Source organism: Bos mutus, chromosome 2 (genome assembly GCF_027580195.1).
Source record: "Bos mutus isolate GX-2022 chromosome 2, NWIPB_WYAK_1.1, whole genome shotgun sequence".
NCBI lineage: Eukaryota > Metazoa > Chordata > Mammalia > Artiodactyla > Bovidae > Bos > Bos mutus.
In genome coordinates, this window is record NC_091618.1 from 13,862,558 (window position 1) to 13,934,024 (window position 71,467).

General features: G+C 47.0%; 2 protein-coding genes across 3 annotated transcripts in view; both read left to right on the forward strand.

Moving 5' to 3' along the window:
* Window positions 1-1,204, forward strand: part of SERINC2 (serine incorporator 2) — a 16,151-nt gene extending 14,947 nt beyond the window's left edge. For both annotated transcript variants that reach the window (XM_070384418.1, XM_005906180.3), the window contains exon 10: window positions 625-1,204. In XM_070384418.1, coding sequence (XP_070240519.1) covers window positions 625-760 — 136 coding nt within the window. In that variant the 3' untranslated portion in view covers window positions 761-1,204. The remainder of the gene's footprint in view (window positions 1-624) is intronic.
* Window positions 1,205-22,187: 20,983 nt separating this feature from the next.
* Window positions 22,188-49,954, forward strand: LOC102273833 (antizyme inhibitor 2). Its single transcript, XM_070360276.1, has 11 exons — window positions 22,188-22,252; window positions 35,626-35,809; window positions 36,744-36,917; window positions 37,348-37,520; window positions 39,527-39,658; window positions 43,042-43,207; window positions 43,742-43,889; window positions 48,223-48,323; window positions 49,138-49,357; window positions 49,566-49,675; window positions 49,880-49,954. The coding sequence occupies exons 1-11, from the start codon at window positions 22,188-22,190 to the stop codon at window positions 49,952-49,954; spliced, it is 1,548 nt and encodes a 515-aa protein (XP_070216377.1).
* Window positions 49,955-71,467: the final 21,513 nt, after the last annotated feature.

The window sequence follows — 71,467 nt, forward strand, 5'->3', positions numbered from 1 at the left end:
AGGTCAGAGATACCAGAACTGTAGTCATAAACTCAGGCTTGGGATTATGGGATTGAGGTTCAGAGTCAAGACTAAAGTCGGGTGCTTCAGGGTCCCAAAGTCAGGGACCAGGAATGAGGTCACAGAATCAGGATCACAAGGTTAGTGACCAGAGTCAGGTCACAATATTACACCAGGACTAGGGTCAGGGTTGTAACTGAAGTCAGGGTCAGGTCTACAGTACAAGGTCAAGAACTGTATTTGGGGTCTTAAGGCCTGAAGCTGAAGCTCCAATTCTTTGGCCACCTGATGCGAAGAGCCTACTCACTGGAAAAGACCCTGATGCTGGGAAAGACTGAAGGCAAAAGGAAAAGGGGGCTGCAGAGGATGAGATGGTCCAACTCAACGGACGTGAATTTGAGCAAACTCTGGGAGATAGTGGAGGACAGAGGAGGCCTGGTGTGCTGCAGTCCCTGGGTTTGCAGAGTCAGACTTAGCAACTGAACGGCAACCACAACAAGGCCAAGTGTCAAATATATCAGAGATAGGACTAGAGCTACAGGGTGAGAGCCAGAGGTGAAGTCAGGGGTCACAACTGGATCCTAAGGTCGAGGCCAGGCTCACTGGGATGATGGTGTGTTCCAGACCTGGTGAGACCCGGAAGATGATCAGCACATGGACTGCCGTGTGGGTGAAGATCTGCGCCAGCTGGACGGGGCTACTCCTCTATCTGTGGACCCTGGTAGCCCCCCTCCTCCTGCCCAACCGCGACTTCAGCTGAGGCAGCCCCATGCAGCTGGTCCAACCTGGTGCCTTGGGGCTGGTGATAGCAGGCTGAGCCCCCACCCGCCTCCAGGGCTTGCCCCTGAGCTGGGCCCCTCTGTTCTTAGTGCCTTCAGGGAGGACAAGCATCAGATCCCTCCCTGCCACTGCCCCAGCTCTCCACTCAAGCTGCCGCCTCCTTCCCCTTGCCCCTACTTGCCCACATTCACCCTCTTGAGAAAAAAGGGCCCCTTGTTCTAAAGCTCCCCAGGAGAGGGTCTTGAAGGAGAGAAACACTGAGAGCTGCTCAGAGCGGAAGTGCTCACTGTGATGGGGTGCCCGGCACTGAGGCCCCGGTCTTCCTGACCACACACCCCGGGACGGCCCATCCCCTTCCTGGACTCCGTGCCTTACTGAGTCTCGCAGACTCTGCCAATAAAGAAGCCAGTGCGTGTGCCTCCCATGTCTTTGCCCTTTCCCCCTCTAGGTGGGCCCCTTCCTGATTGGGGACCACTCTGGTGGCTGGGAACAACGTCAGGGCAGAGGGGGCTGAGGAGCCAGACCATGGGGGACCTCAAAGATCAGACAGAAGGGTCCTGGCTCTGCGACTCGGTCATGGAGAGCCTGAGGGTGGGGTTATAGAGGAAGGTGGGGCTTTGGGGAAAGGGAGCCTTGGGGGGTCAGAAAAGGGGCCCTGGAGCGGTGTTAAGTGATGAGGCCAGAGTCAAGTTGTGGGGGAGGGGGTCGTGTGGGTGGCTGAGAGGCTGCCTCTCGTCTTACCAGCGCCCACCCTGAGGTCTTCCAGGGTCTGCTGAAGCACTTGTCACCACACTCCACTAATTGCTACAGACTTGGCACCTGCTCTGGGCCCCAGGGTGCAGTGGGGAAGAGTATGTCCTCTAACGTTGGCCAAGCTGGCCCGGATCCGCTGAACTGCAGAAGCCATGGGGCTCCTGTGGGCCTGGGCAAGTCATTCCCCTATAGGCCCTGGCTCCTCATTCAGCAGATGGAAAAGGCAGCTGTCGGGCTCAGATGAAACAGCCTGCTCATCTCTGAAGGCACACGGCCAAGTGCAGGGGGACGAAGAAGCTCCTGGTTGGGGGCCCCTGAGTCTGGTTCTTGCCCTCGTGATGTCCATCGCCAGGTCACTGGCCCCTTCCATTTGTGGGGATGACAGATAGATATTGATGTGCTGGGGTAGTTCACTGGGGGCTGGGAAGTGGTGGGCCAGGGACGCGGGCCAATTCTAAGGAGCTCGAAGTCGGGGGCATCAGCATCAGCGCATGGGGGCCCCAAGCGGGTGAAGCCACGGCACCTGTCAGCGGGAGTCGGCTGGATCAAGAGTGAAAATGCCCACGAGAGAGGACATGGCGTGTGAGCCAGAGAAGGAGAGCAAGGTGTTTGAAGACCAGTGAGAAAGTAGGGAGGCTGGTGTGCTGAGAGTATGTGAGGGCCAGGAACGGGTGTGGGCTTTGGAGAGATGGGCTGGGCCTGAGTCTCACAGGAGACCAGATAATTCTCAGGGTAGAGGGGAGCCATGGAGGGTTTCTGAGCAGGGGAGAGGTGGTGAAGGTGTGAGCTGTTCAAGGGGTGGTGCTGCAAGGTGCAGAGCAGAGCAGTGACATGGTTAGATGGTTATTCTGGGAAGATTTTCTGGGATGAAACGGAGAGTGCAGCCGCTGGCGGCAGGTACCTAGGCCCGGGGCGGAGGCGGTGGGAGCCTGGAGTGGGGCGGGGGCCCGAGGAAGCCTCCTCTCACCCCTGAGACACGCCTTACGGATGGTTTTGTCCCTGGTAGCTTTCAGCTGAAGGAGACCCCTCTCCATGGAGCAGCCTGGCCTTCCTCCCCACAACACAAAAGATTTCATTTCTTTCCTTATTTCAGCCTTCGGAGAAAAAGCCCATATTGTGCTCCTGATAACCTTTTTCAAGCGTTTGTCTAAGTGGGCACTTTTATTCTTTTTATCTCTGTTGCTCAGTTATTCATTCAACAAACACATACTGAGCATGAGTTGTCCCGGGGTCTGGGCTGGGCTGGACCTGGCAGGGAAGGAGGCAGGAGTGAAGAGCCTGAATGTTGGTAAAGGAGCTCCAGGCCCCAGTTTGGCTCTGAGAAGCCACTTCTGATCCCCCCAGGGGGGGAGGGCTTTCCCTCCATGTTCTCTCTGCCCCTGTTCTCTCTGAGGAGACAGTGGTCACGCTTCACCAGCTGGTGGTCAGTGTGGTGTCAGGTCCGAGCCAGTGCCTGCCCAGGGCTTGGAAGTCCACTCGGCCTTTTGGCCCGTTTTCCGTATCCCCTTCATCCCCTGCTGCAGCACCGTGACTTTCTCCCATCCTCCCCCATCTTTCCTACTTCTCCATCACCTCGTTCCTCAGGTCCTTCCTACTTTTCTTCATATCCTCTCTCCCCTCTCTCCCCTCTCACTCTCCTTTGTCACTTTCTCAGTCTGCGGGGCTGGGCTGGGCTTCGCTGCTGGACTGCTCATGAGGAAGTGGCTGCTCCCAACCCCCAGGGCCTATGCTCTGTCCCTGGACACTTGTTGCCCAACACCTGGGCTGCGGTCCCTGCAGAGATACCAGGCGCAGCCTCAGCCAGCCTGCCCTGGAGCAACCTTGGACCCAGTTTTGGAACAAATATCTGGGCAGAGCGAGGGCAGAGCTCACAGATCACATGGGGAAACAGGCAGGGTGGTAGGCTGGAAGGGCTCTGACTCCAGTTCTGTCTCCACAGCTATCTCATCACTGTCTCACCGCCTGAACTTAGGCAACGCAGTTGTTCTCTTTGGTCCTCCATTGCAGCTTCCGTAAAACGGCGGTAGTAGCTGGTTTGTAAACCACAAAACATGGTGCTTTCATGAGCCAAACACTGTGGTTAACCAACAGACATTCCCAAAACCCTCTTCCTTTCCTGTCTCCTCACAAAGATGAGGAAAGTCAACTGTCACTTTGCAGCTTCCCTGAGAGTTAGGAGTGGGTACCTGAAAATAGTGGGCTTGCCAGGTGGTGCTGGTGGTAAAGAACCTGCCTACCAATGCAGGGCATGTAGGAGACACGGGTTTGATCCCTGGATCGGGAAGATCTCAAGGAAGACATAGCAACCCACTCCAGTATTCTTGCCTGAAGAATCCCATGGACAGAAGAGCCTGGTGGGCTACAGTCCATGAGGTCTCAAAGTAAGACATGACTGAAGCGACTGAGCATGCACACGCGTGCCTGAAAATATTCTGGCTAATTAGACCCAAGCTTGGTTTAGACCAATGCCTCAACTTGCAGTGTGGAGGACAAAACTTAGGGGAGGACGCAACTCCTCTGGCTTTGTTTTTCCCATCAGTAATATAAGGAAGTAAGACTAAACCACTGGACGGTTAAAGCCTGTTCTCCTACTTTGGAGGAATGGCCCTCAGAAGCTCTGGTCCAGGTCCTCACAGAAGAAATGCTTGTGATGGCTTCTTTGCTAATGCCTCCTCCTTCTGGTCTTGAGGGCCTGTTACTTCTCCAGCTGTGTGTGGCCCATCGCATGTGCACACATGCACACATGCACACAAGCATGTACACACACGTACACATGTAACCGACAGGCACAAATGCACACGTATGCAAACATACACAGCACACATACATGCACCGACACGTGCATGCACACAGTGATGCATGCAATGGACTGTCACTCGTATCCATTCACCCTTCCTCTCTGGACCTGCTCTAGTGCGGGAGCTAGAAAGCTGAGAACACGTTTCCCAGACTCCCTCCCACTTAAAACTAGAGTTCTGGGTGTTACTTAGCTTCAGCCAATTGGAAGCGCTTACGTGACCTTTGGAAGGTGGAAGTGAGTTTCTGCAGGCAAGCATTGTCTACAGATGTTTGTTTTTTTCTGTGGCTGTTTCCAGCTTGTGGGCACCAGGTTTCGAGACAGGGCTGGGCAGTGCTGTTGGCGGTGGGTCAACTGGTGGTGCCAATCCATGGTGACAGGCATGGCGTGACTCTGCAGTGGTGATGCAGGGGCTCCCTGATCCTGGTGGCTTCAGCAGGGGTACACAGCGAGGGCAGCTATCTTGGTAACTTGGTTCCATGGTGTGATTTTGGGAGTCAGTCCTGAAAGCTCAGTCTGAAATTTGTTTATTTCAGGTCTTTTATTTAGGGCTTCTCTTGGGGCTCAGACGGTGAAGAATCTGCTGGCAATGAAGGAGACTTGGGTTTAATCACTGGATGGGGAAGATCCCCTGGAGAAGGGAATGGCAACCTACTCCAGCATTCTTGCTTGGAGAATTCCATGGACAGAGGAGCCTGGCAGGCTACAGTTCACGGGTCGCCAAGAGTCAGACATGACTGAGCAACTTGCTCAGTCATGTCTGACTCTTGGCAACCCATTGAGGGCAGGAGGAGAAGGAGACGACAGAGGATGAAATGGTTGGATGGCATCACCGACTCAGTGGACACAGGTTTGGGTAGACTCCGGCAGTTGGTGATGGACAGGGAGGCCTGGCATGCTGCGGTTGGTTCATGGGGTCGCAAAGAGTCGGACACGACTGAGCGACTGAACTGAACTGAACTGAACACTCTGTAATAGATTCTTTTCAGTTTAAACTAGCTAGAATATTTACTTTCTGATCTCTGTACCTAAATCTTTCAGGTCTTGGCTCAAATGTCCAGACCCCCAAGTTAGACTGAGTCCTCTGTTAAGTGCTTCTCATTCTCCAGTGACACTTGACATCTGACCAATGTCTGTTCTCTCAGAGCCTGGACAAATCCACTTCCTCTCAACAGATTTAATGGCTCTGTTCTTGCTGCTGGAGATAACAGCCCTTCACACTGTGGAAATGAATAAAGGTAACCTCACGGCTTGGAGGGCTTCCCTGGTGGCTCAGCAGTCAAGAATCCACCTGCGATGCAGGAGGCACAGGAGCTGCGTGTTCAGTCCCTGGGTCAGAAAGATCCCCTGGAGGAGGGCATGGCAACCCACTCCAGTATTCTTGCCTGGAGAATCCCATGGACAAAGGAGCCTGGAAGGCTGCAGTCCATAGGGTCGCACAGAGTTGGACAGGACTGAAGTGACTCAGCACAGCACAGCACAGCTTGGAGCTGGGAGGCCAGAAGAGGGAGCTCTTGCAGTACCACTCCAGGTCAATTACAGAACTCTCTTCAATGGGGAAGAATCTTCAATTACAGGCCCCAACAGGAAAAGATGTACATTGCATCTCCTAGAATAGTGGTCCCCAAACTTGTTGGCACCAGGCACTGGTTTCAGAGGACAATTTTCCCATGGACGAGGTGAGGGTGGGGTGGGGTGGTTCGGGCATTAATGCGAATAATGGGGAGCAGCAGTGGAAGGTCCCCTCGCTTGCTGTGTGTGGGGTTTCTAACAGGCCTTGGAGGGAAACGTCTGTAGCCTGGGGCCTGGGAACTGACCCTTGTCCTAGAAGAAATCAACTACGGGGACTTCCCCTGGCAGTTCAGTAGTCATGACTCCATGCTTCCAGTGCAGGGGGCACAGGTTCGACCTCTAGTTAGGGAAATAAGATCCCCCATGCTCTGTGGCCAAAAAAAAAGAAAAGAAATCAACTACTCCAGCAACTCAGCCAATGAGAAACCATCATCACAGTTACTCTCACTTTTTTTCCAGTGGACTTTGGTTCAAAACAACCCCTCCTAGTTTCCTCTTTTATCTCTGTAAGGTAAAGCTCCTTTCCTTTGTTGGATTTGCCTGTGATTTTTGCTGTGGCTTGCTTATCCGGAATTGCAGTTCTCTGTTCTTCCCACATAAACCCACCATTGCTGATAAAATAGCTGACTGTTTGACTTTTAAGTTCAATAATGTGATGACACAAAGTAGGGGCTCAGTAAACATTAAGGAAACACACGAGCAGGTCAACAGATTCCCAGGTGGGGCTGGTGGTAAAAAAGCCGCCTGTCAATGCAGGAGACTTAAAAGATGTGGGTACAATCCCTGGGTGGGGAAGATCCCCTGAGGAGGGTATGGCAATCCACTCCAGTATTCTCGCCTGGAAAATCTCATGGGCAGAGCAGCCTGGTGGAATAGAGTCCATAGGGTCGCAAAGAGTTGGACATGACTGAAGCAACTTAGCACACACACAGGCAACTTCAGATAATGAAAAGCGTTCTGAAAATAAACGGAGGAAAGGAACGGATGGAGAGTTGGAAAACTGTCTTCCTGAGCCAGGGTTAGGAAGGAGTTGGAGGAAACCTCTTTGAGGGAGTGACATTTGAGTTGAAACCTGAAGGAGAAGAAGGCAGGTAGAGGAGGGAGGGCCTGGGGGAGAGAATTCCAAGCAAGTGTATGGGCCCTGAGGCTGGAAGGAGCTTGGAGTGTTTGAGGAACAGCTGTCAGGACAGGGTGGGCTGGAGAGGAGTGGGCGAGAGGGGAGGGGATGACATAGGCTTGGTTGCATCTGTGGGGCCTTGGAGATCATGCTAAAGTATGAAAATAAAATCACATTTAAATGATTTAATTCATATATTTAATCACATTTCTGTACCTAAAATCAGAAGCCCTTAAGCAGGGTATTATGTGACTAGTTTGTTTTATTTTTTAAAATATTTATTTTTGTTTATTTATTTGGCCGTACCAGGTCTCAGTTGAGGCACATGGGATCTTTAGTTGTGGCATGCGAACTCCTAGTTGCGGCATGTGGGATCTAGTTCCTTGACTAGGGATTGAACCCAGGCCCCCTGCACTGGGAGTACAGAGTCTTAGGCACTGGACCACCAGGGAAGTTCCTGGTTTATGTTTTAAAAGACAGCAGGATTTAAGGGGTGGAAGAAGGTCAGAGTCGGAGCAGGGTGGCCATCCGGGAGATGACCAGAGTAGTCAGGGAATACACGCATGCATGCATGCTAAGTCGCTTCAGTCATGTCCAACTCTGTGCGACCCTATGGACAGCAGCCCACCAGGCTCCTCTGTCCACAGGATTCTCTAGGCAAGAATACTGGAGCGGGTTGCCATTTCCTTCTCCAAGTCAGGGAAGGAGGTGGCTAACTAGGGTGACAGCAAAGGAGATGGTGTAATGTGAGCTGAGCTGGGCAATGTTTTGGAGGAAAAGTCAATAGAAATTGCTGATAGGTTAGACAAGAGGGTGTGAATAAAAGAGAAGAATCAAAGATGAGTCCCGCCTTTTGACCTGACCAGCCGGGTGAACGTCATCTATCGCAGTGTGGACGACTGGAGTTGGATTCAGAGAGGAGAGGACATCACGTTTCCGTGTGGGATGTTAGAACATCCAAGGGGAGCTGTTGAGAGACAGTAGTTCAGGTGTTGGGAGCAAGGGCTCCGGAGCCAGCCTGGCTGGGTTGGGTCTCTGACCATTTAATAACTGTAAGGCCAAGTTACTTTAGTCTACTTTAAAACAATCCCTTACTTTTATCATCTGTAAAATGAGAGTAATTACGGTACTCATTTCATAGGATTAATGAGGATTGAAATGAGTGAATTTATGTGCAGTGCTTGGGACAAGTATGTATTATATGTGTTATTGTTATGATGATGAGGCCAAGCCAGCAGTTATTAATAGATGTGAGTCTTAAGCTTAGGAGAGAGGCCAGGGCTGAAGCCAATGACTTATGAAAGATACATGTGCGGTTGCTAGACTGGATGATTCTTCCTGGGGGTGAATAGAGAAAAGCACATGGACATGCATGCTGTTGTATTCACCACTGTGTCCCCAGTACCTCACACAGTCTGTATATAGTAGATGTTCCATGAATATCTGTTGAGTGGATGAATTTCCTTCGACAGAAGACTCCTCTGCTGGCTAGACTGACAATGCCTGACCATGTCAGTCTCCCAGAGGGAGTCCCCCCTTCCCTTGGCCACGGAACATGGAACCTTTTCAGGCACTTGGGCCCTTTCACCGCTATACTCCCAGGGCTCAGCACAGGGCCTGGCACACAGTAGGCCCTCAGTGAATCCCAGCAGTAGTTGAAAGAGTAAAAGGATACTTACTAATGTGCCTATCTCAGGGGTGGTCACAGAGTGAGCCTGGCCTTGGAATCTGTGCGTGAACTTGACTGTTGGCACCTGGCAGCCACACCACCCCATTCTGTGCTCTTGCTGGGTTCCTGGTCTCTAAGCTCAGGAGCTAGACGTTCCAGACTCTTCTACCGGCAAGATTATGAGTACAATTCAGAGTGTTTGAAGAAATATGCTCACATGGTATTTGGAAGGTGGAAAAGGGTGGAATCCATCCTTCTTCCATTGGTAGCCAGGATAGACGTCTGAGTTTCTGCAGGTGAGTTTTTACAGCCACTGGATGACTCCATGCCCCTGTCAGTCTCCCGCCTCGGGTCAGCAGGGGCAGCGCTGACTGCATCGTGGGCCAGGATGGCCTGTAGTTCTTGACTCCAGGTACCAGCACTAACATTCTAACTCTTCATATCTAGCTATGCAGTGACTCTTGACCCTAGAAGCTGGTGGCATCTCCTGTCTTTACTCCTGATTCCCTCTTTGCAAACACCTAATTCTCTGTGTTAAATTCCTTTCTGCTTGAAATTCCTAGAGTGGCTTTTGTTTTCTGGATGGAACTTTGGTTGCTATAGCAACCTTCAGGGAGTCACAGGTTTGTGTTACAGAAAGAGCTGGGACTCTGGAGCCAGGCAAGACTGGATTTTCATCCAGGCTTGTCCATTTTTTAGCTGTGTCAAGTTTGGGGAAGTCACCTCATCATTCTTTGCCTCAGTCTCTCCATCTCTAAAATGGATAGAAAATTAAGTAGTTAATAATAATAATCACTTATTGAGTATATAATATAAAACGAGGACTTTTCTAAATGCTTTGAATATATTAATTCATTGCATGTTCCTTAATAACAGCCATGGTCGGATTTTAGATACTTAAAATTTTTAAATTGAGGTAAAATTAATATAACAGGAAATAAACAATTTTAAGGTATTTGTTTCAGTGACATTTCATACATCCACAAGGTTGTGCAATCATCGCCTTTATTTAGTTCCAAAATACTTTCATTTTCCCCAAAGGAAATCTTGTCTCCATTAAGCAGTCACTCCCTATTCCCTCCTCCCCTCAGCCCTTGGTAACCACTAATCTGCTCTTTGTCTCTATGAATTTATCTATTCTGGACATTTTGTAGAAATAAAATATGCAACCTTTTGTGTGTAGCTTCTTTCACTTTAGCATAATGTTGTTGAGGTTCATCCATGATGTGGCATATATCAGTACCTCACTTCTCTTTACAGCTGAATGATAGATATTCCAGCGTATGGATATACCACATTTTATTTATGAATATTTGGATTGTTTCCACTTTTAAACTATTATGAGTAATGTTGCTATGAGCATTCATGTACAGTATTGTTTAAATACTTGTTTTCATATTTCTTGGGTATATACACATGTGGGAGCAGGTACTAAAATTGTGTTTGTGAATGTGTGAATGTCCCCCTCTGATACGAGGCTACACCATGCCACTGGCTGTCCAGAGAAAGAGGGAAGGACTCCACGGCCTCATGTACCACCTCTCCTCAGGCAGTAAGCCAGAATGTATGCGGGGTAAGTCTCCTCTCTGAGTTGAATCCTAAGATCTTAACTAATGCCTGGAGACAGGCCTGCCTGAGCCCTGACCTCATCTTACTGTACTGTTCAGACTTTTCTAAGAATGCTTAAGATCACCGATCACAGTCTGAGTAAGATGCCTCCACTCAGCTAAGAGTCTTCAGGACATTCAATAATGAGGCAGGACAACTGATCCACTCTCTGGGAGGACGTGAACCCTGAGGTGTGTAATGCGTACAGGTGAGTAAGGTGATTTTAGACACATTTCTTGAAGAACTGGAGACACAGTTTCTCACCTGTAAAATGGCAATGATAGTGCCTTCCTCATTCATTCACTCACTCACTCCTTTCATCCATCCATTCATTCACCAACTATGTATTGTGCGCCTATCCTGTGCCTGCCGGCCTTGTTCCGGCGCCTAGGACACACTGGTCAGCAGCAGACATCATGCCTACAGTGATGTCTGATAATTATCATGCCTGGTAATCCAGTGGAGGAGAAGGACATAAACCCAACAGCCACATAAACACATGTGGAGTTGTAAATGTGTCAAGGCCTATGGTGGAAAGTAGCCAAAGCTATGACTTTTCATGACAAGAAGATCCAAGCTGCCCGGAAGGGGATGGACAGCTTCTCTGAGGAAGTGCTTGCTCCTTGAGCTGATATTTCATATTTGAAATATGAAATGAAGCAGGAATGTAGTGGTATCACGTGACCTTATTTTACAGTTTCTTGATGACCAGTGATGTTGGGCACTGTTTCATTTGCTTACTAGACAATTGGTTTTGTTTTTTTTTCTTTAAAGTTTTGGTTTGTCAAGAGGATTTTGAAAAATGCTGAAGATCTGGTCCATATTGCCCCTTCGTTGCTACTCCCTGGGTATGTAGTGTAAAGAGAATCTGTGACACCAGATCACCTGGTTCTCCACCCTCTCTGGGGTTCCCCACAGCTTTCTCTCTCTTCAGGTCCTCCCTACACTTGCTTCTGCAGAGGAAAAGCCTTGTCTTTACCCATGTTGAGGACGCTTGTGTTTGTGTTAGTCGCTCAGCTGTGTCCGACTCTTTGCTACCCCTTAGACGGTAGCCCACCAGGCTCCTCTGTCCGTGGAATTCTCCAGGTGGGTTGCCATTCCCTCCTCCAGGAGATCTTCCCAACCCAGGGATCAAACCCAGGTCTCCTGCACTGCAGGTGGATTCTTTACAGTCTGAGCCATCAAGTATGCCCCTCTCCTAAGTAACTTAACAATGCATCTTTTCCAACCGTTCCAATGAGAGTCCCGTGAAGGAGGAGACTTTGGTTTGTTCACTGCTGTATCCTCAGTGCCTACACTGTTTCAGGCCCATAGTAAGTGCTTGATAAATATTTGTTGAATTAACTGATTAAGATATGCTTCCCTGATGGCTCAGACGGTAAAGCATCTGCCTGCAATGCAGGAGACCCGGGTTTGATCCCTGGGTTGGGAAGATCCCCTGGAGAAAGAAGTGGCAACCCATTCCAGTACTCTTGCCTGTAAAATCCCATGGACAGAGGAGCCTGGTAGGTTACAGTCCATGGGCTCGCAAAAAGTCATACACGACTGAGCAGCTTCATATGGTCAATTGATTAATATATGAATGAACGAATGAATTACATGTTGTACACTCCTGCATAGTAATTCTGCAAATACCATGCGCTTAACTGTCACATGTTCTGTGGTGTTTTAGTCCCCTTTAAAAATCAGCAGCTTTCTGACTGGTCAATCCCTGGGTCCAGTTCTGAGCATCCCCCACCATCCTCTGTCAGCACAGTGAAATCAAAGGAGGTGTGTATGGAGATGAACAGTCTAGCTTAGGCTGCAGTAACAATCCTCAAACCTCAGTACTTAAAGGATAAGGTTGCTTTCTCCTCAAACTGTATGTCCAGGAAGAGTTGGCTGGGGTCTCCATTCTGCACAGTTCTCACTTTGGCACCTAGGTTGTAGAGTAGTCACCGTCTGCTGATTGCTCATACAGAAGAAAAGATGGTGATTTGTACTGGCTCTTAAAGCCAGTAACATATCGCTTTAGCTCACATGTCATTCAGTTCAGTTCAGTTCAGTTCAGTCACTCAGTCGTGTCCGACTCTTTGCGACCCCATGAATCACAGCACGCCAGGCCTCCCTGTCCATCACCAACTCCCGGAGTTCACTCAGACTCACGTCCATCGAGTCAGTGATGCCATCCAGCCATCTCATTCTCTGTCGTCCCCTTCTCCTCCTGCTCTCAATCCCTCCCAGCATCAGTCTTTTCCAATGAGTCAACTCTTCAGATCAGGTGGCCAAAGTACTGGAGTTTCAGCTTTAGTATTATTCCTTCCAAAGAAATCCCTAGGCTGATCTCCTTCAGAATGGACTGGTTGAATCGCCTTGCAATCCAAGGGACTCTCAAGAGTCTTCTCCAACACCACAGTTCAAAAGCATCAATTCTTCGGTGCTCAGCTTTCTTCACAGTCCAACTCTCACATCCATACATGACCACTGGAAAAACCATAGCCTTGACTAGATGGACCTTTGTTGGCAAAGTAATGTCTCTGCTTTTGAATATGCTATCTAGGTTGGTCATAACTTTCCTTCCAAGGAGTAAGCGTCTTTTAACTTCATGGCTGCAGTCACTATCTGCAGTGATTTTGGAGCCCCCAAAAATAAAGTCTGACACTGTTTCCACTGTTTCCCCATCTATTTCCCATGAAGTGATGGGACCAGATGCCATGATCTTTGTTTTCTGAATGTTGAGTTTTAAGCCAACTTTTTCACTCTCCTCTTTCACCTTCATCAAGAGGCTTTTTAGTTCCTCTTCACTTTCTGCCATAAGGGTGGTGTCATCTGCATATCTGAGGTTATTGATATTTCTCCCAGCAATCTTGATTCCAGCTTGTGCTTTCTCCAGCCCAGCGTTTCTCATGATGTACTCTGCATATAAGTTAAATAAGCAGGGTGACAATATACAGCCTTGACGTACTCCTTTTCCTATTTGGAACCAGTCTGTTGTTCCATGTCTAGTTCTAACTGTTGCTTCCTGACCTGCATATAGGTCAATAGCCAAAGCAAAGCACATGGCCTAATTTCAAAGCAATGGAGGCTGTGATGGACTGCATTATTGCCAAAATATTTGCTGTCTTGCTCTGTGGAAGGATCGGGATCTTCTCCCCACTGACATCCAGCTTAACCATGAGATTTGTTTTGGCTACTGATCTTTGAGTAGAAACGTGCCTGCTCCTTCAGCATGAATCCTGGATTGATGGGACCGACCCAGAGCTGACCCATGATGGGAACATAAGATGAACAAGAAACAAATCTTTATGTTTATGAACTTGTATGATTTGGGGATGATTTTTTATTGTGGCGCAACTTAGCTTAAATGGATTGATTCTGTGGGGAAGTATAATTTCACCAATTATAAGAGGAGAATTGGGAATGGCTGATGGCTCACTCTAATGACTACCACCCAGAGCCATGTGAGTTGGACACTGGAGATGAACATTAGCTTAGGAGGCTGGAGGGGAAGGGTTTCAGGCAGCAGGAAACTTCTGCAAAGGTTTGGAACAGAGAAGGATGTGATAAGCGGGCTAAGTGGGACCGGAGAGTCTTCTGCGGTCGGGTGGGTGTTGGGAAGGAGAGACTGGCAAGACAGAATGCCATTTTAGTCCCCCAAGATTGACTGTTTGCCCTGATCTTCATCAGACCCAGATCTGAGGTTGTCCTTGAGATGACTTCGGCGAGTTCTGGAAGCCAGGTGGGTGAGGGCCTGCTCCTCTCTGACCTTCAGGCTTCCATCTGTAAAGCCAACATCATAATTTTCACTCTGCAATGTTGTGAATATTCAGTGAGTTAACTAGTAGTGGGAAATGCCTGGGCTCTGGAAGCAGACAGACCCATGTTTGAACCATGCCACTTCTGAGAAGCTTGGGAACTGAAAAAAAAAATACACACACACATATATATATACATATATTTGAGAGCCTCTGATTCTTCATCTGTACAATACAGATGGTAATCAGAGCTTCATAGGGTTGTTACAAGGACTATAAGAAATAGTGAAACTATGTTGAGAAAGATACATGCAGCCCTATGTTCACAGCAGCACTCTTCACAACAGCCAAGACATGGAAGAAATCTAAATGTCCGTCAGCAGACGAATGGATACAGAAGAGTCAGTATATATATATGGAATACTGCTGCTGCTGCTGCTAAGTCGCTTCAGTTGTGTCCGACTCTGTGTGACCCCACAGACAGCAGCCAACCAGGCTCCCCCGTCCCTGGGATTCTCCAGGCAAGAACACTGGAGTGGGTTGCCATTTCCTTCTCCAGTGCATGAAAGTGAAAAGTGAAAGTCAAGTCGCTCAGTCATGTCCGACTCCTAGAGACCCCACGGACTGCAGCCTACCAGGCTCCTCCGTCCATGGGATTTTCCAGGCAAGAGTACTGGAGTGGGGTGCCATTGCCTTCTCCGATATGGAATAGTACTCAGCCATAAAAAGAATGAAATAATGCCATTTGCAGCAACAAGGATGCAACTAGAGATGATCATACTAAAAAAAGAGTAAGTCAGAAAGACAAAGACAAGTACCACACAATATCACTTATATGTGGGATCTAAAATCTAAAAGAGGGCGCAAATGAACCGAGTGACAAAACAGAAGCAGACTCACAGACACAGAGATCAAACTCGTGGTTGCCAAGGCAGGGTGTGGGGAGGGCTGCACTGGGAGTTTGGGCTTGGGAGATGCAAACCATCACGTTTAGAATGGGTCAACAACAAGGTCCTACTGTACAGCACTGGGAACTGCCTCCAACCTCCCAGGGTAAACCATAATGGGAAAAGAATGTGTAAATGTGTATAACTAAGTCACTTTGCTGTACAGCACGGATTGGCACAACATTGTAAATCAACTGTACTTCAATTAAAAAAAAATAAGTCATTTAGCTTTCTTTCTCAGTGATGTCTGAGTCATACTAGCATTGGTAGGATAATCATTCTTGTTTCCATAAATATTCATAAACCCCTCTGTGGGAATCATGGAAACATTGGGTCTGACTTATCTTTCTTTGATTCTAGACTTGCTACAAACCAGATGGCTTTGGTATATTTAAGGCAAGAAGCTTCATGAAGCTTCATGACCTTTAACAAAGACTATCTGAAGTACCTTGGCATATCTCCACATGGCCACTCCAGGATCTAACAGGACCTAACCCCAGTAATTCCCCTTATATTCCAATTCCATTCTGAGTTCGGAGTACCAGACTTGTTCCCTTGTCCACAGTGATGTTCCAGAAAAAATATGCAGATGGTCAGGCAGGCTGTGTGGAGGGTCATGTATTCACCTGACCTCTGCACCTGCAGGTCCCAGCCCGCAGAGGAAGGCAGGGCGGTCAGAGCCATCTGCAGAGGACCTGCTTATACTAAGGTAAGGTGTGCCTTTAGAGGCCAGGTTATGCCCCAGAAATGGTCCTCAAATCCCAGTAATTTAAACCAACAGGTTTAAGTTAAGAGCCTGGTTTGGATTGTCTCATTTAATCCTCAAAACAGCCCTAGGGTCCTATCCTAATATTATTTCCATTTTACAGATGAGAAAATAGAGGATCCGAGAGGTAAAGTAATTTGACCAGAGATGGAGTTCAATCCATCTTAATCTTTGCATTATACTGCTTCTTGGGTTTCACAGTTGACTCTAAACCTGAGAGGGCAGGCTTATTCAAGTCACATTCCCACATTAGCTAATCTGCACATCAGCACCCCTTCACAGGTCTCCTGATTCCTAGAAAGAACGAGTTCTGAGTGTATGAGTGTGCATAATTTATAAATCAGATGCCATCAAATCTGAATGTTCACACTATGATCTCTTTTGTCACATCCAAGCTTAAAGCATCACCTTCCCCCAAATATATGACACTTAATTGACTCTATATTTTTAATATATTTTATGGATTGTTTAAAAGCATATATTTGACTCTTTAAATCATGTCACATTTGTATTGGTTAGAAGTGAGGTTATAAATACATTTTATTTTCCATATTGCTATCTGTTGTCTCGATACCAGCTGTTCTACAAAAACTTGATTTTCAGGGCTTGGTGGTATGTGAAATGTTTTTTTCTGAGTTTTGTTTCTGGGCTGTCAGTTCTGTCCTATTGATTTTTCTCTTCTGGATCCCAAACAGGTTGTAGAGCAGACAGACCTTGATCTGTATCCTAGATCTCACATATCTTAGCTATGGCATCCTTTACTTACTTATTCTACAAATACTCCCTGAAGCAAATTCTGTGCCAAGTCTTACCCTAGAGGGCATTACCAGAGACCCAGAAATGCAGAATATGTGGTCCCTGTCTTCAAGCCATCATAATCTGGTGAAGACAGTTCATAGGGACAGAAAGGCAAACACAAACACCAACAGCAATCGTGAAGCACTTATGTACATTATCTCACTTGATCCTCATCGTTGCCCCTTGAGGTCACTGCCCCTCATTTTTCAGATGAGCAAACTGAGACTCAGAGCTGTCAGGTAATTTGCCCACAGCGCCACAGGTAGTGAGCAATAAACCAGGCTGATTTCAAGCCCATGAGATTAACTCCTCTGCTATACCAGGCCACTTGGCAGCAAGAGGAAAGGGAGAATACTGTCCAGGTCACACAGCGAGTTCACTTCTGGGTGGAGATCAATTTCTTTGCCACCAAGATGTAGGAGACTTGCCATCTCTGCTATCCTTGGGTCCTTGCCACCCCCTGCCCAGGCAGGGCTAGCAGAAGCATCAGAAAAGGAGCAGGCTCCTGGCTGAATTGCCTTCCTGGAACACGCAGGAGAGGCTCTGGTCAGAGCACAGATGTGGGGTGTAAGCCTGCAGGAGGGCTGACATCCCAGGGGCAATGCAGTCCCAAGGTGGTGGCTTTAGCCTGGGAAGGCCAGCAGGTCACAGAGACCTCAGCAGTCCACACGGAGAGGGGGGGTGGCGCCAGGGAGGGGGGATGTGACCTGAACACTGAGTGACGAAGATAGGCTCATTCTTTCCATCTATCAGGGTTACTAAAGACACTCTTTTTGCAGCTCAGCAACTTTTTTTCATCAAGGGCTAAGCCCCAGGGAAGCCAGAAAGGCTTGCACCCTCTTTTTACCTTGGCCACATACCTCTCTGAGGGCATAAATTACAGAAATAGCCACTGGCATCAATGAGGAGGAGAGAAGCGGGGGAAAAAAATAGACAACATCTCAAAATAGATTGATGTACAGGTCTCAGCTGAAGACGTTTATTCTTGGGATTGAGTCTCCACTGTGCTGCTCCCTGGCAGTGGGAACTTGGGGGAAGTACACCAGCCCTCAGAGCCTCAGTGGCCACATCTGCAAAATGGGAATAATTTCTACAGTACTTCTGCCCCCTGGCGCCGTGCCTGAGCACACGTTGCATGAGTTCATACCTGCCTGTCTCGGGTTCAGCTAGTAGAAGCTTCACAGGGCAGGGATTTTATTTTGTACTCTTCACTGCTCTTTCCCCAGCAGCCAAGGTAGAGCCTGGCACAGAGTAGGTGCTGGGAAATCTTTGTTGAACGATTGTAGAATAAGTAGCCTAGAGCCTTTCCCTGGCTTGACAGATCTCCCCTTCCTACCAAGGAGAGGGGCATAAGTCAAAAGGCAGTAGAGAAAAGTGGTTAAAAGCAAGTCCCTGGACTTGGAAACCTGGACTCAAATTCTGTCCTTGCCATGTACTTGCTATGTGACTTGGAGCAGTGACTGCCTCTTTCTGGCCTTTGTTTCTCCAACTTTAAGGTAGGTTGTACCTCACAGAGGTACGTGAGGATTAGGTGAGACAACCTACTAACAAGCTTCTCTCCCTCTTTCCCTGTCCTGGCGGGACCGCTGAGACGCCTTCATGGTGGCCGACCTGGGTGTGCTGGTACTGCCACGCCCAGTACTTTTTTTCCAAGTACTGCCGCGGGTCTCACCCTTCAACGCAGTGAAGTGCAGCAGCAGCCTCTGGGTGCCACGTGACCTGGCCATCCTGGGCACCAGTTTCAACTGTACCAGCCAGGTGAGCCTGGGCCTGCTGAAGGTCAGATTTGAGCAGCCAGGCGGAGACTAAATCCCACTGAGCACAAACTTCCCCTTGCCCCATCGAGCACTTTATGTACCGCACGCTGTGTACAGGGCCTTCATGGATCGCTCTCCTCGATCCTCCCAATAGCTCCACACGGTGCCAGGGGCATCCCCACTTCATGGAGGGGGAAATGAGCTTAGGTGTGTGACTGAGCCTGACCCAAAGGCTGTGCTCCTTCCTTACACCGGGGAGTAGAACACTGGAGTTTTCTTAGCAAAAGGGGATTCAGGATGTTGAGAGTGGTTGGTGCAGAAACCCAATTGGTGGGAATGATATCTCTGGAAATGGGAATATTTTACCAAGCCTCCCTTCCCCCATTTCTGAGAAGCCATTGGCTAAGCAGGATTCAAGGCACCAGCCGCTTCCAGGCAGCTACCCTGATTTCTTCTCCCAACGGAGTTTATTAGAGGGGACTCTGAGCTAGAGCTATCAGCACCTGGAACAATGCCTGGCACGCTGCAGGGACTCACGGGCACCTCATGGCCCCATCCAGGGTTCTTGCCTGAAACTGGGAGCAGGGGAGTGGCTCACAGTTCAGGCTCTTGTCCATGCCAGAGGGAGCTGGAGTAGGTGCTGGGCCTCTTGGCTAAGAGATGGTCCCCCACCCCTAGACACCCTATGCATCCCTAACTGGGAAGAAGTGAGTGTGCTGGACCCCAGAGACTGGGACGTCCTTGCTAATTAGTGAACCTGTGGGCACACACACATGCACACGGCTTGGAGCATTTGCAGCAGCTGGTGATATGGGCCTAGTGAGGCAAGGTGGCTGGTCACCAGGATGCACCAGTGGACCTGTTTTCTGGAATATTAAGATTCTTCTCCATTGTTAAATAGCTTTTCTCGGTCTGGGTCCCATGATCCAGAAGCCAGAACCCCAATATCTGACCCAGTGGGGCCTCTGAGACCCTCCTTCAGCTGAAGGTAGTTGTCCCTTCTGATGGGATGACACTCAGGCCACAGTGTTTGTAAATATTTTGACTTTCACTCCTGGCCAATGAATGCGTTAGTGTGTGCACAAATTTGCTTGTGTATATGTGTGTGTGTGTGTGTTTCTGGGTGTCTCTGGACATGTGTCTTTGTGTGTGTATTTGCCTCTCTTCCCATTGAGCTCACATCCTGAAAATAGAGGTGCCTTACGAGCAGAGGTTACAAACAGGAGATCTCTGGATTTGTTTGGGTCCCACAATAGTTATAAATATATAATTGCCAATATATATATTTTAAATAGACATATTTCACAAATGCCTGGACTTCTCAGGCCCTCTCAAAAATTTGAGGGATCTGACGATGTAGAACTGCGATCCATCATGGCAACAAGTAAATCAAATTTATAGCACATGTCCAGCATCCGACAGACCCACGGGACCAAAAGAGAAGCTGCCCTCCCTGCAGAGGCATTGACTTTTCCAGTTTGTTGTAAGACTAAGCTGGCCCATTTTCTCATTTATGTTACCTGCTTGGCCCCTTAGGTAACTGAGTTTTCAACCTCTGCCTTACAGCAATAGCTGGAGCCGACAGCTTCATATTATACAGATGAGGCCCTGAGGCCTCGTGTGCGGGCCAGCCCGACTCCGCCAGGCCGTGCAAGAGGAGTGAGTTCCAGCCACGCACACACCTATGCCCCGCTAGTGCTCTTTCTGGGTGAGCGGGTGAAGGGGAATGAGACTTTCTGTCTTCCACCCCTTGCTTCCCCTCCCCTGTGTCCCTGCAGGAGCTCTGTCCCAAGCCACCCCCCTTCCCCAAGTCACCCTTCTTCCCCTGCAACCTCAAAGGCCACACTTGTGATGCCTTTGACAAGCTCTTCTTGGAGGAGGTCCTGCTGGACGTGGGCGGCCAGCTGGTTTTCCCCTTCACAGGCGCCTGCCTGGCCTCCATGAGCTCCACCTTCAGCTGCTTGCCTCCAGCCTCCATCGAGGTGGGAGGCCATCCATCTGAGGCCGTGGGACCTGAGCTCGGGTGACTGAAGCTTAGACCACACTGGTTGGAGCTTGGGGTGAGGAACTGAGGGAGTCCCCTCGCCCTGGTGACTTGCCAAAGTCAGTGTGCATCTGGCCTTGACTCTGACCTGCCTCTGGGCCCGGGCCCGGGGAGGAGACTTAAGGCTGAAGCTCTATGGCAGCAAAGGAGGGGAGCAGAGGGTCCCAGGCCCTCTAGCCACCTGGCTGCTCCAGCTCCTGCTTTGGGCCCCCCAGGACACCCCACCCTGCTGTGCTCTGCCTCCAGGGCCAGGCTCCCTGCTCTGCATGCAGCATCAGGCTGTGGAGGAAGGGGCATTCAGGCCCCCTGGTCATCCTTCCAATAGGAGCCTTCTGGAGAACCATCTTCTATAGGAGACGGTGGTGCTAAACCCAGAGCCTGACAGGGCTTGGAGGGCCTGTGATATGTAGTCCTCAGGGGGACTGTTTTGAGACAGGAAGACAGGGAGGAAGGGGAAAGTGAAAGTTGCTTAGTCCTATCTGACTCTTTGTGACCCAGGCCAGAATACTGGATTGAGTAGCCTTTCCCTTCTCCAAGGGATCTTCCCAACCCAGGGATCGAAACCAGGTCTCTCACGTTGCAGTCAGATTCTTTACCAGCTGAGCCACAAGGGAAGCCCAAGAATACTGGAGTGGGTAGCCTTTCTCTTCTCCAGGGGATTTTCCTGACCCAGGTATCGAACTGGGGCCTCCTGCATTGCAGGCAGATTCTTTACCAACTGAGCTAAGAGGGAAGCCTGGAGGAAGGGGAGGTTTGAGTAAAACTCCAATTGTATGTGGAACTTCCACAAATATCTGTGCTCACATTGGAACTCAATTCTTACACTAACTTTTCTCTGCACTGTTCTGTCCTGTCCATCCCCCTGCCCCTTCCATCCCACCTTGCCTTTCCCACCCACAGGAGGGGTGGTTGAAGGGGACACAATAGTAGCTACTTCTAACAACAAATAAACGGCCACGGGTCTTTTATATTAAGTGATGCATCTACGTGCCTGTTTGATTTCTCCCCTAAATGATTAGCATTTGGCATTGATATATATTTCTAAATTCATCTATCCTCTCCTCCTTTTTCTCTCCTCTTCATTTACTCAGGCCCTGCTTTGTTCAAGAAAAAGTGTGTATGAGACGTACGACATACCATAATGGTTAAGAAGCCAGGTGTTGGGGCGAGGCAGGCCTGGCTTCACCTCCAGACACCACTGCTTGCTAGCTCTGAACTTGGACAGGCTGACTAATTTGTTTGAACCCTAGTTTCTCTTTTGTGAGGTAGAGCTAACTTCCCCAGTGGGCTTGTTGGGAGCATGGAAACGTAAGGAATGTTATCGTTAAGGGTCTGCTTTCCCTTAGGCCTACTCTGTTCTTGCTAGCTCTCATTCTGGAGTCTAGATATGCCTAGAAATAGGAAGGAGGTCTGTGAGGCTGGAGTTCACTTCTTAGATCAAGACTATCTGCCTCCTGACTCCCTCCTTCAGGAATCACCCCACTGCTGTCTCCCGGAGCTGGAGGCTCCCGCCTCAATCCTTGGATAGGCCTCAAGGGGGCAGCAGTGTACAGAGAATGCCCAGCATTGCGGCTGCCTGCCCAGCCAAGGCCTTCCTCAAGGACTCTGCTTCCTGCAGCTTCCAGACCAGAAGCAGATTTATCATAGAGTGAATGAAAGTTAAACCTCAAGGTCCTTCACTCTGTTAAGCCACTTGCAAGGCCTGAGAATGGGACTCACGGCAATTCTGTACTAATAATTTTACATTTTCTTCCTTAAATCTTAAAGGGGATCCCAATCTGTCTAGCTTCAGATCCCACCAAATCTCCCAGGGCTCCAGGGGATTCTGAGGGAAGGGAGGTCCCTATGGGCCTGCAGTTGAGCCAGTGGAGGCCCGAGGGCTTCCTGGTGGGTGAAGACACTGGCCACAGGTAGTGCCAACCAGCCAGCATCAGCCTCTGCTCTCTAGGCCCCCACGCTGAGGGCCCTTCTCATTCCCAGCGTGGCTCTGCTCCCACTGGGCTCTTGGTCCTCAGAAGGCCCTTTCCTGTCCGGGTCTCGGTTTCCACCTCAAAGTGAAGCCGGAGTGAGGACACCAGTGAGAGAAGTGGCCACCTCAGCTCCTGGCGGTTTCCCACTTCCTGCTTCTGTCTTTCCTGGGGTCTCCCTTTCCTGCCAAGAAATCCCCTTTGAGGAGAGAATGGGTACATGTATATGTATGGCTGAGTCCCCTTGCTGTCCACCTGAAAGTATCACCTCACTGTTAATCAGCTATGCTGCAGCTGCTAAGTCGCTTCAGTCGTGTCCGACTCTGTGTGACCCCATAGACAGCAGCCTACCAGACTCCCCATCCCTGGATTCTCCAGGCAAGAACACTGGAGTGGGCTGCCATTTCCTTCTCCAATGCTTGAAAGTGAAAAGTGAAAGTGAAGTCACTCAGTCGTGTCCCACTCTTAGCGACCCCATGGACTGCAGCCTACCAGGCTCCTCCATCCATGGGATTTTCCAGGCAAGAGTACTGGAGTGGGGTGCCATATACTCCAATACAAAATTAAAAGTTTTTTTTTTAAGCAATCTTTTAAAAAGAAAGAAATAGAGTCAGTGAGTGCGAAGATGGTTTTCCTGTAACCCAAACAACTAAGAAGGAACACGAGATCTGCTGTATCTCTTAGCAGGTTTTTGCGGCCACAGACTGCACTGAACAGAGTGCGCATGCGTTAGGCTGCCCAGCGCTCAGACACTGGGAAGGTGCTGATTGCTCAGTGAGTGCTCTTCAGAAACCACGAGGAGGCTTGTCAACAACAAAAAAAATTGCACAACCTAAAAGTTGAGAGTTAGGTTTTCTTCGGTGGACATGCTAGGGACTTCAAGCCCTGGACACAGCATCTCAGATAGCGCTGAGAAACTGTTTCGAAAAAGCAAGGGCTGGGGGTGGGGGTGGGGGATGTGGCAGGGCGGTGTACCAGGGAATACAGGAGTTTTTGCAACAAAAGGTCAGGTAGTTGGAACGTCAAAAGACTACTGCTAAGAAAAGAAAAACAGAAGTCTCAAGTCAAAAAATTTAGCCATTTTTCTGTGTATGGGAAAAGGCAAGAGTTTGGGCTCACTGATACCCTTCCTTTAAAAGGCACCTCAGCTATCTGATTCTTTACCAACTGAGCTATCAGGGAAGTCCATCCCTAGTGGCTCAGATGGTAAAGCGTCTGCCCGCAATGCGGGAGATCCAGGTTCAATCCCCGGGTTGGGAAGATCTCCTGGAGAAGGAAATGGCAACCCACTCCAGTACTCTTGCCTAGAAAATTCCATGGATGGAGGAGCCTGGTGGGCTACAGTCTATGGGGTCGCAAAGAGTCGGACACGACTGAGTGACTTCACTTCACTTCACCGATCTGGGGCCAGCATCCTGTGCTTTCTCACCCTGAGTCTCCTCAGGGTGCACCGTTGGGTATCCATTCAGTTCAGTCGCTCAGGTGTGTTCAACTCTTTGTGACCCCATGGACTGCAGCACACCAGGCTTCCCTGTCCATCACCAACTCCAAGAGTTTGCTTAAACTCATGTCCATTGAGTCAGTGATGCCATCTAACAATCTCATCCTCTGTCGACCCCTTCTCCTCCCGCTTTCAATCTTTCCCAGCATCAGGGTTTTTTCAAATGAGTCAGCTCTTTGCATCATGGGGCCAAAGTATTGGAGTTTCAGCTTCAGCATCCATCCTTCCAATGAGTATTCAGGACTGATTTCCTTTAGGATTGGCTGGTTTGATCTCCTTGCAGTCCAAGGGACTCTCAAGAGTCTTCTCCAACACCACAGTTCAAAATCATCAATTCTTCGGCTCTCAGCTTTCTTTACGGGTGGCTGCAGTAACTGACTGCTAGATGGTAGGCATCCTTTTTCTATCCTGAATTCCCTGGGAGCTTACCATCTAGGAGGCCGAAACACGATGGCTTGATGGTGGCAACATCCTTTGATTCCTGATATGGCCGGCAATATTTTGCTTACAGGCTGAAGAAAGCTGGAAAGGATTTGCAAGTTTGGACTGACTCTTTCCACTTTGAATTGGTTTGAGCCGTTTTGAGCTGGTTTAATTTGATTGGACCCCATTCCATACAGATTCATCAGGCAGAGGTGAGCCTTGGCAGGTTTAGACCAATTGTTGCCATTTGAGCTGACGTAGGCTGGTTTGAGCCAGCTGTTCATCCATCACATTGGCAAAAAACGTTTCAAGTAAGAACCTTTGGGGAGGGATACAATTTGGCAACCTCTATGTGCCAAACCAATTTGGCAATAGTTATAAAATTAAAACTGCGGACTTTCTGCCTAGCAACCCCCCTCCTGGAATCTGTATCACAGAAATGAGAATGTAAGCATAGAAGGGCTTATGCACAAAATATTTTTGTTGGCAGCATTTTTTTGTGATAATAAACCTGGAAACAAAATGCATGCTCATCTAGGGAGGAAGAGTTAATAGTTAAATAAATTGTAGTATCTCTTTACCATGGAATATTATGCAGCCATTAAAAACAATGAGTTAGAACTTGATCTATTGACAGGAGGGATTTTCATGCTCTTTTGTGAGAATAGTAAGACATGGAGAAATGTATACTTATAAATTTTTTTATTAAACAAAAGAGCCAAGCTATATATGTATGTATGCATGACATGGAACAACAGACTGGTTCTAAATAGGAAAAGGAGTACGTCAAGGCTGTATTTTGTCACCCTGCTTATTTAACTTCTATGCAGAGTACATCATGAGAAACGCTGGGCTGGATGAAGCAAAAGCTGGAATCAGGATTGCCGGGAGAAATATCAATAACCACAGATATGTAGATGACACCACCCTTATGGCAGAAAGTGAAGAAGAACTAAAGAGCCTCTTGATGAAAGTGAAAGAGGAGAGTGAAAAAGTTGGCTTAAAGCCCAACATTCAGAAAACAAAGATCATGGCATCCGGCTCCATCATTTCATGGCAAATAGATGGAGAAACAGTGGAAATAGTGACAGACTTTATTTTTGGGGGCCCCAAAATCACTGCAGATAGTGACTGCAGCCATGAAATTAAAAGACGCTTACTCCTTGGCAGGAAAGTTATGACCAACCTAGACAGAATATTCAAAAGCAGAGACATTACTTTGCCAACAAAGGTCCATCTAGTCAAGGCTATGGTTTTTCCAGAAGTCATGTACGGGTGCGAGAGCTGAACTATAAAGAAAGCTGAGCACCGAAGAATTGATGCTTTTGAACTGTGGTGTTGGAGAAGACTCTTGAGAGTCCCTTGGACTGCAAGGAGATCCAGCCAGTCCATCCTAAAGATCAGTGCTGAGTGTTCATTGGAAGGACTGATGTTGAAGCTGAAACTCCAATACTTTGGCCACCTGATGCACAGAGCTGACTCAGTTGAAAAGACCCTGATGCTGGGAAAGATTGAAGGCCGGAGGCGAAGGGGACAACAGAGGATGAGATTGTTGGATGGCATCACTGACTCAATGGACATGAGTTTGGTTAAACTCCAGGAGTTGGTGATGGACAGGGAGGCCTGGTGTGCTGTGGTCCATGGAGTCGCAAGGAGTCAGACATGACTGAGCAACTGAACTGAACTGAACTGAACTGATGCATGATTAAATGAACATGAAAAAAATTATGGAAACATACACACCACTTGGTTAACGTAAATTACTCGGCATGGTGGGAGAAGAAAGAAAAAATGAGGAGAGATGAAAGGGAGAGAGGAACAAAAAGGCTGATTTTAAAAAGATGTTCATGGTACAGAGTGCACACAATTAAAGTCCCAGTGATGGGAGAAATATTGGGTTGGCCAAGAATTTCCTTCAGGTTTTTCCATAACAATTTATGGGAACACCCATCTCAAAGGCATCTGTTGATCTTCCTGAGCCAGAAGTGAGTGACAGGGAGAAGGCAGCACGGCAAGGACTGCCCCTTGGTCCTTTATGTGTACTGGCTCATTCAGTCTTCATGACAACTCAGAGAAGTGGCATCTGTTAGTATCCACATTTGACAGAGAAGGAACAGAGGCATAGAAAGGTCAAGTACTTGCCCAGGACAGCAGCAGAGTCAGCACAAACCTTGGGAGTCTAGCTGTGGGGTCCGTGATCTTCACTTCTGCCACTCTCCGTAGTAGCTGTGGGACCTTGGGCAGCTCATCTGAACTGTTGGCCTTGAGCTATGGGACCTTGGGCAGCTCATCTGAACTGTTGGCCTTCAGTTTCCTCATCCATGAAGTAGAGCTGAATATCCTGCCCTCCGTCCCCCAGTGAGTATGTGTGTCCTTGACTGAGCCCATAGACATCTCTTATGGGTCTGTAATTGCTTTATAATGTTGTGCTAGTTTCTGCTGTACAATGAAGTGCATCAGCTATGTGTACACACTCACCCCCTCTCTTTTGAGCCTCCCTACCACCCCACCTCCATCCCCGCCCCACGAGGTCATCACAGCACCAAGCGGAGCTCCCTGTGTTAGGCAGCAGCTTCCGGCCAGCTCTCTGCTTTATACACAGTAGTGTATATATGTCAATCCTGCTCTCCCAATTTGTCTCACCCTCCTCTTCCCACCCTATGCCAGCTTATCAATTCTCTTCATCTGAATCTCTATTCCTGGCCTGCAAACAGGCTCATCTGTACTATCTTTCTAGATTCCATAATATGTTTTCATATATGATATTTGTCTTTCTCTTTCTGACTTACTTCCCTCTGTATGACAGATTCTAGGTCCATCCACATCCCTACCAACAACCCAGTCTCATTCCTTTTTATGGCTAAATAATTTTTATGGCTGAGTAATATTCCATTGGAGAAGGCAATGGCACCCTGCTCCAGTACTTTTGCCTGGAGAATCCCATGGATGGAGGAGCCTGGTAGGCTGCAGTCCATGGGGTCGCTAAGAGCTGGACACAACTGAGTGACTTCACTTTCACTTTCATGCATTGGAGAAGGAAATGGCAACCCACTCGTGTTCTTGCTTGGAGAATCCCATTGACGGGGAAGCCTGGCAGACGTGGGCTGCCATCTATGGGGTCACACAGAGTCGGACACGACTGAAGTGACTTAATAGTAGTAATATTCCACTGGATCTACGTAGCACATCTTCTTTATCCATTCATCAGTCAATAAAGGACATTTAGGTTGCTTCCATGTCCTGGCTATTGCAAATAGCAGCACACAGACTTGAGTCTCCTTGACCCAGCCCTCTTCCTTCCTCTCCACCTGATGCTGCACCCCTGGACCTGGCTCAGAGTTGGACTATCTTGTCTTTCTTCCTATTGCAGTATGCAATCACACACCCCAGAAAGACAAGGACACATAGGTACTAGTGTCAGGCTTGGCTGCAGATCTCCACTGTATCAGCAGTGTGCCTTGAACAAGTCATTTATCCCCTTAACCTCAATTTCTTCATCTACGAAATGGGAACAGTAATCTCCCCTCTGCCACACTGAATGTGTTCATGGAAGTACTATTTGCTGCTTACTGACATATGTAGGAACATGCCCCAGAGAAGTGCTGAACAGAAGTCCAGAACAGAAGTGCTGCCTGGGATGGGACTGGGTGGCGGGATCAGCTCCCAAGGGGTGTTCTCAGGCAGGAGTGAGTGTGGCATGATCTCAGGGATGACTCTGTCCAGCCTCCCTACAGGGTCACCCAGGGACCTGAGTCACAGCACTGGGGAACACATGGGCCCTGCCCTGAGAGGCTTCTATTCAGCTGTCTGTCAAAGGAACCCCACGTGTCACCCTGGACTGTGACACCTACTCTCTTTGTGGCCTTAGGCAGGTTACATAACTTCCCAGAGGGGACGGAGGAGGGCAGGCCAGTGGGAAATGGGGGCATTTGGCCAGGGAAGAGCTACCTGGGGTGACAGGAGCCCTGTCTGCTGATGGCTGAAGGTCTGCATGGGGAAGGTGGTTTATGAAGATTATGTAGCACTGCAAGACATATTTTTTCAACACTTTAACTTTTCGAAGATTTCAAATCTGACACCTGGCCGAGACTCCTGAGCACACCTCCCCTCTTTCTGGTTTTGCCCCCAGAGGCTTTGCTTTGAACACTGTAGGGCATTTTTTCTGGTATTGACTTCAGCATTTCCAGAACAAACTTGTGATGCTATATTATGATTTAATGCATTAAGCATCACATACTTAGCTTTTAAATGAGGTTCTATATCTCCTCACTTCTCATCACTCTTCCCAAGATCAGTTCAGTTCAGTCCAGTCGCTCAGTTGTGTCCAGCTCTTTGCGACCCCATGGACTACAGCACTCCAGGCCTCTCTGTCCATCACCAACTCCCGGAGTTTACTCAAACTCATGTCCATTGAGTCGGTGATGCCATCCAACCATCTCATCCTCTGTCAACCCCTTCTCCTCCCGCCTTCAATCTTTCCCAGCATCAGGGTCTTTTCAAATGAGTCAGCTCTGTGCATCAGGTGGCCAAAGTATTGGAGTTTCAGCTTCAACATCAGTCCTTCCAATGAACATCCAGGACTGATCTCCTTTAGGATGGACTGGTTTGATCTCCTTGCAGTCCAAGGGACTCTCAAGAGTCTTCTCCAACACCACAGTTCAAAAGCATCAATTCTTCGGCACTCAGCTTTATTTATATCCATACATGGTTACTGGAAAAACCATAGCCTTGACTAGACTGACCTTTGTTGGCAAAGTAATGTCTCTGCTTTTTAATATGCTGTCTAGGTTGGTCATAACTTTTCTGCCAACGAGTAAGCATCTTTTAATTTCATTGTCGCAATCACCATCTGCAGTGATTTTGGAGCCCCAAAAAATAAAGTCAGCCACTGTTTCCACTTTCTCCATTTATTTGCCATGAAGTGAATATATTCCCAAGATATTTTATCATGATTTTACTTAAATCAATCATTCCTTCCTTTATCATGACTCTTTCATCTATTATCTTTGAAATTATTGGGAATACCTAGAGTTTCTTTTTGAATTAAACATATCAAAGGGGATCTCAGTAGTCTGAACACCTATTTTTGTCCTGCAGAACCCATGATCAGCTGGCTGTAGCAAGGATTCCTGCAGACCTAACAATTCTGACCCCACTAGAGCCCTGCTGTCCATGACGGTAACCGTGTTGCCATTGCCTTCTCCTTCAAAGATGCTAGTATTCCCTTTGCTGATGTGATTCTCAATGCATTTCTCAGTCCTTGGAGAAGGTGTGGTCTTCTGAACCTCTATAAGAAACATAGTTAAGTTTTGGCTCAGCAGCTTGTGTGCTCTCCCTAAATCTCTGGATTCCTTCCTCTGTATGAATTTGTGGCATTCAGCCTCATTTACCCCAGGCCACCACAGAGTTCAGGTTCATCTAATCAACAGAGCAAACATTTAGAACCACTCCCAGAGGTAGAGCAAGCATCTTGATGGTTATTGTGGGTAAAGTAAACCCATATAGATAAAGTGTGTGTGTGTATGTGTGTTAGTTGCTCAGTCGTGTCTGACTCCTTGTGACCCCATGGACTGTAGCCTGCCAGGCTCCTCTGTCCATGGAATTCTCCATGCAAGGATACTGGAGCGGGTTGCCATTCCCTTCTCCAGGGGATCTTCCCAACCCAGGGATTGAACCCAGGTCTCCTGCATTGCAGGCAGATTCTTTACCATCTGAGCCATCAGGGAAGCCCATAGATAAACTGGTCTGATCTAAAATTATGTTTCTCCCTTCTTGGTCTAATTCCCTCACAGATTCTACTGGTTTTTGTGACTGTAAATTGGGTGAAAACTTTAGATTATTTTGGCCTGGCACTGTACCGCTTAAGGGTTTGATATTACTGGGGTGCCCTTGGGATGTGCTGTTAAAGAATCTGAAGCAATGGCGAGGGTGCATGAAGAGATTGCTGTCACTCACAAGCCTCCTGCGAGGTTATAACAGGGATCTTTAGAGAGTCAGAAACAGCCTGATCAGTGCCAGGGAAATGGGTTAACTGCACTGACAAGGGAGGCTTGATATACTCTGTGGGGTTGGGGCACTTTGAGACATCTAACTCTCTGATATATCCTGATTACAATTCTTAGGGTGCATGCTTTCCAAGTCAATTCTTCAGCTTTTATATAAGACACCAGGGGCCTGATACAGCTATGAAAATTTTAATCTTAAGTGTACAACTGAATGAAGTCTTCCCGAGTGGCTCAGTGGTAAAGAATCTGCCTGCCAATGCAGGAGAAGCGAGTTCGATCCCTGGGTCCAGAAGATTCCCTGAAGAAGGAAATGGCAACCCACTCCAGTATTCTTGCCTGGGAAATGCCATACAGTGGAGCCCAGTGGGGCTATAGTCCATGGGGTCACAAAAGAGTCAGACGTGACTTAGCGACTAAACAACAACTGAATGAATATATATACGTATACAGAAATACACCGAATATGTACATGAATATATATGTACACATGTATGCATATATATATAAAGATGAATATATGTGCAGATGATCCGCAGCTTGAGATGGTTTGACTTAAAAGCTTCTGACTTTATGGTGTATGGAAGTGATACACATTCAATAGAAACCATACTTTGGATTTTGAGTTTTGATCTTTGCCTGGACTAGTATATTCAGTACCACACTGTCTTGTGATGCTGAGCATGGAGGCCACTGCAGCTGCTGCTCAGCCATCAGTCACAAGGATAAACAACTGATATATTTACAGCCATTCTGTACCCACACAACCATTCTGCTTTTCACCTGCAGTACAATACTCAATACGTTCCATGAGGTATTCAACACTTCATTATAAAGTAGGCTGCGCTATATGATTTTGCCCAACTGTGGGCTAATGTTAGTGTTCTGAGCGTATTTTAAGGTGAAAAAGTGAAAATGAAAGTCGCTCAGTCGTGTCCGACTATTTGTGACCCCAAGGACTATACAGTCCCTGCTGGAGTGTGTAGTCTTTCCCTTCTCCAGGGGATCTTCCCAACCCAGGGATTGATCCCAGGTTTCCTGCACTGCAGGCAGATTCTTTACCAGCTGAACCACAGGGGAAGCTCAAGAATACTAGAGTGGGTAGCCTATCCCTTCTCCAGGAATCTTCCCGACCCAGGAATCCAACCAGGGTCTCCTGCATTGCAGGCAAATTCTTTACCAACTGAGCTATCAGGGGAGCTGATTTTAAGGTAGGCTGGGCTAAACTCTGTTGTTCAGTAGGTTAGTGTATTAGACGCATTTTCAACTTGTGATGGGTTTATTGGGACATAACCCCATTGTTAGTTAAGGAAGATCTATATGTATATTCTGTATTACCACTGCTATAAGATATAAGACATTTCTAGGGGGACAGAGGCTCTCTCATACCCTCTCCCTGCCCATAGCTCCCTACCCAGGGGTAATGACTTACCTGACTGCTGTCAGCATAGATTAATTTTGCATGTTTTTGAACTTCATATAAATAAAACCATAAAGTATGTATATATTGTTATTTTGGGCTTGCCTTTTCTTTTCTCTGCATTATGTCTGTGAGGGTCACTCATATTTTTACAATTAACATGTTTGTTCTTTTCCATACTGTGCAGTGTTTCATGGAATATATATGAATTTATTTATCAGTTCTATGGTTGATTGACTTTTAGATTGCTTTAAATGTCTCTACCTCTAGAAGACTCTGACCACCTGTGTTCATCCAGGCTCTGCCTACCCCACTCCCCACCTGTCCCTCCCTGACTCTGTCCCATCTTCCAGAGCGGGCTGGCTTCTGGCAGGGGTCAGCCACTGGGGCCGCTGGCAGGAGGCTAGGAGGTCGCCAGAGAAACCAGGCCGTGTGTCCCCCACCTCTCTGTCCCAGCTAGTTTCCTAGGCAGGGGCTGTGGCTCCACAGCTCCAGCTTCCACCGAGGGACCTCAGACTGCAGTTTGGGAAACATCACTTTTCCCTTTGCCCCTCCAGTCGGGGCATGGGAACGACTTCCTGCCGGGATCCAGGGTGCTTCACTGTTTCCTGTTTGGCCCTCGGCTGCTCCATAACTTGTGGATACAATCCTCTACATTAAACTGTCTCTGTTGTGAAGAGCTGAAGTGGTTTGATTTTCCTGGTGAGACCCTAACTGATCTCCCTCCCAAGCGAAATTGTGTCCCCTTCAATTCAAGGGACACAGCACCTCCCTCCTCAAGCTGCCCCAGGGGTAGGACCCCAGGAAGGCCCAGATTCTGTATCCCTGAGGTCTTTAGTGCCTCCCCTACCCAGGCATGCACTAAGCAGCCATCAAGAGAGGCCCAGTGACCACACAGGGTGAGTCCAGGCTGAAGGAGGAGGTGGGTCCAGGCTGAAGGAGGAGGGGCTGCCCGAGTTGGTAGAGGCAGGTGGGAGGATGGAGTGATGGAGGGAGCCCTGGCTGCCTGCACGAGGTAGAGAGACAAGGAGAGGAGGGAACCAGGTGGCAGGGGGCAGAGGAGGGGGTGAGTAGGAGGACCCCCCCAGGATCTACAGCGTGGGCTGGTGGCCTGAAGACCAGCAGCATGGGCTGGTGGCCTGAAAAGACCTTCAGGTCTCTTAGCTTTCCCACCTATAGGATGGAAGAAGAGGTTGCGGAGCCTCCTTGTTCTGGCACGTCTCTGATGGTCACACATTAGCAGGAGTCTGAGCTTCACCTATGTACCTGTCATTGTGGGCAGACCAGGGTTGGAGAGTTACCTTGGCTTGGCGAGGACAAGGGTTTTCAATTGAGCTTCCCTGCTTCATGGGGATCTGAGCTGGGCCCATAGGGATTTGCCTGGAGCCAGGGGTCAAGCATGTGGTCCCACAGGTCTCAGCGCAGGGCAAGGGGGCAGCTGTCCCCACCCCAGACTGGCAACGCCCTCTGCATTGGGCAGGCCACTCATCAGGAGCTTCTTATCCACCATTAATCCAGGTACTGAGCCTGTCCTGGTGCTGAGGCTGACACCCGCTGGGGCCTGCCCATCCGACATAGACTGTATATTTGGCTCTGGGTGGAACTTGCCTCATGAACTCCATGACTTACCACATAAAGTACTTAGCATAATGCCTGACACTTACCTAGGGCTGAGTAACATTGGCTGTTCTTGGAGTTATAATCATGATCACTGCTATACGCTGGCACTTGGCTAAACTCTTTGTAGGTGTTACTCCATTTCATCGCATTTAATCCTCACGAGCACCCTCTTGGCCCATGTGGATGTTATCCTCATCTTGAGGCCCCCAGACGTGAGATATTTACAGGGTCCATGAAGGAGAGTTGGAAGTCAATGCTACCTGAATTAGTCTGGGGTGAGGGTAGGTGGGATCTCTATAAAAGCTTGAACTGTATTATCTTTTTCTTTTTAATTTTTAAAATTAATTGATTGACTTTTGTCTGTGCTGGGTCTTTGTTGCTGCACCTGGGCTTTCTCTAGCTGCAGTGAGCAGGGGCTACTCGCTAGTCTCGAGGTCTGCAACCTTCGCTAGTTGCGGCACATGGGTTTGGTTGCTCTGAGGCATGTGGAATCTTCCTGGACCAGAGATGAAACCTGTGTCCCCTAAACTGGCCGGTGCATTCTTAACCACTGGACCACGAGGGAAGTCCTGGACTTTATTATCTTGTTTGGAATCACAGATGGAATTAACGAGATTTGCTACAGAGAGTCCCTCCCTCCATTCCAGGCTCTACCTTTTGCCCCTTCCTAAATGTTTAAGCCCCCAGAGCCTGAAGATGGTAGGGGTTCGGGGGGCACTGACCCCTGGTGGGAGGGAATAAGGTTGGAGGCCTCAAGTGAGCAGAAGGTCAAGCAAGGCCGGCAGAAGAGAAGAATCAGGTCAGAAGCAGGCTGTTGGCTGTACTTCCTTCCTGGAACAGGCACAGGAGGCTCTGGTCAGAACACAGAGGTGAGATTAATTAAGTGCAGCAGCAAGTGACAGCAAGGCAGCTCCAGGGTGACGGCTTTAGCGTGGGAGGGCCCGCAGGTCACAGAGATCTCAGCAGCCCACATGGAGGCGGGGTGGGGCCAGGGAGGGAGAGGGTGACTGGACCTGAGTGACGAACAGCCTCACTTTTCCGTTTGGAGAAACTTCTAGCAAGGTATTTAAATCTGCCGTGGAGGGCAGAGACACTGCACCAGGAGAGACCAGCTCTCGCTCCAAGGCAGTGGAACCTGCCTGTGGTTAGAGTCAGGTCCTGATTCTGCTCCCAGACCTCCTCCAGGTTTGCTGAGTCCTCTGGAGACCTCTGGGCCCCTCGGTGTTTCCATCTGTGAAGTGGGAAGGGTGGATGCAGGGTTCCCAGGGTCCCTTGACTCTGATTGTCACTGACATTCCCTTATAACTGGAGTCTAACTTCACCGTGGGCTTCCCTGATAGCTCAGTTGGTAAAGAATCCGCCTGCAATGCAGGAGACCCCGGTTCGATTCCTGGGTTGGGAAGATCTGCTGGAGAAGGGAGATACTACCCACGCGAGTATTCTGGCCTAGAGAATCCCATGGACTGTATAATCCATGGGGTTGCAAACAGTCCACGTGATCCTGTTGTGTGGGTGACAAAAGAGGGTTAGTTCTCGGAGCCTGGGAGGTCTGGGCTGAGTAGGCAGGGCTGGCCGGCTGAGGTCTGGAGGGACAGCCTGGGGTGGTATTTGCCCTGGTCCCTGAGATCTGGGCTGAGTTCTGCTCTTCCCATGGCATTTACCCCAAGCCAGACACCACAGATCCCAGCTCCCTAGTTTGAGCCTGAGAAAGCAGGTCACCATAGGCAGCAGGTGAGTCTGCGTGTGGCGTGGGGGGGAAAGGTCAAGTCCCAGCTGCCAGAACAGAAGGCCCCTGGCTGCAGGCCACCCTCGCTTTGGTCTCAGGGATTCCTGGCTGGCAGCAGGTCCATTTCTGGTCTAGAGACCCCAGGTGCCAGTCCCAGCTCTGCCACTGACCATTTGGTGACCTCGATCAAGTCCCTTCCTCTCTCTGGGTCTCTCATTCCTGTGTGTAGAATGGGGACCCTGAACCTGGATCATCTCCTGGGCCCTGGCTCTGAACCCTACAATCTGAAGATCCTGAAACTCTGCACTTATCCTTCCCAGCCTCAGCCTCAGTTTTCCCATCTGTGAATGGGAATATCTGTGTGGAGGAGCCTGGAGGAGGATGCCAAGCCTCTATTCCTTGTGTACAGCCTGTGGGTCTTGCTTGGTCCCTTACTAGGTCTCTGAAGCAGACTGGGCCTGACCAGTGGCCCATTTTACAGATGGGAAAATTCACGAGGGCTCCATAGAGCTGTGGTAGCTGAATGGGAGGGCTGAGAAGTTACAGCCTGAGAACTCTGGCTCTGGGGCCAGTGGGGAGCTGGGAGGAGGGAAGAGGTCCCATCTCAGTGCCAGCCCTTTTTAGGATGTTGAAACTGCACCTGGCCGAGGGTTTGGTTGGAGTGTCGGGGGTCAGCATTCCCATCGGGAACTCAAAGGAGAGTAAAGAAAGCCCTGGAAGCACATGGCCAAAGGACATCATTGCCCTGGAGCCTGGAGAAACTGCCGGGGATGTGGTCCTGAAGAAGATCAAGGAGCTCTCGGATTCGGTAAAGAAGGAGGGAGAGAGGAGGGGGGCAGTAAGGAAGGATGAGGGTGTCTCAGTCCCTGCTTTGGGGGGCAAGAAATAAGACTTTCTGTTTTCTGGTTTTATGTCAGTTTCCTAGGTCTTATTTCAAAGCTCTGCTCTGCTGGGGGTGATAGAGTCGTTCTGTTCCCTTCTAGCTCCCTCCCCATGCCACCGCTTGGGGGTTTTACCCAGTGCCAAGCTGCCTGGTTGAGGATTGGAGCTGTCTTTCCCCTTTCTTGATCTACAAAGATTGTTTCCCTCTTGTCCCTCTATTTTAAGAGTTAGAAGTTGTGGTTGTTCAGTTGCTAAGTCATGTCCAATTCTTTGTGACCCATGGACAGTAGCACACCGGGCTTCCTTGTCCTTCACTGGCTCCCAGAGTTCGCTCAGATTCGTGTCCATTGAGCTGGTGATGCTGTCCAACCATCACGTTCTCTGCCACCCCCTTCTCCTTTGGCTTTCAATCTTTCCCAGCATCAGGGTCCTTTCCAGTGAGTTGGCTCTTCGCGTCAAGTAGCCAAAGTATTAGGGCTTCAGCATCAGTCCTTCCAATGAATATTCAGGGTTGATTTCCTTTAGGATTAACTGCTTTAATCTCCTTGCAGTACAAGGGACTCTCAAGAATATTCTCCAGCACCACAAAAGTATCAGTTCTTTGGCTCTCAGCCTTCTTTATGGTCCAACTCTTACACCCATACACGACTACTGGAAAAAAGAGTTAGAAGATCTGGTATCAAACTCTATCCTAGCCAGTACTTTCTCTGTGACCTTGAGCCAGTGACTTCTTTCTGAACCTTTTTTTCCCCATATCTGAAATGACAACAGCAATAGCACTTACTGCATAGTGTTGTTTTGAGGGTCAGGTGAGATAACCCACTACCCAGCCTTCTCTTTCTCTTTCACTGTCCTGGCAGGACTGCCGAGATGCTTTCATGGTGGCCGACCTGGACGTGCTGGCCAGCCGCCACCAGGTCTTCCGCCAGGCCCTGCCGCGGGTCTCACCCTTCTACGTGGTGAAGTGCAACAGCAGCCCCTGGATGCTGCGTGTCCTGGCCGCCCTGGGCACCAGCTTCGACTGTTCCAGCCAGGTGAGCCTGGGCCAGCTGACTCATTCACAAGCCCAACACTTCCTGGGGAAAAAAGGCCAGTTGCCAGGGGTCCTGGAGTGGAGACTGCAGCTCCTCAACAGGGGCGGACACTCCTAGTCCTCAATTGTTTGGGAAAGAATAAATGAATGCCCTACGGGGGATCAGTCTCGCACTGGTCCCTGTGACTAAGGCAGACAGCTTAAGTGAATGAGGGGAAGCACAAGCTTGAAGACACAGCTGCTGTTCTTGTCCTAACACAGCCTTATCACTTGGAAGATTCTAGAAGCCAAAAGGGCACAGTCATGTTCAGCACACTGCACAATAGGGGTTCAGTCAAGGGCAGTCCCTTTTGCTCATGCCCAGGGTTCCCATCCCCAAAGAATAGAGGGGCATCAGGGCAGCTCCCCACTCTGGCTCTCACCCATGCCAGGGCGAGCTGGAGCAGGTGCTGGACCTGGGCGTGGCTCCCTCACGCATCGTCTATGCCAACCCCTGCAAGCCTGTCTCCCACATCCGCTTTGCTTCCCTCCACGGGGTGAAGCTCCTGGTGTTCAACAGCGAGGAGGAGCTAATCAAGGTGGCCCAGCATCATCCTGGAGCCAGGTGAGACCAGCAGGAAGTGGGTGCAAACTAGAGACAGGTGGAAAAAGGGACGTTAAACCTGGGACCCCGGCTGTTGGAACTGGCTGCAGGAATCAGATGAAGGAAGACTCATGTGGTCACTGGCACAGGCCAAAGCAGCAAAGTACAAGAATTTGGGTCGGTGGCCTGATGCCTTCGTTGGTGCCCATTGATGCCAAATGAACAATGCCTGTGTCCACATAGACGCTGGGAAGAGCCTAGAAGGTGGTCTAGCGTTAGCTGACCTTATGGAAAAGACACTCGTATTGGAGTCAGGGAGGCCAGGGATCACATTTCAGATTCATTTGTCACATGCTGCCTGATCTTAGGAAAGTTATTTAACATCTCTGATCCTGTAATGTGGAGGCCTATGGAAGGTGTATTTATAATTTTATCTGCCAGGGACCAGCCCCGGCTGATCCAGGGTATTCGAAGCGGGGACGGCGTCGGCGACCTATTTATTTAAATATTTTATCAAAGATATAAAGAGTAATAGGATGAGGATAGCTCAGTAGGAAAATTCAGTGGAGAAAAGAGGCTGAGTAGCTTGGTTTACGCGGGAGACCAATAAAACTTCAAGACAAGAAGTTTGCACCACTTACGTAGGCCGCAGGCGTCCTTCCGTTCTCCTGAAGGAGAGGAGACACTGAGGCCTCCCCGGTCGGATCTTAGAAGCCCAGGCATAATTAGCAAGCATGGCGGGTTCCGCGCTCCAGATGGAGACTCACCCAGAATTTGGGAGAGAGGGCGACATGGGGAGACCAAGTTTCGGTGAACAAGGCCCGCACTTTATTTTCCAAAGTAGTTTTTATACCTTAAGTTGTGCATAGAGGATAATGGGGGAAGGGGTGGAGTCATGCAAGGACAGCAGTTCCTGGTCCTAATCGAAGCCAGGCTTTCAAACTTAGCATATGCAAAAGTTCAGGTGAATTACATCATCTTCTGGCCAGGAGGCCTGTTAACACTTTAAGAAACTTATCTTTCTCTAAAGGTGATTATTCCAAAGTCAGGCACCAGCCTCCAAAAAAGCATTGGACAAAGCTGCATTCCTATAGGGCAAAGGTGAGGTGGGCTCAATCAAGAAAAGAATTAACTCAAGGGTCCAAGGTTACAAACATTGAGGCTACTACTTACATTTCTATACACCCATTATATCAATCAATACACTGCCAAGGACACAGTAGGTAAGGGGTATGGAGACTTAGCAGCAAACATTGGCCCAGTAAGTGAAAAACCCTTCACCAATACAATTTCTAATCAATCTTTTAACTACTCAAAGGAATCTGTGTTTAGACAGTTTAGAACATCTCCTGCCTCTCACAGTTGGGAGGCTCTGAACAATCACACGTGGCCGGAAAAACCTATTCAGGCAGGCTAGAGGATTTCCAAAGGAGTTTGTAGGTTAAACACTGTCACACCCAGGAATTATTAACTGGAACTGTAATCTAACTCTTTTTTCAGAGAGAGGTAGTGGGGGACAGCCCCCCGTAAAGTCAGAGGTGTAGGTGAGAGCACAAAGCAGAAAGTAGGCAGACTCTGGTTTTGGGGGTAGATGCTCGAGAATTTCAAGGGGGACTCCTGAGGCTCGATCCCGCCTTTGCGTATGCCGAGCCTCCTTCCTCATGACCTTTGTCATGGGTGGAGCTCCTCACGCAGGCTCCCGGCAGTGATAGAATTCCAGTTGAGCTATTCCAGATCCTGAAAGATGATGCTGTGGAAAGTGCTGCACTCAATATGCAATATGCACTCAATATGCAATATGCCCTCAATATGCAGTATGCCGGCTCCCGGCATTTATCCTTTTCCTGCTTTTTCTTGCCTGGACAGAAGCCTGTAGGTAGTGAGTGTGTTCACTCTTTGGGTCTCCATAGCTGAACAGTCCAAAGGAGCTAGGCAGAAGTGGGTGGGAAGCTGGAGGGAGGTAGGATGGGGGGCCTCGGGGCTCATGTGCCTAAGAAATTCTGATACCCTTTGCACCCCTCTCCCAGGCTGGTCCTCTGGTGGACCCAGGACAGTGACAGCATCTTTCCCCTGAGCTCTAAGTTCGGGGCCAGGCTGGAGGTGTGTGAACATCTGCTCAAGTCTGCCAGGGACCTGGGGTTGGCTGTGGTTGGAACCAGGTGAGTGGACTGGCTTTCCCTGCTTGGAAAGGAGGAGCCAGGAGTCTTGGTTTCCACTGTCCGTCGTTGCTGTTATTCAGTCGCCAAGTCGTGTCTGACTCTTTTGTGACCCCGTGGACTGCAGCACACCAGGCTTCCCTGCCCATCACTATCTCCTGGAGTTTGCTCAAATTCATGTCCATTGAGCCAGTTGTCATCCAACCATTTCATCAGGTCGCCCCCTTTTCCTGCCTTCAATCTTTCCCAGTATCAGTGTCTTTTCTAAGGAGTCAGCTCTTCACGTCTGGTGGCCATAGTATTGGAGCTTCAGCTTCAGCATCAGTCCTTCCAATGAAAATTCAGGGTTTATTTTCTTTAGGATTGACTGGTTTGATATCCTTGCAGTCCAAGGGACTCTTAGAGTCTTCTCGAGCACCACACTTCAAAAGCATCAATTCTTTAGCTTTCTTTATGGTCCAACTCTCACATCCACACATGACTACTGGGAAAACCATAGCTTTGACTATACAGACCTTTGTCAGCAAAGTGATATCTCTGCTTTTTAATACACTGTCTAGGTTTGTCATAGCTTTTCTTCCAAGGAGCAAGCGCCTTTTAGTTTCAAGGCTGCAGTCACCATTCAAAGTGATTTTGGAGCCCAAGAAAATAAAGTCTGTCACTGCTTCCACTTTTTCCCCTTCTATTTGCCATGAAGTGATGGGACTGGATACCATGATCTTAGCTTTTTGAATGTTGAGTTTTAAGCCAGCTTTTTCACTCTCCCTTTTCACCCTCATCAAGAGGCTCTTTAGTTCCTCTTCACTTACTGCCATTAAATGGTATAATCTACATATCTGAGGTTGTTGATATTTCTTCTGGCAATCTTGATTTCAGCTTGTGATACATCCAGTCCAACATTTCAAATGATGTATTCTGCATATAAGTTAAATAAGCAGGGTGACAATATACAACCTTGTCATACTCCTTTCCCAATTTTGAACCAGTCAATTTTTCCATGTCTTGTTCTAACTGTTGCTTCTTAACCTGCATACAGGTTTCTCAGGAGGCAGGTAAGGTGGTCTGGTATTCCCATCTCTTTCAGAATTTTCCACAGTTTATTGTGATCCACACAGTCAAAGGCTTTAACATAGTCAGTGAAGCAGATGTAGATGCTTTCCTTGAATTCCCTTGCTTTCTTTATGATCCAGCAGATGTCGACAATTTGATCTCTGGTTCCTCTGCCTTTTCTAAACCCAGCTTGTACATCTGGAAGTTCTTAGCTCACATACTGCTGAAGCCTACCTTGAAGGATTTTGAGCACGGCCTTGCTAGCATGTGAAATGAGTGTGATTGTGCGGTAGTTCGAACATTCTTTGGCACTGCCCTTCTCTGGGACTGAAATGAAAACAGACCTTTTGCAGTCCTGTGGCCACTGCTGAATTTTCCAAATTTACTGGCATATTGAGTGCAGAACTTTAATAGCATCATCTTTTATGATTTGAAATAGCTCAGCTGGAATTCCATCAACTCCACTAGCTTTGTTCATAGTAATGCTTCTTAAGGCCCACTTAACTTCACCCTCCAGGATGTCTGGCTCTGGATAAGTGACCACACCATCGTGGCTATCTGGGGCACTAAGACATTTTTGGTATAGTTCTGTGTGTTCTTGCCACCTCTTAGTCTCTTCTGCTTCTGTTAGGTCCTAACTATTTCTGTCCTTTATCATGCCCATCCTTGTATGAAATGTTCCCTTGATGTCTCCAATTTTCTTGAAGAGATTTCTAGTCTTTCCCATTCTATTGTTTTCCTCTGTTTCTTTGCATTGTTCACTTAGAAAGGCTTTCTTTTCTTTCCTTGCTACGCTCTGGAACTCTGCATTCAGTTGGGTACATCTTTCCTTTTCTGCCTTGCTTTTCGCTTCTCTTTTGACCTCAACTATTTGCAAGGCCTCCTCAGACAATCACTTTGCCTTTTTGTATATCTTTTTCTTGTTTTCTAAGAAGAGGCAGTCTTCTTACTGCCTCCTGTAGGATGTCACAAACCTCCGTCCATAGTTCTTCAGGCACTCTGTCTATCAGATCTAATCCCTTGAATCTATTTGTCACTTCTACTGTATAATCATCAGGGATTTGATTTAGGTCATACCTGAATGGCCTAGTGGTTTTCCCTACTTTCTTCAGTTTAAGCCTGAATTTTTCTATAAGCTCATGATCTGAGCCACAGCCAGGTCCAGGTCTTGCTTTTGCTGAACATATAGAGCTTCTCCATTTTCAGCTGCAGAGAATGTAATCAATCTGATTTCAGTATTGACTATCTGGTGATATCCATGTGTAGCATCATCTCATGTTGTTGGAAGAGAGTGTTTGCTATGACCAGTATGTTCTCTTGACAAAAGTTCCACTGTCTACCTCCAGCCTTTGGCTTCCTGGGTATGCTCTGGTCAGCTGAAGCCCCTCTGGGCCTCAAGGTGCTTCTCTGTTCTCAGCGAAGAAGCTGGATGTTATCTGGGATTAGGGTGGGGCAAAGGAGGCAAAGGCCTTGGGTGCAAAATTTAAGGGGATGTGAAAAAAGTTAGTACTCTAGCTAAATAATATTTTAGCGACTGAACTGAACTGAATACAATATTTGAAAAAATGAAAAATAATGCAAAAAAATCACGATGAGAAAAATATTAAAACTTTAACTAAAGACAGGATTGGCATTTCTCATCTTTCCTTTTGCTTCCGGGTTCAGCTACTGTTACCACTTTTGTGTGTATAAAGCGCCTGTGTTATTTTTAAGTGTTCATGTAATTTGGCTTTGTTGGGCCTTAGTCGTGTCACGTGGGGTCTTTGGTTTCAGAGCGTGGACTCTCTAGCTGTGGCGTGTGGACTCAGTGGTTGCAGCACACGGGCTTAGTTGCTCCATGGCATGTGGAATCTTAGTTCCCCATCAGGGATCGAACCCGTGTCCCTTGTATTGCAAGGTGGATTCTTAACCACCGGACCACCAGGAAAGTCCCTACTGTTACTAATCTTGTCTTTATTTACATTTTAGTATTTTCGTCATTGTAGATGTTTCTAAATCAGTTTTGCTCTTTACAACGATTGCATTAAATGTTCTTTATCTTGATCATTTAGTACTGTGGCACCCCCTTGAACTTTTGCACTGGCCTCACCCGACCTGGCCCTCCTCACAGGCATGGGGATTCGGGTTCTGAACACACACCTTCCAAGGGGGAGAGAAAGGGAAGCCCCTGCAATGAGGCACTTGGAAGGGGCTGCTAAGAGAGGTGACCACCACACAGTCTTGAGTGCTCCAACTCAAGTATGACCATACTTCGGTGTTTCTGGCCATGTCTGTCCTCCTACCGGCCTTTGCTTTTTCACGGGTGTTTCTCTACATGTCACTTGATGTGTGTTCAGCTTCCATGTGGGCTCAAGATGCCAGACACCCCGTAACTTCATGAAGGCCATCGTCGACTGCTGGCGCGTGTTTGAGATGGGCAGCAGGATTGGGCATGACATGAGCCTCCTGGACATCAGAGGGGGCTTCTCCGGAGAGGAAGGCTCCGACCCTGAGTTTGAGGAGGTGATGGGGAGGATGAGAGGGAGCCGGGTGCTCCAGCTTGGGTTCAGGGGACCAAGTGTGTGTGTTTGTGTATGAGGAGGTCATATGAGATTGTGTACGAGGAGGTCATATGAACTGTGAGTCACATGAGATTTGTCTTTGTTGAGAGGTCTTTGTCTGACTACACTTGCATGGCCTGTGTGCATATATGAGCATGTGTGTATCTGGCTCCGTGTCTTTCTTTAGAGGTGTTAGTTGCTATCCCCCCTTAAGCTACAGTCAGGTAGAAGTTTGTTATCCTTGTGACCTGGGGAATATTTTGTCTTTGCTGACTGTGTATTAATTTAAGTGGTCCCAAATTCAGATATCTCAGGGTGCTCTGTGCCCTTGGACAAGTTACTTCCCCACCATGGGCCACAGCATCTACCTGTTTCCTCCCTAGTAAAATGGAGATAACGACTCCCCACACAGCTGTCAAGGGAATGAAGGGAGAGTGTGCAGGTAAAGCCCCCTCAGATGGACTGGCCATGTTAAAGTCTGGGTCTGTCCCTGCAGGTGGCAGGAGTGATCAACGCTGCCCTGGCCCAGGACTTCCCCGAGGGGAGTGGCGTCGAGGTCATCGCAGAGCCGGGATGCTTCTGTGCAACATTTGTCTGCATGACCGCTGTCAACATCATTGCCAAGAAGGCTGTGCTGGAGCCCAGTGGGTGGGCAGGCCACTGTCCAGGAGCAGAGGATGGATAGGGGGTCTGGGCTCCACCCCCAAATGCCTAATTAGCAGGAAACAAGCTTTGAATTCGGTATGAGAATGAACCTGTTAGTATCACTATTTTATTGTTCTCAGACTGGGAGGTGAGAAGCAAGATGAAGAGTCTTCATTTTTCCTAAGTAGCCAGTGGATTTATATGGCGTTTATAGCCCATGAGGTTCATGGACAAAATCGTGCTGCTGTGCACTTTAAATTCATTCAGCAAGCATTATCTAACAGGGGCAGATTCCGGTGCCAAAAATACAGTGAGTAAATGCAAATTCTTACAATACATATAAGAAGGCACCCTTGTCGTCATGGCCTGAAGGTTAAAGGGTGACATCTGCAGGGTAATGGTAAACCTAACCACCGCAGGAGCTCTTTTACAGTGTTATTTTTGCAGCATTTGGTTTTCACACAAAGTGAGCTAACCAGAAACTCCATTGCATGATAAGATGGAGAACATGAATAGATTTTCCCCACTGGCTTAGTGCTCTTATTCTTTGCTGCTTTATGATAACTGACATATAAATATTTATAAGCTGCTTTAATCTCCTCCCTTCTCCTTTGGACAAATGATTGGCCCACAGGTTTGTAATCCCAAGGCACTTGTGTCAGCTGATTGCGTTTATTCACAAAACGTCTGATTAAAGGATATTGTGATAGGAAGCCTATGATTTCAAGTCATCATTTAACAAAACTCTAAGTATTAAGGGCTTATTTTTAAAATTTGTATCTTTATTATGGTAAGGGGTAATTTTTGTATGTGTATTTTTTTTTTGGCCACCCCACGGGACATGTGGTATTTCAGTTCTCTGACCAGGGGTTGAACCCATGCCCCCTTCAGTGGAAGCAGCACAGTATTAATCTTTGGACCACCAGGGAAGTCCCTAGGGACTCATTTTTATTTCCATAAAAACAAGAGTTGCCAATTATTAAATATCTATCATGTGTGAAATATGTATTTTCTCTCATTTCTGCTCAACAACCCTGTGAAGTACTTTGGGGTCATTCCCATTTTACAGGCAGAGATAGTGAGGCTTAGAGAGAGGAAGGGACTTGTCCGAGGCATCACAGCTGGTCAGTGATACACTGGACCTGGTCTGCCTGTCTCAAATACCACATGCCAAGCAGACTTGAGCTCTTGACCTTAGGGGTGTCTTGACTACCTCTCACGACTAAGTAGTTTAGGGACAACTGGGGCTATGGCTTCAGTGATGGCAACTAAGAAAGAGGGGGGAGGATGGTAGGAAGTATATCGGGGTCAGCGGGGAGGGCAGAAAATCAGTATTCAGAAGGATCTGGGCATCTAAATGCCCAAATATTACGAAATGCTTCAAATGCTAACAGAAATCAGCACAAAATCTTGAGTTTAGATTCCAGAAAGCAATATTCTAAGAACAGATGAAGAGTGGTTGTGAAGACACTGCCTTGGTAGTAGGTCCTGTCCGAAGGATCTGGGGGTCATAGATGAGCACTAGTTCAATATGCATCAGAAGTATGACGGTGCTGGAGAGAAAGCATCACATGCTTCCACTGGCAACATCAACAGAGGCAGAGTGTTTACATGCTGTACCCCATGCTTGTCAGAGTAGGGCAATGTTTTTAAATGTACTTTGTTGTTGCTTAGTTGCTAAGGTGTGTCTGACTTTGCGATCCCATGGATCGCAGCACACCAGGCTTTCCTGTCCTTCACTATGTCCCAGAGCTTGCTCAAACTTATGTTCACTGAGTCGATGATGCTATTCAACTATCTGATTCTCTGTCGCTGCCTTTTCTTGTCCTGCCCTCAGTTTTTCCCAGCATCAGGGTCTTTTCCAAGGAGTTGGCTCTTCCCATCAGGTGGCCAAAGTATTGCAGCTTCAGCTTCAGTCCTTCCAATGAATATTCAGGGTTGATTGCCTTTAGGATTGACTGGTTTGATCTCCTTGCTGTCCAAAAGACTCTCAAGAGTCTTCTCCAGCACCACACTTGGAAAGCATCAATTCGTTGGTGGTCAGCCTTCTTTATGGTCCCACTCTCACATCTGCACATGACTACTGGAAAAACCACAGCTTTGACTATATGGATCTTGGTTGGCAAAGTGATGTCTCTTCTTTTTAATACACTGCCTAGGTTTGTCATAGCTTTTCTTCCAAGGAGCAAGCGTCTTTTAATTTCATGGCTGCAGTCACCATCCGCAGTGATTTTGTAGCCCGGAGAAAAGAAAATCTGTCACTGTTTCCGCTTTCCCCCCATCTATTTGCCATGAAGAGATGGGACCATCTTTATTTTTTGAATGTTGAGCTTTATTTTTTAAATTGAAGGATAACTGCTTTATAGAATTGTATTTGTTTCTGCCAAACATCAACACGGATCAGCCACATTGTGTTAGTTGCTCAGTTGTGCCCGACTGACTCTTTACAACCCCATGGACTGTAGCCCACCAGGCTTCTCTGTCCATGGGATTTTTCAAGCAAGGATACTAGAGTGGGTTGCCATTTCCTTCTCCAGGGGATCTTTTCAACCCAGGGATTGAACCCTGGTCTCTTGCACTATAGGCAGATTCTTTACTGATTGAGCTACCAAGGAAGCCAGTAGTGAAGTATATGTCCCCTCCCTCTTGAACCTGCCTATCACCTCCCTCCCTAGAATGTTGAGTTCCAAGACAGCTTTTTCACTTTCCTCTCTCACCCTCATCAAGAGGCTCTTTAGTTCCTCTTCACTTTCTGCCATTAGAGTGGTATCATCTATATATCTGAGGTTGTTGATATTTCTCCTAGTAATGTTGATTCCAGCTTGACCTTCATTTAGCCCAGCATTTCACATGATGTACTCTGCATATAAGTTAAATGAGCAGGGTGATAATACCTGGAATGTGTTTTAATCAGTTTGTGTAAGACCTGGAAATAACTGCCATAAAGCTTCCTCTGGAGAACCCAGAGGTGAGGCAGGCCACTCAGGGCCACAAGGGGAAGGATAGGATGGGTCAGGAAGCAGAAGGACACGGGAAAAGACTGGTCAGAGCCTCTGTTGTGGTTTTCGAGGAACAGAATGGGTGAAGCAGGGTGAGTTGGACTGGCAGGTTTGGCATTGGCTAGTTTGAGTAATTTCAGTGGGTTGTGGGGGGTAAGGACTGCCCTAGGAGGATTAGGCCAGAGGTAGTGCTTCAGGTTCTGTGAGTTCCATCCAGAGGTGGTTTGCAGTATGAACACTGGATTGGTTGGCTGGCACGGGCAAGGCATACTTGCAAGGCAGTCATTTGCTGTCTCTAGAAATTAACCAGCCTGGGGAGGAGCAGTCTCGCTAGGGTCAGCAAGGCCCCAGATGCCGGAGCCTCAAGAATACAGGGGGAAAAAAAGAATATAGAAAATAAGAAAATGTAGTTTAGACAGGCACCCCTTTGAGGAAGGAAACTGATAAATTAGCACATCACTAAGGACCAACCATGATGGAATCAAGTCACGAAAAGACCGTTTGCTCCCAGTTTGACTCATGCAGCAGGTGCTCAGGGCACCTGGTCTAAGGGGAGGGCGGAGAACATGAGACCTGCGAGCTGGGGGCGAATCCCAGCCCTGCCACAGTCTCCTACATGACTGCTGACAAGACTGTTTTCTCAACCGTAAAGTAGGGCTCACTGAACCCACTCAGAGTGTAGTTAGGAGGATTAAATAGTTGAATACATGTAGGGAACTTAGAACAACGCCTGAGTCATATGGTGTGTTAGTTAGATTATTCTTTTATTTACTGGCTGTGCTGGGTCTTCGTTGCTGTGTGCAGGCTTCCTCTAGTTTTGGCACGTGGGGGCTGTTCTCTAGTTGTGGTGCACTGGCTTCTCATTGCGGGGACCTCTCTAGCTCCGGAGCACGGGCTGTAGGCAAGGGCTTCTGCTGCTGCAGCTCGCAGGCCCTAGCGCGGGCTCAGTAGTCATGGCGCACAGGCCTAGTTGCTCCATGGCACGTGGGTTCTTCCCAGACCAGGGATCGAACCTGTATTCCCTGAATCGGCAGGTGGATTCTTAACCATTGGACCACTAAGGAAGTCTAGTTAGATTATTCTTATTTGGAAGAGGAAGATGAAGAGGAGAAGGGAGGAACACTGAAAGGTGGGGGGTGTAGGCGGAGGGGCAATGGGAGTGCAGAGGGCAGGCCCCAACTGTCCATGGGCTCAGAGAAGACTCCTGGAGCAGGGAACAGGGGTTATCCAGTGCTGGGCAGAGGGTCAGGGCTCCCCCACAGGTGCTGGGCTCGGGTGTTGAGGGTCAGCCCTGGTTGGGCACAGCTCAGTGCTGCCCTCTGCCCGCCCTCAGGAGGCCGCCGGAAGCTGCTGTACTATCTCAATGATGGCCACTATGGCACATTCCGCATCTTTCCCAGGGAGTCTGAACCCAGGATGCCCATTATGGTGAAGGTAAGGAGAAGGTTTCATGGCTCTGGCACCTCCTAGACCTTAAGACCACCTGGGCCAGCCCCCCTCGGGCAGGATTCCCTGCTACCAGTGGGAGAGGCGAAGGATCTCAGATTATTGGTGCCTTAGTGGATTGTCACACCTTCTGCATGTGCCAGGATGTGCAAGTGTATCTGCGCATATTGGCATGTGCACTTCTGTGTGGGCCTGGCGATTCACACCTATGCGGGAAGATGGGTGTCTAGGTCCATGGGTCTGTGGAGGGGTATATGCTTCCCTTTGGCTGTCTGTCTTTCTGTCTGTTGTTCTAGAGTCCTTGAATCTTGGAGATGCAGGAGACTTAGGAAGTAGAGATTCTCAAACTTTGCTTCACATTAGAATCACCTGGGAAGTTTTAATACTTCTCTGCCCGGACCAGGCCCCAGACCACTGATATCGGAATTTCTCATGGGTTGGGACCCTGGCATGATCCTTTGTGAAAACTCCTCAAGCACTTTCAATGAAGCTAGGTTTGAGGCCCAGTATTTTGAGCGATTATTTAATAAAATCTTCCCACTTTATAGATGGGAAAGCTGAGGTCCCATCTGTGTCTGCACTTGTGAATTGGCAAGGCTGGAGTCAGTCTCTAGAACATAAGCTCCATGAGGCTGGGTTAAGAGCAATGCCTGGCACACAGGGATCATTCAGGAATTGGTCAGTGTGGGTGGATAAGAGAGTCCTTTCTGCTGGTGCCCTGGGGCATGCCCTGCTTGATGAGAAGTGGGTAGGGGTGTGTGTGTGGGGTCTTCTCTGATTCCCTATCCCCATGTCCCTGCAGGAGCTCAGCCCCAAGCTGTCCCTCTTCCCCTGCACCCTCTTTGGCCCCACGTGTGATGCCTTTGACAAGCTCTTCTTGAAGGAGGTGCAGCTGCCAGAGCTGGATGTGGGCGACTGGCTGGTCTTCCCGTTCATGGGCGCCTACACGTCTGTCCTGAGCTCCACCTTCAATGGCTCCTCTCCCACCTCCATCTGCTATGCCTTGGGGCCTGAGCTCAGGTGTCTGGGGGAGGAGGAAAGGGGGTGGGCAATGAGCGGGTCTCACCAAGATCTGAACTTGTTAAGGGGAGTTGGTGGCTGAGCCCTGGGATCCCAGGCCCTGGAAATACCCTAGTCCCCTGACTGGCCCCAGCAAAGCCCAAGATGTCTGGCTGACCTTTGACACTGGCCTCTGCCTATGGGGTTGACCCTGTTACAACCTCTCCTCAGGGAAGTCCAAGGTAGCCCACCTGGGCAGCTCTGAGAGCCTGGACATGTGCCATTGTGGGCGGAATCAGGCAGCCCTGTGGCCCCAGCTGACCCTCAGCTCCATGGCCAAGGTCCCCCCCGCTATCAGGCCCCACTCTTCTCTGACCATTTGCAGCTGCCTCCCAGTTCCTTCCTCAGATATCCCTTCCCCATCAACTTCAGGTTCCCTCACAGCTCCTGACCCAGGATCTCCTCTGGGTCCAACCTGGGGTTTGCCTCCTGAGGTAGTGGAGGGGGCTCCGGAACACCCCTTTACCGGCGCATTTCTTCCACAGGAGCCTGCTGGAGACCACACCGTGGGCCAGACATGGTCAGAATGGAGGGGCTGTGTCACCTTGGTGCGCTCGTGAGGGATGTCTGGGGGCAGGGATTGGTGGGGAGGAGTAGCGTGGAGGAAACAGAGGTTAGGGCAGGGGCCCCCAACCCCAGGGGCCCCCAACCCCGGGCCATGGACCAGTACCAGTCCGTGGCCTGTTAGGATTCTGGCTGCAGAACAGGAGGTGAGAGGGGGGCGAGTGAGAGAAACTTTAACTGTATTTACAGCCAATTCCCATCGCTTACATTACTGCCTCAGCCCCGCCTCCTGTCAGATCAGCGGTGGGATTAGATTCTCATAGGGCGAACCCTGTGCGCGGACCATGAACCGCGCATGCGCTCTCCTTTTACGAGTCTAACGCCTGCTGTTCCGAGATGGAGCTGACCGAGGTGGTGATGCGATCAATGTAATGTGCTTGAATCATCTGAAACCATTCCCCCCCACTCCCGGTCCGAGGAAGAATTGTCTTCCAGGAAACCAGTCCTTAGTGCCAAAAATGTTGGGGGACTGCCGGGGTAGGGTGCCTCCGAAATGAGGCAACATCTAAGGTTCAAAACTGTCCTCTGTGGAGAAGAAAATGGCAACCCACTCCCGTACTGTTGCCTGTAAAATCACATGGACAGAGAAGCCTGGTGGGCTTCCGTTCATGGGGTCTCAAAAGAGCCCGATACGACTTAGCGACTAAACAACAGCAATCACGAGCTAGGTTTAACACCGTTTTCTCTGCTACTCTGCCAATGACTGAACAAATGAAGATAAAACATGACTGCCCAGAACTCTAAAGCGCCCTGCTCCTGGTTTTCTAAAATCTATAAACAAACATTCTTTCTGAGTAATTAAAAAAACAAAGCAAACAAAACTGTCCTCTGTCTACCGTGGGCTTGAAGCCTCAGTTAGCTCTTCCTGGCAGCCTACCCTGCCCCCTCTTGACCCTGGAGTGAGGCAGCATAAGGAACCTGCACCATTACAAGAGCGCCCCCTGGAGGTCATACCCTGGAATATGCAGCAACGTGCATTGACCAGAACCTTGAGATGCTTTTGTCCTTCCTTTCAATCTGTTAGTGATCCCTGCCCGTTGTTCCAGAAACATATATGTGAACCACAGGCGCCTGATGGAGAGAGCGCTGGCATTGTAGTCAGACACGCCTGGAGGGGATCCAGGCTCCACCACATCCTGGCAGTGTGGTCAGAGCTTCAGTTTTCTCATCTGTGAAGTGAGGGTGCTCTTAGTATTCCCCTTGCAGGATTGTTGAGAGGATTAAGTGAGATAATGCAAATTCTCGTTCAAGGTCAGTTCACGCCCACCTGCTTCTGGCTGGGCCTGATCCTGAGTCTGATCACCCTTGCCCCCCGGTCTGGGTATCCTCAGCGAATATGTACAGCATCTAGCCACATAGTTAATGGACCGTGTGGGTGCCTCAGACCTGGCTTTGGCCTTAAGAAACACCCAGGTTTGGAGCTTGAATGGACCAGGTGTGAATACAGCCAACTCAGAAACAGAGCAAATGCCACTGCATGTTCCCTGGGCAGGCTAACACTTGAAAAACAACATTTGAGGAGTTTTGAGCTCAAAAAAAGAATGCATCCTGCAGGGAAGGAAGATGATAGAGAGAGTCACTTCAGAATGATGGGTCACATTCCTGCAGGAAGGGAAGGGAGAGAAGACCCCAGAAGCCAAAGTCACTCATGTTCTGTGCCCTTTTAAAGCTTCGCCTGATAAAACAAGACAGTCTCTGAGCTCCAGCTTCTGCAGAGGGTCCTCCCCACCCGCCAGAATCAGCCTTATCAATCTTGCTGCAGCCTCCCCAGCTCATCCAAGACCAGAGGAATCCCCAGAACCCTTGGGCTACAGAGATTTCTCCTGCAAACATCTCAGGTGGAGGGAATGAATCTGCGGATGTCACCCAAGGAAGGTAGCAGGTTCAGACAGCCTTTGGATAGTGTGTCTCCTCCCAGAGACTGAAATTCTGAGTGGAAACATCTATCCTTACCTCCCCAGTGGTGTCTGGAAGTACAAATGTGAGTGGGCTTTAGGGTAAAAATAAAGTTTTACTCAGATGCAAGAGATTTTGATGTGTTCTGTGTTTTGCCCTTCAGGCATTTTACTGTGTGATTGTGGATATCCATCCATCTATCCATCCATCCATCTATCCATCCATCCACCCATCTAGCCACCCATCTACCCATCTATCCATCCATCCACCCATCCATCCATCTATCCATCCACCCATCCATTCATTCATCTATCCATCCACCCACCCATCTATCCATCCATCCATCCATCCACCTATCTATTCATCCATCCACCCTTCCATCCATTCATTTATCCATCTACCTATCTATCCATTCATCTATCCATCCATCCATCCACCCATCCATCCATTCATCTATCTATTTACCCATCTATCCATCTATCCATCCACCCACCCATCTATCCATCCATCCATCCATCCACCTATCTATTCATCCATCCACCCTTCCATCCATTCATTTATCCATCTACCTATCTATCCATTCATCTATCCATCCATCCATCCACCCATCCATCCATTCATCTATCTATTTACCCATCTATCCATCCATCCATCCACCCATCTCTCCATCCATCCACCCATCCTTCCATCCACCCATCTATCCATTCATCTATCCATCCATCCATTCACCCATCTATCCACCCATCCATCCACCTATCTATTCATCCTTCCACCCATCCATCCACCCATCTATCCATCCACCTATCCACCCATCTATCCATCTACCTATCTATCCATCCATCTACCCATCCATCCATCCATCCATCCATCTATCTATCCACCCTTCCACCAATCCATCTATCCATCCATCCATTCACCCATTGATCTATCTACTCATTCATCCATCCATAAGATAAAATGCAAGAGCCTAGACTGTTCCTGGCACTGTTCTAGGTACAAGTGACACATGATGAACAAGATGGACAAGAGTCTAAGCTCATGGAACTAACTTTCTAGTTGGAAAAAGAGCATAAACAAAGCCCTAAATCTAATAAAATGAAGTGGAAGCAATAAGGGCTGTGAAGAAAAATAAAGCAAGCAAGGGGCCAATGAGCGATTGAAGACAGTGCTGTTTTAGATAGTGGGGTCTCGGGAGGCCTCTCTGAGGACATAGCAGGTGAGCAGAGATCTGAAGGGAGCTTGTGCTTACCTGAGTCAGAGAGTTCCAGGCACTGGAAACAGCAAGTCCAAGGCCAGGGACGGACAGTGTTCCCTCACAGGCAAGAAGCCCGTGTGGGTGAGCACAGTGAGTGAGGGGAGGTGTTGGCAGTTGAGGCAGGAGGAGGACTGGGGGATGATCTCAAGCTTCAGGTGAGTCAGGGATCTGACTTTGCTCTGAGGCGGAGAAGGTGGGGAAGGGGCTGGGGAGGCCCTGGCAGGTTTGGGCAGGTGAATAGTGTGACAGGATGCAGAGAGAAGTTGAGGGGCGCCTGCCAGTCCTGGGAAGTGACAGTGGTCACAGTACAGGTGGTAAGCTGCACCAGGTTCAGCGTGGACTGCAAAGGTCAAGAGGGGAGAACTTTCTGAAGGGGTCAGAGGTGGGGTAAGAGGCAAAGAGAGGCATCCAGGACAACTCCAGGGCTTTGGGCTGTGGCTGCGGTACACAGATGGGGATGCAGGGAGGGAGGAGAAGCAGGTTCAGTCATTCAGTCGTGTCCGATTCTTTGCGACCCCATGAATCGCAGCACGCCAGGCCTCCCTGTCCATCACCAACTCCCGGAGTTCACTCAGACTCACGTCCATTGAGTCAGTGATGCCATCCAGCCATCTCATTCTCTGTCATCCCCTTCTCCTCCTGCCCCCAATCCCTCCCAGCATCAGAGTCCTTTCCAATGAGTCAACCCTTCGCATGAGGTGGCCAAAGTACCGGAGTTTCAGCTTTAGCATCATTCCTTCCAAAGTAATCCCAGGGCTGATCTCCTTCAGAATGGACTGGTTAGAGCTCCTTGCAGTAAAAGGGACTCTCAAGAGTCTTCTCCAACACCACAGTTCAAAAGCATCAATTCTTCAGTGCTCAGCCTTCTTCACAGTCCAACTCTCACATCCATACATGACCACTGGAAAAACCATAGCCTTGACTAGACGGACCTTTGTTGGCAAAGTAATGTCTCTGCTTTTGAATATGCTATCTAGGTTGGTCATAACTTTCCTTCCAAGGAGTAAGCGTCTTTTAATTTCACAGCTGCAGTCACCATCTGTAGTGATTTTGGAGCCCCAAAAAATAAACTCTGACACTGTTTCCACTGTTTCCTCATCTATTTCCCATGAAGTGATGGGATCAGATGCCATGATCTTCGTTTTCTGAATGTTGAGCTTTAAGCCAACTTTTTCACTCTCCTCTTTCATCAAGAGGGTTTTTGGTTCCTCTTCACTTTCTGCCATAAGGGTGGTGTCATCTGCATATCTGAGGTTATTGATATTTCTCCCAGCAATCTTGATTCCAGCTTGTGTTTCTTCCAGTCCAGCATTTCTCATGATGTACTCTGCATATAAGTTAAATAAGCAGGGTGACATTATACAGCCTTGACGAACTCCTTTTTCTATTTGGACCCAGTCTGTTGTTCCATGTCCAGTTCTAACTGTTGCTTCCTGACCTGCATACAGATTTCTCAAGAGGCAGGTCAGGTGGTCTGGTATTCCCATCTCTTTCAGAATTTTCCACAGTTTATTGTGATCCACACAGTCAAAGGCTTTGGCATAGTCAATAAGGCAGAAATACAAGTTTTTCTGGAACTCTCTTGCTTTTTTGATGATCCAGCGGATGTTGGCAATTTGATCTCTGGTTCCTCTGCCTTTTCTAAAACCAGCTTGAACATTTGGAAGTTCACGGTTCACGTATTGCTGAAGCCTGGCTTGGAGAATTTTGAGCATTACTTTACTAGCGTGTGAGATGAGTGCAATTGTGCGGTAGTTTGAGCATTCTTTGGCATTGCCTTTCTTTGAGAAGCGGGTTAGGAGGGATTAAAATGGAGAGTTCCCTTTTGGAAAAGTAACGTATGAGAAGCCGATTCAACTTCCAGATATAAGCATCAGGTTTCAGGGCAGAGGTCGGGAGGGCAGATATGACTGTCCATGGGGTGTGGTCCACACTGGTTGGACTTTCCACCCCTAGGGCTTGCCAGCTCAGCCAGGAAGTAAATATGCAGAGAGATGACACAAGTCCTGGGAACTGAGAGGAGAAACGTTCCCAGATGGCAGCCCTCAGCTCTGTGCCCAGGACTCCCCAGAGTGGGTGAGGTGAGGGCTGAGAACAACATCGGAGAGACGGAGGTCATCGCTGATCTTCACCAGCGGATTTTAACGCCTAGGAAGGTTGGTGGAAGTGGGGTCCAGAGAGGATGGGGTGTGGGCACCTCTTCCAGGAAGTTAGTTGTGCTGTAAGAGGAGCAGGAAATGGGAGGGTTGCTGGAAGAGGTGCCTGTAGGTCAAGGAAGGTTTAAGATGAGAGATATTACAGCTTCTTTGTAGGCTCACAGGGATGACTGACAGAAGGCAAGATAATTAAGACGCAGAAAGGCGACAGTGGCAAAGCAACATCCTTGGGTGGATGGGAGGGATTAGTGTCCTGTGCTCTGGGGCAGGGTGGGGGAACTGAGGCGGGGTGCGCCTAGATGGGAACTCCTTCAGTGCCTCCACAGGGACAGGCAGGTCACTGAGAGAACATGGAACTCTACTGGTGGTTTCTTTCTTAGCGGAATAAGAAGCAAGAACATGGTGGGAGCAAGGAGGCAGGAGAGGGTCCTGGTGTTCTCAGGAGAGGGGCGGAGTGGAAAAGGAACAAAAGTGTGGAAGGATGAATGGATCTGTGAAATGGGTGGCAGTGCCAGTGCAGGTGTCCACTCGAGGTTTGTGGGGGTCCATGTAGAGGCCCGCCGTGCAGTGTGTTTTGTCTTCAGCACATGGGCACCTGCTCTGTGGGTGCAGAATGAGTGGGGGTCATTGGGAAGGAAGAGAGCTAGGCAGGTGGAGACAGCTTAGAGAATGAGGTGCTCCTGGTGGGGGCAGGGGGGTCTCTGCAGGTCCAGGCTCCACCTGCAGTCTTCAAAGCCTTTTTCTGAGCCCACATGCTGCCTTCCACAGCCTTTACCTGCTGGAGACTCATAATGACCCAGTGAGCAAATAATACCCCCTCTTTAGAGAAGTGAACCCTGGGGCCACCTAGCTGGTAAATGACAGAACTGGGATTTGACCTCAAAAGCGGTTCAGTGTTTTTCCTTTAGGGCCACAGGGATGAGCACACTATGTTTAAGAAAGTCTTGCTTCTCAAATATATATATACATATATACATATGCTTCTCAAAGATACACACATACGTATATATACGTATTATATATATGTATTATATATATAACAAGCTTGGCTGTTGGGAGATTAAATTTCAGGTGTTCTGAGCGCCGAGTGGCCCAGGCTTTGTTGTGGTTCAGCCATAGTGATTTGCTTCCACCCACTGGCCACAGTCAGTGTTGCATCTGACCAGAAACCTACAAGGCGTTTGCTCAGCTAAGGATTTGGTTTATGGGAATAACAATGCCTTTTAGAGGAGTTCCCTTCCCTCTTTGACAAACGAGGAGAGAGAAGTCCGAAGAGGTGGCTTTAAAAAGCTGTCTGAACCTGCCTACTCCATGGAGTCAATAAGTATTCACTGAACACCTCCTCTGTGCCAGGCACTGTTTTAGATTCTGGGAATTGAGCAGACATCATTGCTCTTGTAGACCTGACATCCATGGAGGGTGGAGGTGAGGAAGGGGGAGGACAGGAAGCAACCAAATAAATAAACCAATGCTAGACTCTGGAGGACGGTGAGAAGGAATTAAAGGACAGTGACTGGAGAGGGTGGTGGGAGGTGACGTTTGAAGAGAGACCTGATGACTGGGGTGGTTCGGGAAAGATGCTGCAGGAAGAAGGACCAGCTCTACAAGGGCTCGGAGGCTGTGAAAGGTGTGGGCGGTCCAGAACAGGCGGAGCCCACCAACGCCCCAGCCCACAGCTATCTGTGTAGAAAGTCTAGAGGTCATAGCAGGACTTTCTAGCAGGGAGGTGCATGCCATTGACCTTCTCTCAGCCAGTTCACAGCCTTGATCAACACCCATCCAACTCACACAGCTGTCCCCTCCCTCCTGGAAACTCTCTCCTCTCTTGGGTTGTATGATACTAATCGCTGGTGGTAGGAAAAGCTATGAATATTCTCCTGTGGAAATCAAAGCTTAGCAAACATACAGAAGTTTCTGGTTTGAAGGAACCCACTGACATGTCAGACTTCCCTGACTTCCCTGGTGGCTCAAAGGGTAAAGCATCTGCCTCCAATGCGGGAAACCTGGGTTCAATCTCTGAGTTGGGAAGATCTCCTGGAGAAGGAAATGGCCACCCACTCCAATATTCTTGCCTGGAAAATCCCATGGATGGAGGAGCCTGGTAGGCTACAGTCCATGGGGTTGCAAAGAGTCGGACATGACTGAACGACTTCACGTTCACTGACATGTTAAAAGTTAGAGCAGGGAATATTGACACTCAGAGTCAAAGGTCAAGATCAACATTTCTGGGATCTGGAACAGGAGCACGTGGGAGAGAATTGGAGATGTCATCAGTTTCTCGAGTAGCTTTTGCCATGTTATAAATATGTGTTTGTGGACCTGTCTGCTGCTAATCTGTGAGCCATTTTTGCAAATAAAATGAATATTTATGTTTTTATATATATTATATGAGTAAGCTTTATTCAAATCCTATGATTAGTGTTCCAAGAAATAATAAGTTTTGGAAGCAAAGTGAAGTGAAAGTCATTCAGTCATGTCCGACTCTTTGCGACCCCATGGACTATAAAGTCCATGGAATTCTCCAGGCCAGAGTACTGGAGTGGGTAGCCTATCTCTTCTCCAGCAGATCTTCCCAACCCAGGAATCAAACTGGGGTCTCCTGAATTGCAAGCTGATTCTTTACCTACTGAGCTATCTGGGAACAAGTCCCTAATTTGATAATTTCGCCATGTTACTCTGCTGCTAAGTCGCTTCAGTCGTGTCCGACTCTGTGCGACCCCATAGATGGAAGCCCACCAGGCTCCCCCGTCCCCGGGATTCTCAAGGCAAGAACACTGGAATGGGTTGCCATTTCCTTCTCCAATGCATGAGAGTGAAAAGTGAAAGTGAAGTTGCTCAGTCATGTCCGACTCTTAGCGACCCCATGGACTGTAGCCCACCAGGCTCCTCCATCCATGGGATTTTCCAGGCAAGAGTACTGGAGTGGGGTGCCATTACATGTTACTCTAATACTACCCAGTTATGGGGTTACAAAGAGTCGGACATGAGTGACTGACTGAACTGAACTGAACCCAATTATGTCAGCTGGTATTTTCCAGTGTTTGAATATTTGCTCTAGGCTATAGTTCTTTGTAAAGCAAAATAGTGCATCCTTAAAAAGAGGAAAGTTATAGGAAGCAACATGTACCTAATACCCAACATGAGGCAAGACACTCAGTTCAACCAACATCAGTGCAAATGAAATCAGTTCTTCCATACCAGAAATATTTATCATAAAAACAAAGATCAAGGGCAATTAATATTGCATTTTAAATTTTCAAGACTCTTCTATTTTTTTGTCTTTTATTTATTTTTACTTATTTATTTAAGTATAGAGTATTTACAATGTTCTGGTGTACAGCAAAATGATTCAGTTGTACATATATATATTATTTTTCATTATATTATATTGAATACAGTTCCCTGTGCTATGCAGTAGGACCTTATTGTTTATCTATTTATAATTTTTTAAAATTAATTTACTTACTTTATTGGGGGCTAATTATAATACTGTGATGGTTTTTGCCATAAATCAACATAAACATTTGTGATATCACTCAATTTTTAAAATGACCTTTATTTGGCATTTATGTTGGGTTAATGTTTCCCCCTTTTTAATGTTTTTTTAAATGATCAAGTGTCTATATGTGGTAGAGGTCATTGTTACATGTTTTTGAATATAGTAGTCTCCCTTATCCAAGGCGGTGATAGGTTAGAAGACCCCCAGTGGATGCCTGAAACTACAGAGCGTACTGTGGTTTTCCGTATACATACATACCTACGCTAAAGTTTATTTTATAAAATAAGCGCAATAGATTAACACCAACTAAATAAAACAATTATAATTACATACTGTAATGAAAGTTATGTGAATGTGGTCTCTCTCTTTCTCAAAACATCTTATTGCTCAAATTTAATGCCTTTTCCATCTTAACTTTCCTTGCACCATGGCCGTAACTTTTGCACTCGGAGGCAAGACAGCAATACTAGCATGAATTTCTTTTTCCTTCCTCACCATTTCATGAAGAGAAAATTTGTTCTTACTATAGATCTTAGCAGCCTCCACATTTTTTCTATAAGTTTAGAACTTAAAGGAAGCACTTGATGGCTTCTGTTTGGTATATCTGAATTGCCAGCATCACTACTCTTGGGCTTTGTGGCCCTTATTAAATAAAATAAAGGTTATCTGAACACAAACACCCAGATACCAAGACCGTCAGTCTGGTAACTGATGGCTACTGAATGACTCACAGGCAGATTATGCTGACAGAGGGATGATTCATGTCTCTGTTGGGATGGAGTTGGATGGCTAGAGATTTCATCACACTTCTCAGACTGGCACTCAATTTAAAACATAAAACATTGGACTTCCCTGGTGGCCCAGTGCTTAAGAGTCTATGCTGCCAATACAGGGGACATGGGTTTGATCCTGGCCAGGGAACTAAGGTCTTACATGCCATGTGGTGAAGCCAAAAATTAATGAAATACATAAATGCATGTAATAGTTTAGAAACTTATGAACTGTTTCTGATATTTCCCATTTAATATTTTTGGACCATGGTTGACTACGGGTAACTGAGACTGTGGAAAGCAAAACTGTAGATAAGGGAGGAGGGGGATTACTATATACCATCCTGTCATACACTGGCTCATAATAATAATAAACCATGCATCTGCAATCATGATTTTTTAAACAGAAAACCTCTGAATTTTTACTTTTGGCTGCTATGCCGGGCTTGTGGGAATCTTAGTTCTTTGGCCAGGGGTTGAACCCAAACCCTCAGCCCTCAGCAGTGAAGGCACAATGTCCTAACCACTGCACTGCCAGGGATTTTCCTGAAATGTTTAGTATAACAATCTCTCAAGAAAATTTTCACTATTTTTTATTATGGTCAATCATTATTCTTCCAAAACACATGAAGTGTTGAGGAAAATACAGAACAATGTATGACTCCTGGAATTCCTGAGAATTACCTGGGGTTCTAGAAAAAGTCAGTTTCATTCCAATCCCAAAGAAGGACAGTGTCAAAGAATAGTCAAACTACCACACAACTGCAATCATTCCATGCTAGCAAAGTAATACTCAAAATTCTCCAAGCCAGGTTTCAGCAGTACATGAACCGAGAACTTCCAGATGTTCAAGCTGGATTCAGAAAAGGCAAAGGAACCAGGAACCAAATTGTCAACATCTGTTAAATCATAGAAATAGCAAGAGAATTCCAGAAAAAATGTCTACTTCTGCTTCACTGACTACTCTAAAGCCTTTGACTGTGGATCACAACAAGCTGTGGAAAATTCTTAAAGAGATGGGAATACCAGATCACCTTAGATACCACACCTTCTGAGAGATCTGTATGCAGGTCAAGAAGAAACAGAACCAGACATGGAACAACAAAATAGTTCAAAATTGGGAACCATATACATCAAGGCTGTATATTGTCGCCCTGCTTATTTAACTTATATGCAGAGTACATCATGTGAAATGCCAGGCTGGATGAATTACAAGCTGGAATCAAGACTGCCAGGAGAACTATCAACAGCCTCAGATATGCAGATGATACCATCCTCATAGCAGAAAGCAAAGAGGAACCTCTTGATGAGCCTCTTGATGAAAGTGATAGAGGAGAATGAAAAAGCTGGCTTAAAACTCAACATTCAAAAAACTAAGATAATAGCATCTGATCCTATCACTTCATGGCAAATAGATGGGGAAAAAATGGAAACAGTGGCAGATTTAATTTTCTTGGGCTCCCAAATCACTGCAGATGGTGACTGCAGCCATGAAGTTAGAAGACGTTTGCTCCTTGGAAGAAAAGCTATGACAAAGCTAGACAGCAGAGATTAAAAAGCAGAGACATCACTTTGCCAACAAAGGTCCATATAGTCAAAGCTATGGTTTTTCCAGTAGTCATGTATGTGAGAGTTGGACCATAAAGAAAGCTGAGTGCCAAAGAATTGATGCTTTTGAACTGTGGTGCTGGAGAAGACTCTTGAGAGACTCTTGGGCAGCAAGGAGATCCAACCAGTCAATCCTAAAGAAGATCAGTCCTGAATATCCATTGGAAGATGTTGAAGCTGAAACTCCAATGCTTTGGCCACCTGATGTGAAGAGGTGGTTCATTGGAAAAGATCCTGATGCTGGGAAAGATTGAAGATGGAGGAGAAGGGGAGAACAGAGGATGAGATGGTTGGATGGCATCACCAACTGGGTGGACATGAATTTGAGCAAGCTCTGGGAGTTGGTGATGGACAGGGAGGCCTGGTGTGCTGCAGTTCATGGGGTCTCAAAGAGTGGGACACGACTGAGTGACTGAACTGAAGAATTTGGAAATGCTTTTTGAAGTTCTGCCTCTGTAACATTTCTCAACTCTACATCCAGTCCCATCTCCAAAGGCCATTGCTCTGATTGCCAGAACTTTGCCATCACTTCTGACCTTGGGAGTCAGACTCCAGACTCCTCCAGCCCATACTCCATGTGGCGGAGGGATCTTTCTAAAGCCAAAACTCAGCCTGTTCTGCTGTGAAATCTGTCCCTGGCTCCCCAGTTCCTTCACCAATGTTCCTTAAAATGCATCTTGGAATGATGGTTACGTAAAAACATCTGAAGCTTTCTAATAGGTGGTGGTTTAGGAAGCTTCATTCAGAGATTCAGAATCTCTGGGAGCTGAAGCCTAAAAACCTGCACCCACATCTCTGAATGATTTTCTTAAACCTTTTTTTTAATGGCAAAATACAACACGAATACAAAAAAACCACATAAAACAAATGTACAGATTAATGAACCATAATTAGGCAAACTCCTGTATGACTACCACACCTGTCTGAAGGCAAAATTTTGCCCCCCCACCCCAGAACTCTCCACACATCTCCTCCTTATCACTTCCCATCTCCACCCCCAGCAGCCTTTCACTTTGCCTGGTTTTTATTTTAATGTGTCATTAATTTTTTTAATCCTTGGTTCTCTTTCCATCTTTTTTCTTCTTGCGATTCATTTACTAATGAAACCAGATTATTTGTCTTATAGAGTTTCCCGCTATCATTGCTAATTACATCTCCATGGTGGAGGTAGCACATTCCTCTTTTCTTGGAATTTCCTGTTAATTGGTCATTGGATCCAGAAACTAATCAGATTTGCATTTCTATTTCTGACAAGCCTGCTTTTACAGGTGATGTGTGTTCATCATCAGGGGCTCATGACTATGTTTCTCTCATCTTGTACATTTCCCACCCTAGATCTGAAATCAGCCCCGATATCTTGGGTAACTATTAATAGTTGGGATTTTCTAAGAAGCTATTAAGCAGTCTTCTGAAGTGGTGAACTTACTTATACTCTCCTCAGCAATGTATGAAAGTCCTAGTTGCTCTGAATCCTCAGCAGGATTTAGTATGTTGATCTTATTTTAGCTCTTCAAGTGGTATAAAATGTTGTTTCATTGTGGTTTCAATTTGGAGTTTCCTAACAATCAGTGATGTTGAACACATTTTCATGTGCTCTTTGGCCATTGGTATATCTTCTTTCATGAAATGTGTTCTGCATATATATCCTATGTCTCAACTGAATCAAACTGGTGAACAACGTTGAATCATCTGTACCATTGCTGATTTTTTTTTTTTTTGATTGAGCTTCTGAAAAAAGTATTTTGAAATCTCCAGCTGTGGTTGTATGTTTGTCTAGTTCTCTTTTAGTCTCAACAATTTTTATGTGCTTTTCTAACTAATTAATTTGGCTGCACCAGGTCTTAGATACAGCATTTGGGATCTCTGATCTTCGTTGCGGCATGCAGAATCTTCTAGTTGCAGCCTGGGGGATCTAGTTCCCTGACCAGGGATAGAATCCAGGCCCCCTGCATTCGGAGCTCAGAGTCTTAGCCGCTGGACTACCAGGGAAGTCTCTGCTTTATATATTTTTAACCTGTGTTATTTGGTACATACAAATTTAGAATTGTTATATCTTCCTATTGAGTTGGACTTTTAAAAATAATTTTCTTTATTTATCTATTTACTTATGGCTGTGCTGGGTCTTTGCTGCTGCTCATGCAGGCTTTCTTCTAGCTGCAGCTAGTGGGGGCTACTCCTTAGCTGCAGTGCACAGGCTTCTCATTGCAGTGGCTTTTGTTGCGGAGCACAGGCTCTAGGAAGTGTGGGCTTCAGCAGCTGCAGCACATGGACTCAGTAGCTGCAGCTCCAGAGCACAGGCTGAATAGCTGTGGTGTATTGGCAGGCGAATTCTTTACCACTGAACCACCAGGGAAGCCTCTAATTGGACTTTTATTGTTATAAAACATCTGTCTTTATCTCTAGTAATACCTTTTGTCTTAAGCTTATTTTACCTGGTATTAATATAGTGACACTACTTTTTAAAAAAGTAGTGTTTGAGTGGTATATCTTTTTTGACCCTCTTGTTTCTGTGTTTTTATATTTTAAAAGTGTCTCTTATAAATGAAACACAATTGGGCTTTTAAAAAACCCACTCTAGTGTTACGTGTCTTTTAGTCAGTTTGTTTTAACCCTGTATATTTAATGTAATTACTGATATAGTTGGATTTATAATTTAAGCAACCATTTGGATATAGTTGGATTATATTTGGATATAGTTGGATTTATAATTTAAGCAACCATTTGCTGTTCATTTTCTATCTCATCTGTTCCTTGTTCATGTACTCACCCACTATTTTCTTCTTTTGGATAATCATCTAGCTTTTATTATTTCATGCTTTTCCTTTATTAGGTTCTAGCTACACAGTTTTACAAAATCCTTGCAGCGGTTACTTTAGAGATTTAAATATGCGTCTTTGACATATTATTATATGTCTTAGTTCAAGCTACTGTAACAAAATACCATAAAGCGATGGACATAAACAATAGAAATGTATTATCACAGTTCGGGTGGCTGGAAAGTCCAGGGTCAGGACCCCAGATGATTAGGGTCTGGTGAGAGTCCTTTTCCTGGTTTGCACATGGCAATCTTCCTGCTTTGTCTTAACATGGCAGAGAGAGGAAGCAAGCTCTCTTACCCTCTTCTCAAAAGGGCACTAATCCCACGAGGACTCTATCCTCATAACCCAACTACTTCCTAAAGGCCACATCTCCAAATACCATCACTTTGGAGATTAAAGTTTCATTGTATGAATGGGAGGAGGTGGGGAGGGAGAGACACAAACATTCAGCCCATATCACAATATTGCAGGCTCATTGGAGTATTAAATTAATATATTTACCGCTGTTTTAACAATACAAGAAACTTACAACAGCTCAGCTCCTTTAACTCCCTTCCAGCTTTGTGCTATGTTGTATATTTTGCTTCTGTAAACACTACAAGCCCTCCAAGACATTTCTATCACTGTTTCGTCAATTTCTGAATGTTTACCCACACATTTCTCCTTGCCAGTGCTCTGCATTACTTTCTGAAGGTCTGCTCTTTCATCTGGAGTCATTTTACTTCAGCCTGAAATTTTTCTTTTAATATTTCTTGTGGTACAATTTGGTCAGCAGCACATTTTGTCAACTTTTTTTTGTACAAATGTCTTTGGTTCCTGTTAATTCTTAAAAAAAAAAAAATTATCCCTCCTTGGTATAGAATTCTAGATTAGCAGTGTTGGTTTTATTATTATTATTCCATTTCTGACCTTTTAAAATGTCATTCCATTTTCTTTTAGATTTATAGTTTCTGTTGAAATGTAGGCACCAGTCTTATTGTTGGGCTTTAAAGATAGTGTCTTATATTTAGCTGCTTTTGCGATATTTCTTTGTCTCAGTTTTCAGCTGTTGAACACGCCTAAGTGTGGCTTTCTTTAGTGAAAGAAAGGGTTTTACTAAGCTTCTTGGATTTGTGGGTTGATATCTTTCAACAGTTTTGGAAAAATAATAAGTCATTTGAAGTATTGAAGTATCTTCAAATATTGCTTCTGTCCCAAATCTCTTTTCTTCTGTTCTGGGATTCTAATTATATAAATGTTAGAATTTGTTATGCTGTGTTCCTGTTTTTTTGTTTTTTTTTTCTGTTTCAGCTTGGATGTTTTCTATTGAATTGTTTTCAAGTTTTCTAATCTTGTCTTTTATCCTTATGCTGTACTCTTTTTTGTTGTTGTTAAATATATCAAATAAATTCTTAACTTCATGTGTTGTATATCTGTTTTAGAATATTTAGTTTTTAAAAATACATTCTACTTCTCTATTGACAATCTTTATTGTGTATCCACTTTTTCAATCTTTTTTTCTTCATGTTATCTAGCATATTATCAAAGTTATTTTAAAGTTTTTGTTTATTAACTCTGGTATATGGATCATTGTGGTTCTGACACTATTTTCTATTTTTTCTCTTGACTACCAATCATATTTTCCTGCCTCTGTATATCTAGTAATCTCCAATAGATGATATTGTTCAAATTGTAACTTATCCCAATATGATATTATCCCATTATGATAAGTGTGTAGTAGCATCTTATTGTGGTCTTAATTTGCATTTTAAAATTATGTGTAAGGATGAGCACTTTTTCATATTATCAATGATTTGGTTTTCCTCTTTTGTGGAATGCCTGTTCAATTTATTATTTATTGTTTGTACAGTGGTCCCCTCTATTCCTAATAGCACGTCTTTTTTTTTTTTTTTTTAATTGAAGTACAGTTGATTTACAATGTGTTCGTTTCAGGTGTATAGCACAATGATTCAGATGTGTTCTTTTATATTCAGATATATTCTTTTTTTCAGATTCTTATGCCTTATAGGTTATTTAAAACATTGAGTATAGTTCCCTGTGCTGTACAGTAGATCCTTCTTGGTTATCTATTTTATATACAATAGTGCACGCATGCTCGGTTGCTCAGCTGTGTCTGACTCTTTGCAACCCCACGGACTATAGCTCCTCTGTCCATGGAGTTGTCCAGGCAAGAACACTGGAGTAGGTTGCCATTTCCTACTCCAGGAGATCTTCCCAGCCCGAGGATCAAGCTCATGTCTATTGCATCTGTATGTCAGTAGGTCTGTTTCTATTTTATAAATGAGTTCATTTGCATTTTTTAGATTTCATGATATCGTATGTATTTGTCTTTCTCTGCCCCACTTAATATGGTAATCTCCGGGTCCATCTGTGTTGCTGCACATGGCATTACTTCACTCTTTTTTGTGGCTGAGTAATATTCCATTGTATATATGTACCACATCTTCTTCATCCATTCATCTGTCGATGGGCATTTTGGTTGCCTCCATGTCTTGGCTATTTTAAGTAGTGCTGCAATGAACAACAGGATGCATGTATCTTTTCAAATTATAGTTTTCTGTGGGTATATGCCCAGGAGTGGAAATGGAGGATCATATGGCAACTCTTAGGCTTCCCTTGTGGCTCAGCTGGTAAAGGATCCTCCTGCAATGCAGGAGACCCCAGTTCGATTCCTGGGTCAGGAAGATCCACTGGAGAAGGGATAGTTACTCACACCAGTATTCTTGAACTTCCCTTGTGGCTCAGCTGGTAAAGACTCTGCCTGCAATGTGGGAGACCTGGGTTTGATCCCTAGGTTGGGAAGATCCCCTGGAGAATGGAAAAGCTACCCATTCCAGTATTCTGGCCTGGAGAATTCCATGGACTGTATAGACCATGGGGTCACAAAGAGTTGAACATGACTGAGCAACTTTCACGGCAACTCTATTTTTAGTTTTTTAAGGAACTTCCATACTGTTTTCCATAATGACTGTACCAATTTACATTCCCACCAATAGTGTAGGCGAGTTCCTTTCTCTCCACACCTTCCCCAGCATTTATTATTTATAGATTTTAAAAATAATTTTATTTACTTTTTAAAAAATTTTTGGCTGTGCTGCATCTTCGTTGCTGCACGGGCTTTTCTCTAGTTGTGGTGAGCGAGGGCTACTCTAGTTGCGGTCCATGGGCAGCTCATTGTGATGGCTTCTCTTGTTGTGGAGCCTGGGATCTAGGTCTTGTGGGCTTCCATAGCTGTGGCTCCCGGGCTCTAGAGCACAGGCTCAGTAGTTGTGGAACACAGGCTTAGTTGCTCTGTGACATGTGGGATCCTTCTGGACCAGGAATTGAACCTGTGTCTCCTGCACTGGAAAGCATACTCTTCACAATTTAGCTACCAAGGAAGCCCATTATTTGTAGACTTTCTAATGAAAGCCATTCTGACTGATGTGAAGTGATACCTCATTGTAGTTTTGATTTGCGTTTCTCTAATAATTAGCGATGTTGGGCATCTTTCATGTTCCTGTTAGCCACCTGTATGTCTTCTTTGGAGAAATGTCTGTTTATATATTCTGCCCTCTTTTTTTTTTTGATTGGGTTGTTTGTTTGTTTGTTTGTTTTGATATTGAGTAGTATCCTAATAGTACTTCTTGCCTTAAAGCCCACACACTGTCTGGTGTTAATCTGCATAGGTATTTGGTTAGTAGACCTGCACCCAGAGGGGACTTCCACTTCCCTAAACTGACCTGGAAATTGTACTGTCTTTATTGTTTTACTGTTTATCCTTGGAGAAGGCAATAGCAACCCACTCCAATGGTACTCTTGGAAACTCCTGGAAAATCCCATGGACGGAGGAGCCTGGTAGGCTGCAGTCCATGGGGTCGCTAAGAGTCAGACATGACTGAGTGACTTCACTTTCACTTTTCACTTTCTTGCATTGGAGAAGGAAATGGCAACCCACTCCAGTGTTCTTGCCTTGAAAATCCCAGGGATGGGGGAGCCTGGTGGGCTGCCACCTATGGGGTTGCACAGAGTCGGACACGACTGAAGTGACTTAGCAGCAGCTAGAGGTTATAATCTACACACTTAACTCCTTCAAGTCTAGATTTAATCAACCCTCCCTCCAAAGAAGATCTTCACTTGCTTTTTCGGGGGGCTGGAATCACAGTCTGGGGATACCTCAATCTATGTTCAAGACTTGATCATCCAACACATATAAGCTGGGGCTGCAAGTCCACACTAGGGCTGACTTCCTTCTAGGAGCGTGGCTTTGGGGATTCCCAGCTTGTTGTGGGGAAGGTTTTCTATATGATCTTTCACTATGTACTCTAACTTTATTTGTGCCCCTGGTCCAAGACAGTCAGCAAAACAACAGCCCAGAGTGGCCAGAATCGGGAAAAAAGACTTTCCTGTTTGGTTTCTCTGTCAAAATTTTTGTTTTCCCTTCAGTGTTTTTTCTGGTAACTCTGTAACCCTCTGGTTACACTAATTTACCAGCATTTTTCATTGTTTCCAAGGGGTGAGTTGATCTGAGTGACTTAGCCTGATATGACCATAAAAGGGAATTCTGCCAGGCCCCAGACTCCATTTGACAGAGATGGAAACTGCGGGTCAGTGGGGTAGGGCCACTTTCCTGGGACCTTACAACCAGTTAGAAGTGGAGCCAGCCTGCAGACTTATACCAAGTCTGGTAATCTCTCCACCCACGACCTAGCAGTACTCTCTTGGATATTTGGTTTCTCTGTATGTAATGAAAAAGTCAGACCAGATGGTCTCTGAGAACCTACTGGACTCAGGACAGAATCCCATAGTTTTTCAATCCTCTGAGACCCACTCAGCCAGCTCTGCACCCTCAGTTAGTGAATTGGCTCAGCGTAGAGCTGACACCTGAGGCTAGGCACGGAGAGTTCCCAGATCAGCCACAAGGGGGCAGTTGTGTGCAGAGAGCGCTCAGGTTCTGAGATGACATCATGGCCAAGGGTTTCTTTTTGGAGGTCTTTGCTTCTCACTATCAAAAGGGAAAATGATTTTGCCTGGGAGCCAAAGCCCTGTGTCCCTTCTGCTTCGTTTCATTTGACAAACTGTGGCTGGTGCACAGAGATAAGTCATCCCCTGCCTCTACCCTGGAGGACTTCATGGTTCACTAAATCATCCTCTCCAGGCTAGATTTCAGGCTGATTTTTCCACCTCCCTGTTTGGCTCCTGCTGTTCTCCTTCCCCCAATACTACCATTTCTCCTCATTTTTAATGCTCAACTCAGATGCCAGCTCTTCCCTGGATTCTCCTAAACACTCCCACCAGAATCCCCCTCTCCCTCCCCTAAGCCCATAGCCTTGGTTCTGTATCTTGAATCCTGGTCTGGCCGTGTGCTCATCTCACTTCTCAGACAGGGCAGGGACCGCCTCAACTCTGGGCCCCCTGTGCCAGCCCAGGACACAGGCGCGCTGGAGGGAGGAAGGTGGAGGGTCTGCTGGCTGAGACTTCTGGCAGAGCTGAAGGGGATCGGAGCCCAGCACCTAGAGGGCTCCACTGGCAGCTCAAGTCTCTACCCAGACCCCAAGCCTTTCAGGATCCAGCTAGGTGCTCACCGCTGAGAAAATGACAAGAAAAGCTTCCAGTTCCATGAACCAGTGGATACATTATGAAACCATAAAAACGGCAAAAGAAAACATAGAAGAGTTTCTGATTAACTTTAGAGTTTGAAAGACCTTTATATGACGCAAAACCAGAAGCCATTAGCAAATAAGAAACGTAAATGACTTTTAAGCTTTTGAAGAAATCCTCAACCTTATTCATGCGAAGTCTACCAGAGATTAAAAATACACCGAGATTCCATTTTCACCCATCAGATTGGCAGAAATCCCCAAGTTTGATATCATTGTTTAGGTGACACCGTGGAAAAGCAGGCACACTCATCATTGCTGGGGGAGGGGACATCCCTTGGGGGACAAGATGGCATTATCTATCCAATTTTGCCAATACCCTGGTGTTAGACTGGATTCTAAGGTGATCCTTCTTGGCTTTCAACTTTGTGTGATCCTTTGCATGTGAGCAGAATCTGTAAATATGATGAAAATATGGACTCAATGATTACGTTCCTTTATATGGCAAAAGAGATTTTTCAGGGACTTTCCTGGCATCCAGTGGTTAAGACTTTGCCTTCCAGTGCAGAGGGGTGGGTTCAGGGAGCCAAGCTCCCACATGCCTGATTACCCAAAAACCAAAACATAAAACAGAAGCAATATTGTAGCAAATTCAATAAAGACTTTTAAAAATATGGTCCACATTTTAAAAATTCTTTAAAAAAATAAATATAGATTTTTTTAAAACAGAGATTTTGCAGATGTAAGGTCCCAAGTCAGTGGAGGGGGCTCAGGATGGAATCAAGGTATTGGTAAGGCTTAGCTCTCATTTGGAGCCTCAGGGGGCAAATCAACTTTCTCGCTCACTCCTGTCATTGGCAGAACTTTCTTCCTAGGGGGCTGGACCTGATCAGCTGAACCTGTTAAGTGCAGAAAGTTTTCTCCAGCTGGTCTCAGAAGCAGAAGTCCGAGATTTGAAGCAGGAGAAGGATGCACTGTACCATTCAGAGAAAGTCACGTGGCAGAGTATGTAGGTGTCCTCTAGGAGCTGAGGAGCGCCCTCAGCTGTTTGCCGGTGAGAAACCAGAGACCACAAGGAAGCAAGTTCTGCCAATGACTGGGGTGAGCGTGGAAGCGGGTCTGCCCCCTGAGGCTCCAAATAAGAACTAAGCCTTGCCAACACCTTGACTCCATCCTGAGCAGGAGACCCAGCTACATCATGCAGGACTGCCCTACAGATACTCAGGGTGTTATTTTAAGCTGCTGAGTTTGTGATACTTTGGTATGCAGCCACAGAAAATGAATACAGTACCTTCAACCTAGCCATCCACTGCTGGGAATTAATTCTGCAAATATACTTGTACATATATTGAACAAAGTATGTACATGATTATTTATTGCAGCATTACTGTAATACCAAAAAAGAGAGAAATTAGAAAGGACTCAAATTGATTAAATGGATTATTTCAATCTACAGTTGAGTATCAGACAGTGATAAAAAGAAAAGTGGAGCTCTACTGGCTGATTAAAATTAAAATTAAAATCTCCCAACATATGTAGTTTGTTATGTTTTATGCAGAAAGGGTGTTATGAACATATATTCATTTTTGTAGGTGCATAAAGTAACTGTGCTGGAGTAGGAAATGGCAACCCCACTCCAGTATTCTTGCCTGGAGAATCCCATGGACAGAGGAGCCTGGCCAGCTACGTTCCATGGGGTCGCAGAGTTGGACACGACTGAAGTGACTTAACACAGCACAACAAAGTAACTCTGCAAGAAAACCTCAGATACTAATAAAAAGTAGTGACTTGTAGGGGTGGGGACGAGGAATCAGAACAGGGCAAATGAGGCACATGTGTCCAAGGGAGACTTTTGTTAGTGATAGAACATTTGTTTATTTTAAATTTATTTATTTATTTCTATTTGGCCGCACTGAGCAGCACGTGG

Coding starts and splice junctions, on each gene's coding strand:
- LOC102273833 (XM_070360276.1), top strand. CDS start 22,188: ATGGGCCTGCAGTTGAGCCAGTGGAGGCCCGAGGGCTTCCTGGTGGGT. Junction 22,253..35,625: donor GGTGAAGACACTGGCCACAG/GTAGTGCCAACC, acceptor AGCCCTTTTTAG/GATGTTGAAACTGCACCTGG. Junction 43,208..43,741: donor CCGACCCTGAGTTTGAGGAG/GTGATGGGGAGG, acceptor CTGTCCCTGCAG/GTGGCAGGAGTGATCAACGC.